The sequence below is a fragment of the Xenopus laevis genome, chromosome 5L, assembly GCF_017654675.1.
Source record: "Xenopus laevis strain J_2021 chromosome 5L, Xenopus_laevis_v10.1, whole genome shotgun sequence".
Lineage (NCBI taxonomy): Eukaryota > Metazoa > Chordata > Amphibia > Anura > Pipidae > Xenopus > Xenopus laevis.
This window is the reverse complement of record NC_054379.1, coordinates 42845090-42917178: the sequence shown is the minus strand read 5'-3', so window position 1 is coordinate 42917178 and position 72089 is coordinate 42845090. Positions and strand designations below refer to the sequence as shown.

At 38.2% G+C, this 72089-nt stretch overlaps 2 protein-coding genes across 2 annotated transcripts; one reads left to right on the top strand and one right to left on the bottom strand.

Annotated features, from left to right (window-relative positions):
• The first annotated feature begins 15812 nt into the window (after positions 1 to 15812).
• On the top strand, positions 15813 to 38780 carry LOC108716659 (neuroblast differentiation-associated protein AHNAK). Its single transcript, XM_018262957.2, has 5 exons — positions 15813 to 15944; positions 28249 to 28303; positions 30576 to 30729; positions 31498 to 31664; positions 31746 to 38780. Exons 2-5 carry the CDS (start codon positions 28301 to 28303, stop codon positions 37305 to 37307), a joined length of 5886 nt encoding a protein of 1961 aa, XP_018118446.1. The 5' UTR covers positions 15813 to 15944; positions 28249 to 28300; the 3' UTR covers positions 37308 to 38780.
• A 1387-nt stretch (positions 38781 to 40167) lies between these two features.
• On the bottom strand, positions 40168 to 68296 carry edaradd.L (EDAR-associated death domain L homeolog). The gene is made up of 6 exons (XM_018262956.2): positions 67884 to 68296; positions 58950 to 59008; positions 55495 to 55534; positions 47900 to 47976; positions 42281 to 42326; positions 40168 to 40830 (listed from the first exon to the last, which is right to left on the bottom strand). Exons 1-6 carry the CDS (start codon positions 67909 to 67911, stop codon positions 40448 to 40450), a joined length of 633 nt encoding a protein of 210 aa, XP_018118445.1. The 5' UTR covers positions 67912 to 68296; the 3' UTR covers positions 40168 to 40447.
• Between the last annotated feature and the right edge of the window lie 3793 nt (positions 68297 to 72089).

Here is a 72089-nt window from a genome sequence, read left to right as displayed (position 1 = left end):
GTCACTGCTCCTATGTCTGATTTCTGTCACTGGCATCAGAAGAGCATGAGTTACTGAAGGTGCAATTATGGGAAACAAATCTGTTTTCTCAGAGCATTATGAATAATTGAGTGAACTATATATCTAGTGTCACTCATGAAATTTCAACCTTGGAGTAAAGAAAGAACTGGGGGCCTCTCAGAGGCTTATGGAGTACGGCCAAATACATTTCAATAATATTTTAATTTAAAGGGCATGTAAAGTCTAAAATAGAATAATGCTAGAAATGCTGTATTTTGTACACTAAATATAAACATGAACTTACTGCACCACAAGCCTAATCAAACAAATAATTTATGCTTTCAAAGTTGGCTACAGGGAGTCACCATCTTGTAACTTTGTTAAACATCTTTGCAAGACTAGGACTGTGCACATGCTCAGTGTGGTCTGGGCTGCTTAGGGATCGTCACAAACAAAGCTGCTTGAGTTCTGCATTGCTGGGAAGTAAGGCGGGGGCTCCCTAAGCTGCTGGGGGCTCCCCTGCTGTTCATAAGTATGATTGTTTCCCTGCTCAGCAGTTAGGGACCATATGACATTTCCTATCCATAGCTGTAAATAAAGGGAGAATTTCACTGCATACAGTCAGGTTTCTTATTAAAACGGTACACATTTTTTAATTAAAGTATATTGGAGATAGGTTTCTTTTTCATTAAAGAAAGTAAAAATGGGATTTTATTTTTTTGCCTTTACATGCCCTTTAATGGGTTGACATTGTGTTTGGCCCTACTGCAAGGCAAAGAGTGGATATGGCATTTAGGCAACTACTCCAACCTTTTGGTTTTTTATTTTAAATGTGACAGGTTGTCAGAATTGACTTGATTGCTACAGGTATGTGCAGTGCAGATTAATTTTTCCTATGGCTGTTAGAGATGATCAGCAGCCTCTGGAATTGATTCTATGACCCACCCTTTACTGTCATTGCTGCTTGTAAAAAAAAAAGAACTTGATCATTTTGTTTAAAAGCTGAAATTGCACATCCTATAGATTTCTATAGCATCTCTGCAGGTTTTAAGTAGGGATGAACCGAATCCACTATTTTGGATTCGGCTGAACCCCTGAATCCTTTGTGAAAGATTTGGCTGAATACCGAATCCGAACCCTAATTTGCATATGCACATTAGGGGTGGGAAGGGGAAAAAATTTACTTCCTTGTTTTGTGACGAAAAGTCACGCACTTTTCCTCCCCAAATTAGGATTCGGTTCAGCTGGGCAGAAGGATTCGGATTCGGTGCATCCCTAGTTTTAAGTGGCAAGATTTTTTTTTTTTTATTCAGCAGCTCTCCGATTTGTATGTTCAGCTATCTGGTTGCTAGGGTCCAAATTACCATAGCAACCATGCATTGATTTGAATAACACAGTGGATTATGAATAGGAGAGACCTGAATAGAAAGATGAGTAATAAAAAGCAATAACAATACATTTGTAGCCTCACAGAGCATTTGTTTTTTAGATGGAGTCATTGACCCCCATTGAAAGCTGGAAAGAATAAGAAGGCAAATAATTCAAAAATGATAAAAAAGAAAAAATGAGGGCCAATTGAAAAGTTGCTTACAATTAGCCAATGTGTAACATACTAAAAATTAACTTAAAGGAATAAATCTGCCCCTTATAGTGCTCACTGCTTCAGATTAATAGGCATTGCCTGCATCTAAGCTTACCCCTATATATATATATATATATATATATATATATAGATAGATAGATAGATAGATAGATATATACTGAGCATTATAAGTGCAAAACAGAGATTCCAATATTTGTATTCCATGTATGAATGAAGTATGATAAAATATAAAGAAGGAGAACAGACAGACTGCCTGAGTTTCCATTGATGAATCAGCGGGCAGGTAAGTTGCCCCTTATTTCAGTCCCTCTCTTCAAGGAATAGCCGTGGGAAAACTTAATTTTGCAGTGTTATAGTGCCCATAAATACTTTCCTGCTTAACCAGCTTATTGTTATGTGTCACAGGTCTCTGCACAATGACAATAAAGCGGTGAGCTCATTCGTGAGGATTGTGGTTCTGCTTCTTCTTAAACAGCAACTCAGTAGAGGTAGGAACTCTTGCTAAGCATAGGACACAGGCACGGAGGGACCGATAAGATGGAAATATTGTTACTCAGCCATACTTTGCCCATATGTTGCCTGATTATAGATGTTTACATATTAAGAGATTGTTATTAAGAAGGGTTCTGCCCAAAAGAGCTTACAATCTTAAAGAAGAAGAAGAAAGAAGAGCATATTGCATGCTTGAAAATACTTCTTCGTTATGGGAAACTAAAGTATCAGTTTCCAGTATTTTATGAGCTGTAGTCCAGCAATCATAGAAACTGATTCTTAAAACAAGCCCAGAGTCCTTCAAGAACTGGAGCCCAGTTGATGCAAGACACTCCTTTATTGAGAATCCTGCCTGTTTGTTTACATTTGACTCTCTTCTTGTTATCATACGATCATTGCTGAAGGCATTTACACTATGTTTGTTCCGGCGTTTTACACCAAGACATTGTATGTATTATATCCGCCTTCTGAAATTTGATTACTTTTTAATATCGGCAAAAGAAAGTTGCAGGGTAATGGCAATATGTTAAATAACAACATGCAATTATTCTCAATTCTTTTGCATCACTTTTAGGTTATCTTTTAGCATATTATAGAATGCGCTATACTTTTTGGCCTTCGTTTTTTTAATCGTTTTTTAAAATTATTTGCTGCCTTCTGACTCTTTCCAGCTTTCAAACGGGGGTCACTGACCCCTACAGTCAATAAATGTATTGTCCGCGACTCTACAATGTTATTGTTTTTACTTTTTATTGATTCAGGCTTCTTCTATTCATCTTCCAGTCTCACAAATTAAAGCATTGCCTGATTGCTAGGGTTAATTAGATCAATGCACAATTTCTTCGGCACACCACTTCCTTTTTCTTTTGGGTGCATTCAACTCCTCAGGCTACTTCCAAGCCAGTCTTCAGACTCAATTTCCCAGTGGGAGGAAGCACACCAGAATCTTCGGCAATGCCTTTAAATCATTTATTTCAGCAGAAAATGGCACAAGCTTTTGGGGTCAACCCCTTCCTCAGCGACAAACAGACAGCTTTAGAACTTCCAAATTGGAGCGCTGCTGAACAAAAATAAGCAAAGTAATTCAAAAGTCACAAAAAATAAAATATATTGACCAATTGCAAATTGTCTGAGAATATCACTGTCTGCACCAGGCGACCTACATTTTTTTTAACAACACTCAAAAGTAAAAAGTGATGGGGAGCACCACAGGCATGAAAAAAGCCCCTGGGTGTAGCCAAATAAGTGGCTGTTTGGTAGCCCCATGTGGACTGGCAACCTGCAGGAGACTCTGTTTTGAGGAAACTAGTGTCTTTATGCTCTCAAACATGAAATGAGCACCTGCTTTGAGGCCATGTGGAGCAACATGTTGGTCACAAGCCACTGGCTGGGGATCACTGGCCTACACTATACTGACAGGGACATCGGCCCCCCCCAAGTTAACTGGAGTGGCAAAATAAAGTTGCTCCTGGTAACTTTAAGAGCTGAATTTCCAATTTCAAACCAAAAGTTCAGCTCTTCTAGTGTAGAGAGTGCCATTAGGCTATCTTTTTTTTTTTTATTATTATTATTTTTTCTTTATTTATAAAAGTTTCAACTATTTAGGACAAAATGTTACAATATTTGACCCCATTCATTTTTTCTTTATTTATAAAAGTTTCAACTATTTAGGACAAAATGTAACAATATTTGACCCCATTCATTTAATGACATAAATAAAGGATTTTTATAAATATACCTTATAAACAATATAAATAGCTTTACAGCTTGACTACATAATTGCATGGTGTGAATGTACAGACAGCTCTGCCAAGTCACACTTACTTTTTAAACACTTTTATTAATTTTCCATAAACGAGCCAAATACAAAGCAAGGCCACTGAAAATAATCCAGCTGAACGAGAAAAACAAAACGTAATATTTATAAGAAATAAGTAGAAAGGATGAAATCAAAATTCGAATTTGTTTTCAAACACTTCAATGTTTGGTTTTTATTAAGCACAAAAAAAGTATCAGTATCTAAAATCTTGCAAGTTCATGTAGAAGTCAATGGGAGTTATGCTAGGCAAAATTCAAGCCAATTTTTTTAATTAGAGATTTTCAAATTCTTCGAGATTTTTTAATAAATAAGCAAACATTCAATATTAAGAATTATTCTATGTATAAAAAAACTCTTAAGGCTGAAACACACGGTGCACCCTCTTCAGATCCGATGCGGTGAGAGGAAGTGGATGCAACAAGACAGATGCACCGAATATGATGTAAATTATAGGAATGTCGGCCCTACAAGATGCGTGCATCCGACACAGGGCCGGAACTAGGGGTAGGCAGAGTAGGCACGTGCCTAGGGCGCAAAGCTGGAGGGGCTCCAGGCACGCACCTTTTTTGCCTCTCCTATCCTCTAGTCCAGTCCCTGCTCTGGCCAACGCGTGCGATCTCTCTAGCACGTATCTTTGTTTTGCGCATGCACACTTTCGTTTTTTCACACATGCGCACTCATGTTTTTTCGCGCATGCACACTCGTATTTTTTCATGCATGCGCACTTGCGTATTGGGTGCTTTGCCCGGCCAGACTGCCTAGGGCACCTGCCCGCGTTGGCCCGGCACTGACCCGACATGACTGTCGGATGTGAATGCCACACCTTGCGTCTTTATACAACATTTGTGTCAGATGCATGCAGCTTGTAGGTCCGACATTCCTATTACTTACATTATATTCGGCGCATCCGTTTCGTCACATCCGCTTCCTCTCATCGCGTCGGATCTGAAAAAGGCGCACCGTGTGTTTTTAGACCGTATAAAATGATTTTTGATAAATACTCCCATAAAATTACATTTTGGCCACCTTGAAGGTCTCCAGTGATGGAACTTATACAAGATAGTCATGTTTCCTCTGTTCTTTATTAAAGCAATTGATACTGGTGGCATCATACAATTCTTTTCTGCACCAAACACATAAGCAGAGTTTTTATTGCAGAGTAATATCGCTAAGCCAACAGTAATCTCCCTGTATTAGATAACAACAAGATGAACACTCTTGGACTGGCAAGCAGGGTTTTCATAGTCTCATAGTTGCTAGGTTTCCATTAAATTCTTTATATAACTGGCGAGGGAAATGGAGGAGTTTTAAGCGGATACATCTGTGACACTGCAATATTTTCCTTTATGAAATATCTCCTTGGGAGTTGTACTGTTTTGCTGTGTGTCCCTGCACAAATATAACCCATATAACAAATATATTGAATAAACATTTGCACATTGCATATTCATGTTCATACTTGATACAAATTTGTGACAAGCAGCAATAAACATGTTACTGGTTTCAAAGGAAGGATTTTATACAATGTTTAAGGCATCAAACCCCATATGTAATAAAAGACACTTTGCTCAGGTGTAATAACCTATAGAGGCAGTGTTGGACTTGGGGGGGCAGGCCCACCGGGGTTTCTGCATTAGGGGCCACACACATCAACCCCTGGCCCCTGTCGCCACCTCCACCAACTCCATGGGCCCAATCTCGCTAGCCGCAACTGTTCACAAGCCCTGATCCACCTGCCTCGAACCCCTTCCCCCAAGCTGTAGCATGTACCTGTGTTTTTCATATTGTTCAGTGCGGACGGAGGTCATGGAGCACAGGTAGTTTCAGGCAGACGGGGTTTACGAGGTCCTGCCGGCCCAGAACATCCCTGTATAAAGGGCAAATCTTGTGCTTTTTACTATATAACTACATATGTATATTTCATTTAGCAACAAACCCCTAAACAGTTCTATACCCAATTTTCTGATTTGGGATAACGATGTCATCTCAGCAAGTCAAACTACGAAAGTAACCTTTCTATATTAAATAACAAAGAGATGATGCACATTGAGTTAGTAGGAATGACTCACCATGGTGAACATTCTTGCATTAGTAGCTACTGATTGAGTAACAATTTCATGAGCAATGAAACCAGGAGCTGGTTATACACTTGTACACAATTACACAATTGGCGGATTCCGTCATAGCAGCAGTGCTCCACCAACATCGTTGCCTATTTTGGAGAGCTATGGAAATAGGGTCAAGCAGTTTTATGTCCCATTTGTACAGTATGTCCCATTTAGCTATGGAATTTTATATACTCACAATAAAAAGCAAATAATATAATGACACCTACTATTTAATGAGGAGAAAACCAGTGCAATAAATGATGGAAGACCAAATGAACAATAAAGTGAAGTGTTCATTTATTCATAGACAGAGAAAACAAAAGGAATGGATCTTCCAATGACTAAAGTTTGTTTTTTTATGAAAAATATGTACACACAGTGTAGTTCAACAATGTAGCAATCAAGTGACTGCTTTCACATCACAGCATTCACATAAGGGCTCCTTTAATAGTGCTGGAGAGCCAAGGAGGGAACCCCTTATTTGCACCATACACTAACATTGTGCCCATAGTGTGGATGAGGGAGTGCAGAACTTAGTGGAACAAGAGAATCATGTACTGCACTTAAAGTCTTACATGCAAATCACCATAGTCAGCCTGCATATATTCCATTAAAAGGCAAGGGAAAGTTGTGTCCAACAGCATGTATATTCTTGTTATCTGTGGACATAAAGAGTTACAACTGACAGTGCTAAGCTGTTTGCTCCATGCTATCCCCTTCAATGAAATGACCCATTAGACTAGAGGTCCCCAATCAGTGGCCCATGAGCAACATGTTGCTCACAACCCCTTGGATGTTGCTCCAAGTGGCCTTAAAGCAGGTGCTCATTTTTTGAATTCCTGGCTTGGAGGCAAGTTTTGGTTGCATAAAAACCAGGTGTGCTGCTGCCAGTCCGCATAGAGCCTATCAATAGTCACAGCCCATAACTGGCATCCCCAGGAACTTTTTGCTTGCTTGTATTGCTCTCCAACTTCTGTTTTTACTCTTGAATGTGTCTCCGAGTTAAAAAGGTTGGGGACCCCTGCTTTAGACACTACAACAAACCCTAAATTACAATATACCCCTTCTAAAGTAGTTCTGCTGTTACACAGCAGAGCATAGACCCATGCCAATAGATCAAAATATTACCCACTCAAGTATATTTGTTGCTATACAAGCACGTTAAGTTCTTTTCAAGCTGCCTCCAACTGCTGGCACCAAGTCTACTTTTATAATGGACAAAGATGGCATTTGCCTAAGGCCCACTTTACAACTAGGGACGAATGAAATTTTTCGCCAAGTTTCGCAGCGGAAATGACACCCATAACTCCAATGGGTGAAAAAAAATGTTGCTGTGCATCAAAAAAAAACTTGTCACCGATAGACTTTATTGTATTTTGTCAAATTTTCACCACTGGAGAATTTATGGCGAAGCAAAACAGGTCAAATTCACCCATCCCTATTTACAACCAGTACAGCATTGGAATTGAGCATCTCCCTGGCTCCTCATTTTACTTAATTCAAACAACTCTACAGCATATTCTTGTTCATCATGAATAGATTATTTCACTCCTTCTAGTACTGCAGTGTGTCCATACCTGCAGGAGCACAGGTACCACCCTCCCTGCAAACCAGAATCTCTGGATGAGCTGGAACCTCCTGCCTTATTTCCTTTAAATTGGCAATCCACCTAAACCAAACATATAATTCCCTTTCCTCAGGGATCCACCAAAGACATCGCCCAGGGCACCCATAAATGACAGCAGCAACAGGAGCAGTGGGGAAGGAGCAAAAGGCCATCTATTTCTGCAAGATCATCAGAGCTGAGTCCTTGTGTACCCACCACATCTTCTAAATCCAAAGTGAAAAAAACAGAAGAGTGCATACATCAATGTACATAATGCTGTGAGATACTGATTCAGCTTTTTGGCTGGGATTTTAAAAATGATATTGGCCCACCAGCACACACTAGCGCATAAAAGAAAATGTGCCATACTACACACTAGTGAGTCCTCCATCTCTACTGTGTTTTTCAGGTACCCCCTGGGTCACCACTCTGGGACACAAGGTACCATGAGCTTTCATGCCACTACACCCTTGGTTCTCTGCACTGGCAGCAACCTTACTGCAACACTTTACAACTCAATTAAAATATATATTCTTTTACTTTTTCATTGCCCAGCAAACTGGATGGAGATTTATGAGCAGCCTATTTATTGTACGGAGAACACAAACTATGACCAGAGTTTCACTCTATTCTTACGCAAAAGAGCATACCTGATAATGACTGCGTTGTTTTTTTTACAATGGTTTCTCTCTGTACTGTAAGTTGTTTTGCCCATAAACCTTTTATCACAGCTTGTACTCCCCATATCTACTGGAATGTGCAGAAATTCCCCCGTCAAGTGGCTCTGCTTAGGTGAGCTATATGTTGTATTAAGGCTTGTTGCATGCAAGAGAGTTTTGTTAATGTACAAAACTACCAGAGGCTTGTTATGTTTTCAAGCAATTCTTGCCTTTGTATGAAGTTTATCTGCTAGTTCAAACAATAGAGATGAACAGTGTAGTTCAAGTCCTTCTGTTGATCAATAAGCTATCTAAACAGAAGTGTTGTATTTTTTTCTGTTGGGTTGTGGTTTCATGTTTTGTTTACACATGTTCTATCCTTCATAGTTGGAGGAACACTGTTGTAAAGTGGGTAATAGTGATGTGTGGGCCGTCACTGCGTGGCGGGCGCACGTATATAAATAGAGGGGGGGATGGTGGGCCAGGCCAGGTCCGGGTTGTGAGGGGGCGGGTTTAGGGTCGTGGGCAGGTTGAGAATTTCTTGATCCGCACACCACTATTGGGTAACTCTGGGCAGATGCAGTGTGGGACTGGGATTCCAGGTGCCAACTACAAGATTTTAGACCATAGGCCCATCCTCCAAACTGTCTTCCTTCTTATTCAACCTCTTTATTCTCCTAGTCAATTGTCTTTGCATACTGTAATCTATTCTATCTCTTTAGCCTCTTTGTTCCCATACAGAAAGTGAGACTGACCATGAAATAAGCCACATTGTTAGAATCAGGAGGACCCACTGACATCTTGGCCAACCAGGAGTTTCCCTGGTATAACATTGGGCCAGTCTGACACTGTGCAGATGGCTATATTACAAATCTAACTGATTCTAACAAGTTCTTTTTAATATTTTTTTAATAATATGAAAAAGTAAAAAATGAAAAATTACATTATACTTAGCCACGTTTTTTTTTCTTGACCATTCCCAATGTCATCCTATTCAACTATTCAACCTTTTGGCTGCAGGCAGAAGATTCTTCTCTACCTGACATTATTATTAACATGTATTTTTTGAGTGCCAACATATTGCGCAGTGCTGGAGGCTGGCCAGGACAATTTTCTAATTCTATACAAGTAGGGATATACCCAAGTGCAGTGTTCCCCAACCAGAGGCTTGTGAGCAACATGTTGATCACCAACCTCTTGGATGTTGCTCCAGTCGTCTCAAAGCAGGTGCTTGCATTTCCAGGCAAGTTTTGGAGGCATAAAAAACAGGAATACTGTCAAATAGAGCCTTCTATAGGCTACCATGCCAAGTAGGGGCTACCAATAACCAATCACATTCCTTACTTGGCATTCACAGAAACTACTGTCATGCTTAGTTTGCTCCCCAACACTTTTTTATATTTGAATGTGGCTTATGGGTAAAAAAAAGGTTGGGGACCCCTGCCCAAGCTTAACTAAACAGGGAGGTAGCCTAAAAGCTGTTAAAAGGATTATTCAAAAACCTAAACATCTGAGACCCATCTGTAAAACATGGTGCCGCATCTGATACATGGTGCTGCTTCTGATACATGAGCAAAGAACTTCAAACAACAATCTGCTCCTCATTCTCATCCAGCTAAGGTAACCATTATCTTAAATATATGCAGGTAGTCTCCTTAGAAACTTCCAACAAGGATACTGCAGAGATAAAAGGAGGTTGGATCCTCCATGAAATCTGTGTAGGAACTTAGCTCATTATAGACCTACACATAAGAGCTCTTACAAATCAAGCAACCATGAGACTCAGTAGACTGGGACACTTACAAGCAGTTCAATGGAAGGAACACAAAATGCAGAAATCCACAGGCACTGGTCCCTACAGAAGATAAAGAAGCAGGGCTGGGTGGATGGAGATGAAGGTATATTTTAAATTTTTCTACCAATAAATTTATCTTTTAACTGAGCATCTTTGGTCTTGTGGATCCGTTTGAGTGCCGGTCAGCCCTGCTTCTTTATTTTCTGCTGTACCGCTCCCCGAAGCTGGGGGTCTGGGGCTGGTGCACCCGGACCACTTTCACTGTTTGGTGAGTAACCTTACAATAAATTCTAGAGCACCTTGTCGTCCTCTAACCATTGAACTGGTCCCTACAGACACAGGTTTCCAAGATCATACTAGAGCAAAACACACAATTTTATTACATAAAAAAGGCCTACGTGAGACATTTATTGTACGACGATCAATGCCACACTCCCAACACTAGTCCATGTAAACATGTTGGGTAGTGCCACTCCCTGCACACCTGGCAACTTCTCAGTAAAAAGTACAGAGAAGAGAGACACACGCACTAAAATTTAATCAATTAACACACGTTTATTCAGTTATTACCATATCAGCATTTCCAGGGGTAGAAAAGCCCAGCTAGAGAATAAGACCATAGATAAACAATCAGCAAAACATATCTCAATCACAAGTCCCAGCATAAATAACTCAGATGGAATTATAATTCACATCTCAAGTAAACAGGCTGCAGCAACCCACTGCAGGAGTAAAGACAGAGGCATGACAGGGAGCGGGGCTTGTCTTGGGCACCCTCCACTGTCAGCCCAGGACTGAGTATTGAAATGTAAACTAGTATGACAAGATGTAACTAGATGATAGTAGTCCCTGATTATGGGATGATGTACTCTAACTATACACATTATAATTATACACTAAATTATATAATGAAATTGCTAAAGCTAGCACTAGTGTAATTAACTGTAGAAACAAAGGCCAATCATAAAATGACGCATTAAACTTCCATTGTATTTTATGTCTCAGCCTTGTCCAAACATGGGCTGGCCTGTATGGTGAATTTTCCAAACCACATTACTATTTTGTCTCAATATATTTGAGTTATTGGGGGTGATTTTTTTGCAAAACATGGCAGAAAATTATCACCCATGAATAGCTTCACACTTTGGTAAATCTATTCATACTGGGCATCAAACTGTCATTCATATTTATGAATGTTTTTATCTTATTTATCAATGAGTATATGGAAGGAAAGATGCTGAGGCAAATTTTAGAAATTGTATTTAAAAAAACACCACTAATTTAGTTTAGAATTGCATTTTGGTAGTTTGGCATAAGCAAAAATATTTACCCATTTTGGATTTGTCAGACTGCGTTCTTTCCAAAAATACTTAGATTTCAGTGCTTTTACCACATACACTGCATGTGCAAATAAGTGTTTTTGACCAAATTCCCCATGTACAGTTATGCAGCGCCGATTCAGGGAAAAATGCAGCCTGAGGCAGCTCCTGCAATGCCGCCCCCCCCCTCCCCGGTTTACCAGTCGGGAGGAGAGGCAGGAACTCTAATGCGGAGAGCGCAATTGCGCTCTCTCGCATTAGTAAAGCCAAATTTCCAGTTTAAAAACCGGAAATTCGGCTCTTAAAGGTACCAGGAGCGGCTTTTTGCCGCCCCATGAAACCTCTCCGGCGTGCCGCCTGAGGCGAGTTTCTCAACTCGCCTCGTTGGCAGCATGCCCCTGCAGTTATGGAATCAATGTTCCCTCTAAGTTGTGCGTTTGTGTGCGCGCACACAAATTTTGAGGCCAGCGCCCACCACCAATTGTGTTGCGCACAAAGAATTTTGTGTGAAAACACTAAAATATGCATTAACTCTGACTTACACACATTTTCTAAAAATGTACATACAAGTTTAGAATTTTTTTGCCCACATAGCTGAGAAGAAATTAGAGGGAACATTGTATGGGATCCATTATCTGGAAACCCATTATGGGCACGGACACGTGCGGTTTTGGCACGGTTTTTAAAAAAAAGCCAACAGGGGTTTCAAGCTTGTTCAATGGCACCTTACACTAGCATATTTATGCAGTGGTCGACTTTTTCAAAACCTCGCCCTGGACCGTAGCGAAAATCAACGCATGTGTCCATAGCCTAAGTGAAAAGGCACAACAGTAAGATTTCTCGAGTCACTTGACTACACTTTCTACCCCTATTGCAATGTTGCTTAAGCCACATTCTTTACAATCCTAGATCATTATCAGATGTACCTTGTTATGTTGAAATGTTGAATAATCTCACAAAAGGCAGTTACTTCAGCTGCTTCATTAATATATACGCTGCTGAAATGTTGCATTTTCTGCAAAACTTGTTTTACCCAATTAGTGCCTTGCCTGCAGTGTTTTTATGGGATTCCTCTTCTATAGACCAAGGACAATTCAAGCCACCAATACAGCTTATTTCATTTGATCCCAAAGTGAAATAAACTTCTTTAGATGTCACTATAGCCATTATTCCATACTCCTTCCACTTTACTGTAAATTTAGAAACAAACTTAAATGCAAGTTGCATTATGCAAACTAAATACTGTATTAACAAGTTGAAAAGGGATGTTTCACCTTTGAGTTAACTTTAAGTATGATGTAGAGAGTGATATCCTGAGATAATTTGCATTTGGTTTTCATTTTTTATTATTTACGGTATTTGAGTTATTTAGCTTTTTATTCAGCAGTTCAATTTGCATCTTAACCAATCTGGTAACTAGGGTCCAAATTACCCTAGCAACCATGCATTACTTTGAATACGAGACTGGAATATGAATAGGAGAGGACCTTTCTAGATGAAAAATAAAAATTAGCAATAACAATACATTTGTAGCCTTACAGAGCAATTGCTTTTTGGATGGGGTCAGAGAAAAAGCTGGAAAGAGTCAGAAGAAAAAGACAAATATAAAACTATAAAAATAAATAATGAAAACCAATTGCTTAGAATTGGCCATTCTATAACATGCTAAAAGATAACTTAAAGGTTGCTTGCCTTTTTTTATTTTCCATTAGTTGCTCTATTTATTCAGCCAAAGTGGCTTAGGTCTGTGCAATTTCCAGTGGCCCTTCTCTGTGCCCTTGACATGAAACAAGACTTGTGCTCCATGGCTAAGGCTGTTTAGGAGCTCACTTGGTGAATTCAACATTAGTGACGGCAAAATGACCACCCATATGAACCTCATGTCACTGAAGCTATATCTGTTTGCTGAAGACAACTAAGATTATGATATTCATAATGATTATGCTGGGATTATGACACTCATCTGAAATTAATTGCATATGATACTTTCATATAGTGATTGTGGTACCCACCAGATTTATTTACTCTATTTTATACCTGGCATTCACATATGGTGTCTGTGTAAACCGTTAATAATTTCTAGGGATGCACCGAATCCACTATTTTGGATTCGGCTGAACCCCAGAATCCTTTGCAAAAGATTCGGCTGAATACCAAACCGTATCCTTATGTTATTTTGCATATGCAAATTAGGAGTGGGAAGGGAAAACGTTTTTTTAACTTCCTTGTTTTATGACAAAAAGTCATGAAATTTCCTTATTTGTATATGCAAATTAGGATTCCGTTCGGCTGTGCAGAAGGATTCAGCCGTATCCGAATCCGGCTGAAAAAGGCCGCCTCCTGTAACTTTAAGAGCCGAATTTCGTTTTTTTCAACCGGAAATTTGGCTTTGCTAGGGCAGAAAGCTCAGATTGTTGCGCTAGCGATGCAGCCCCTTTTGACCCGCTCCGACGCTAAACTTTTAAGCGTGGAGCGGGAGAGGGGGGCAGCATTAGGGTTTGTTGCCTCAGGTGGCAGCAGCCCACGGACCGCCCCTGTGTGCGAGGCCCAATGGGTTGCTACCCCATGTGCCTCCTCTGGGGTCCCCACTATCCTCCTGCTCACCCACCACCAGCCCCTTCCCCCCCCGTATGCACCAGGTCTGGACTGAGAGTCAAAATAGGCCCTGACATTTTAGGTACACAGAGGCCTAATCAGCCCACACAGAGGCCCAAACAGCCCCGACCAGCCCACTAAATACTGACTTTCTATGGGACCTTATAGCAGCCTCTCTAGTATTTGCCAGAACTCACAGATTGCCAGTCCGGGCCTGGCATGCACACTTTATACTTACTTTCAATTAGATTGGGGAGGGGAGGTGGCAGAGGGGGAGGCAGGGGTCAGGTCTGGGTCGGCGGGGCTCAGGTTTTTTTCTGGTGTACTGCTGACCAAGTCCAGCCCTGGCTCAGATGCAAAGAGTGTTATTGTCAGTCTTCCCCAAAGTAATGCCATTAGCACACAAATAAGGTTGCCACCCGGCCGGTATTTTACCGGCCCAGCCGGTAAAACACCTGCCAAGGCGGGGCCGGAATTACAAATTTACCGGCAATGTAGCTGCCGGTAAATTTGTAATACTCCTAACAAAAGCCCTCGGCCGCCCCCAACCTGTTCAAAATTTACCTTTTTTTCTGTCTTCAGGCCAATCGCGCGTTTAGGCCCCGCCCACTTATGGCATGACACGCCCATGTCTACGTCACAGACCGCCCCCTTTTACAACCCGCCCATTTGCTCCCGCCCCCACCACCAGCCGGTAATCATTGTTTTAAAAGGTGGCAACCCTACACACAAATGAATATTAGAAATGTGTACTGTAACTCATGCAGGGTCTGTCAAAATGCTACTTTGTTGATGCATCTCGGTGGGCACTACTTAATGGGTGTCGGAATATGCTCATAAATTCTTGAGCATATGCTTCAATGTAGGTAAAAAACTGATTGCAAAAACTTAAGTTTGTACATTTGCACTGTATTTATAAATGACCTGTGTCCCAGACTTTAGGGTGAAGCCTCTACGTTCCACAAGAATATAACGTTATCTGGGAGTACTGAAGAAGATAAGACTGAATCTCAAATTACCTATGAGGCCGAGCTACTTTATAAATTTAAAGTTAAACAAAGACTGGGTGTACACAGAATGAGTTGGGTGTACATTGAACAACAACCAGAACACCCTCTTACATTTATTAGGTGTCTGGCCTGGGGCATCGTACATAAACTACAAAAAAGTTGGATAAACCCAGCGCAAACTTCAAATTGACTTATACAGGACCTCGTCAGGTCTTTCAGATTAGATCCTTTTGTAGCTTTGCGGTATAATAAAACCTTTTGGCAAAAAAGTTTGATGAAAAAAATTTGAGATTTAGTAAAAGTTAATTTGTTGGTGAACCACCAATTTAGATCTTAAGATCTGACTTCTTGACAATCTGTGTTAAGCTCTGATTGGCTCTGATTGAATGAGTGCACTTGTGAATGATTAGCCAATCAGTGGCTGCTGGTCAGGTGTTCCTAGTTGCTCTTTTGAATGGTTCTACCTCTTTCTTTAAATATTTAATACCATGATAGAACATGGTCTGTATGCCTCTCAATGCAGTATATAAAATATCCTGATTTCATATCCATCTACAGAGCACAGGCTACAACCCTAACACCTGACAGAACTATTATTACAATTTGCTGCCGTCACACTCGTTGTCCATCTGCTTTCTAAAAGCAGCCACAGATGAGGGAGTTGGCCATTTTGTTCAGGAATCCTCCCTTGCTCCTTGTGCTGTTTCAATGTGCACAATTTAATAAATGCTTATCCCAGTGATGTAATTTAATATAGACCTGTAGCAGTGCTTTGCCTCCCTGTCCCTCTGTCACAAAATGTGACCGCCCTGCATATTTTCACCTTGCCATACTCGTTTGTCTTCTTTAAGGGATAGTAACATTTGTTGCAAGAGACTAAAACATCACTTGCCAGTTGTCAGAAGACCTGAATGCAACGCACAGGCCCTCGTCCAAAGGTAAGAAGACTAGCAGCTCTCATAACTAATGCTACACATGTGTCAGCACAAGAGAACTATGTGTCTGTATGTGATATCTATATATAAATATATATATACAGTATTTCATTTCTGCAGAGAGTGAGTGATGCTTGGCTGTTTTACAATTTTGCCACATTTATTGCAGTATTGAATATCTTATTATTTATTGACTGAACAAATCAACTTTATTAATTTTTAATTATGCTCTTAAAACATCTGGGAAAGGTTCCAAAATCTATTCTTTTGAATAGACTGCAACACTGTGCTTCCATGTGTACATCATACAAACTGGTGGTTGTGTCTATGGAAATAAAATAAAATTGCCAAATGATTTTAAAGGGGAAACCTCTAGTAGAAACCATGACCCCCCTCCCGTCGTTGGTGGATTACAATTCCCATGATGAAGCTGGAGGGCCAGCTTGCATAGCTATGGCTTGTTGGAGATACTGGGGTTGCATGTCGAAGCACCCTTATATAAAACATTATACTGGTACAGGTATTGGAATTTGTTTTAATTGATTTCTCCATAATAATAAAACAATAGCTTGTACTTGATCCAAACTAAGATATAATTAATCCTTATTGGAAGCAAAACCAGCCTGTTGGGTTTAATGTTTACATGATTTTCTAGTAGACTTATGGTGTGGAGATCCAAATTAAAGAAAGTTCCCTTAATCAGAAAACCCCTGGTCCCAAGCATTCTGGATAACAGGACCCATACCTATACTTACTATAGGTAGGGTACATTGCGTTTGGGCACTTAAGGGGGAAGGAGCATTTTGTCTTAAATCTAATGGTAGTTGGGTGACTCAGTTGTAGTATTTCTAAATAGTACAGGTTAGAATAACCAATAAAAAGGTCATTCATTAATCAATGCATCTGGTCAAAGTTACTCAAGGTGCAGCAAGATGCAACAAGATATAATAGTCATTTGGGATAACACTTGAGTAGAGTAGAGAGAAAAGCTGCAGACATTCCCATCTGCTGATAGAGCTAAATCTGTGATGTGGTTTAAAAACCAGTCATTATGGGGTGTCCCCTTCTCCCATCCACTTTAGTGGTCTATGTGAATAACAAAAAAAAAAGGTCACGCGTATAGCCCGACCTGTGTCATGTAATTGTATCTAATTCCAATGGAGTGCATTCAATATCACATCTGTTGTCTTAATATAAACAGTATAGTAACAATGACTAATAAAACTACTGTTACTAATTATGGATTTTATTTGAAATATTAATCCAAGAAGTAATTACAAACAACTGGGACAGGGAAGAGGTGTGTATCCAGGTGTTGCAAAACAAGATTTCCCAACATAGTCCTACGTGCTTAGCTAGAAGATCAGATATGTATTCTCATTGGTATACGCATGGTATCCCACCTTGGCAGAGATGTCAACCAGCCCCATGCCATGAGGAAGATAATGATCCAGTCCTGTTTTATTAAGGCCATCATTCCAGAAGACAAATGAGTTTCAGTTGGCAGCTCAGGATATATATTCTGCGGAATTATATGATTAATTAGGAACATAACAGGCTACTTTAGGATTACTTATAATAAAGGCTGCTTTTTGCAGTACAAAATTCTCCGAGATATTGAGTCGGACTGTGTAAATATGGGTGTTGGTCTTAACTCCACCCACATTGCTACTTTCATGGGGACTGCTCTGTATTTGCTAGGCTGGAAGCTGTTATGAGCAATGTGCTATTATATATGATATAATAGGTATTATTATACCTCAGACTGTATTATCCCCAGTTGTATAGTGGTGAGGCGTATGATTGATGCAGAAGAACAAGACAATAAAGGCATCTTGCTTTGCATTTTTAACCCCAGTCTTGATGCATATAGTGTCATAAGTGCATTTTGTTCTATGTAAAGGCATCTGACACGCATGTTTGAATTCATGATGCCATTAGTATATGTCCTATATCCTATCAAATGTGCCGCAGGACTGAAAGACAGAGAAACCCATACCGACCCTTTGTGCTCTCTGTTAAAGGTACATTAGCCCTAAGAAAACCTAAGCAAGTTGCTTCTAGAATAGAATAAAATACATTAATCGTTAAATGATAGGGAAAAGTAGAATCCCATTGGTATAAACAGATAATCTTGTATTCTATCAAAATTTGGGCTGTGATCATTTTAAAGTCACATCAGATAAAAACAAGACAAGAATGCGGTCTATCTCTCCTTGGGTGGGGCAATGTGGAGAATCTGAGTTATTCTCAAAGTGACAAAATCCTGAAATATTGATCTGAGTTGCTGTGTGATCCAGTTAAATATGTGATCAATGCTGAGATAAGGTTGGTGTGGCGCGGAACAGGCTGACAGGAGGGTTAATAGTTAAAAATGGTGAGCCCAAGAATGCAGTCGGGCAGGATGATATTCTTAGAATGGCTTGTACTGTTCAGATCAGCAAAGAAAGCAGTGGATTGTGGATATCATGCTGGCTCCCAAACAACATATGAAACGGCTCAGGGATCGTATCCATGCCTATTCCTAAACTGTGCCATCTGTTTGGTCTCAGCCACATTGTCTGTCCAATCCTATTGATACAACATATTATAATATTTGGATCACAGCATTGTGCATGACTGCCAATGGAAATGATGGATCACTTGGCTGATACAATTAGGTGGAGTGGAATTTAATACTAATGTACCTAAGGCCTTGGGTTCATAGATGCCAAGTTGTAGTGCAGCTAATGCTCTGTAAGCATTTTACTACATGGAACATAATGAGAATAGGGGTCATTTACAAATACAGTTGTGCCAAAACAGACCCAAATGTTGCGCTTATTGACCCATTCTTTACACTCGCTGAATTGTGAACTAGTGCACCTATTGATGCTGGGGAACCCTGGTACCCTGAATGTGGCAGCAAATCCAGGATTTCTACAGCAGGATGCTGTCAATAGATTCAGCATCACATGCAAACATCATTTTAACAACGAGTTCCAGAAGTGATGCTACCTTTGAGTTTTACTTTTAGTATGATGTAGAGAGTGACAATTTGCAATTGGTTTTCATTTTTTATTTGTGGTTTTTGAGTTATTTAGCTTTTTATTACGCAGCTCTTCAATTTGCATTTTAAGCAATCTGGTAACTAGGGTCCAAATTACCCCAGCAACCATGCATTGATTTGAATAAGAGACTGGAAAATGAATAGGAGAGAACCTTATTAGAAAGACGAGAAATAAAAAGTAGCAATAACCATACATTTGTAGCCTTACAGAGCAGCTACTTTTTAGATGGGGCAACGACGCCCATTTGAAAGTTGAAGAGAGACAGAAGAAAAAGGCAAATCATTATAAAATTATAAAAATACATAAATAATGAAAACCAATGGAAAAGTTGCTTAAAATTGGCCGTTCTATAACATACTCAAAGTTAATTCAAGGTGAACTACCCCTTAAATTAAAGGAGCACAGTGGGCATTTTGTTTGGTATCTCTCTTTCAAATAGTAAGCTTCTACTTTACTCTTTATGTCCTGGAAACTTGTATATACATTATCAGTGGGAGCCCGTGGAAGCCCACCCCTCCCTTTGATTTAAGTTCTGCTGTTTGTCACGTGTAATAGCTGTTACAGTGCAAGTAAAACCACACTGACCTAGGTTTACACATAACAATCGCTGTTTAATTAACGTTTGTATATTTATAAAAACCGGTATAACCAGGTTTTTGCCATGAGAGTTTCTAAGTTAGTTTCACCTTAATTAAATGATATAATTCCTCAATTAAAATATCAAGCCTGTTACTCACCGTATCTGAATCATTCGTTTGAACATATTTATAGCAGCACTGCTGCCAACAATAAGTAAGGAAACCCTGTGTGTATTTAGGTTTTTATTAATCGGTTAAAGGGGAAAGGCAGCTTCTATGGCAACGTTGCTCCGCCTGAACATTATTTAGGGCTGATTAATGAAGAAAGCTGCAGTTCGGCAACCAATGAAATTCATTCATGTGAATAAGGCAAAATCTTATAATTCTCTGCTTAAAGAAAATACATGGGAGAGAAACCATAAAGCAAAATAAAAATATATTCTATACCTATAAAAATATCTTTTTCCATTCAGTCTGCACAGTGTTTCTTTTACTGCATCTGAAAGTGATGTGTTGCTCTTCCCATTATACTAGAACAGTGACCCCCAACCAGTAGCTCGTGAGCAATATTTTGCTCCCCAACCCCTTGTACGTTGCTCTCAGTGGCCTCAAAGCAGGTGCCTATTTTTGGATTCCAGGCTTGGAGACAAGTTTTGGTTGTATAAAAACCAGGTGCACTGCTAAACAGAACCTCCTGTAAGTTGCCAGTCCACATAGGGGCTACCAATAGCCAATCACAGTCCTTATTTGGCACCACCCAGAAACATTTTTGCTCCTGAATGTTGCTCACAAGTGGAAAAGGTTGGGGACCCCTGCACTAGAACAACACACTTACATCAATAACTATGAGCCATTGGTCTTACAGTAGACTATGGGTCTCACATCAATATTAAAAAAAAACAAGACCAGAGGCAATGTAATCTCACATTACTTATATCAGACCTTTTAATGTAGCACTACTCATTAACAACCCTGTTACCCCATTAAATACACCTTGGTGATTGATTCTTTCTAATCAAGGTTTCTGTCAGAAATCCTGGGGCCAATACAACGGTCAAGTTCCCCACTAACCAGTGCAACAGGCCCTAAATATTGTACCGCCTTCAGGGACTAAAAGGCTTAAAGTTTCCCTGGGTCTAAAATTCACTGTGCCCTCTACTATTGTCCCTGTTGGTTTCAGTACACTAATTGGAAGTGATATTTATTTTTCCCAATGTATTTTACCCATTTAAAATCAAACTCAATCATCTCTTGGTGTTACTTTTTATTTGCAGAGATGCACTGGAATCCATCCTTTTTGGATTCAGCTAATATCAACTGCATCCCCAAGCAGGCCTGGATTTGTGGAAAGGCCACCTAGGCCTGGGCCTAGGGCGGCAGGATTTTAGGGGGGTGCATGCTTCCCAACCACACCCACATTGGTTCAAAAACACTGGGGATGCGCTGGAGATACAATCATTTTTTAAATTTCCCATGCAATCCCCATAGCTTCTGTCCCCCTGGAGGGGACAGGGGCAACGAACGGCAGTGGGCCTAGGGGCACCCACTATGTAAACTATGTTTGGCTGAATCATGAACTGACCCATGGAACCAGTGCTGCATCCTTGTTTGTTTGTTAGGACTTTTCTATTCAAAAACAATTAAATCTGCTCATTTCCTATTCAAAGAATGGGAGCAGCATGAGGCAAGATTAATTACAGATTAGGATTCTCCAATGAGAATGAGCCCTACCCATGGTACATGATTCATCTTATTGTTATCCAACGTTATAAGGATTACCAGCAGATTTTGTTTGTTAATATTACACAACTCATCAGACTTTAAAAGGACAGGCCTGGGATTAAAAATTTGATGTTAATATCAGATGTGGAATTTGGGAACAATCGATTAAATTAGCCGTTTTACAGCTTAAAGGGGAAGTAAAGTCTAAAATGGAATAAGGCTAGAAATGCTGTATTTTGTATACTAAACATAAACATGAACTTACTGCATCACAAGACTAATCAAACAAATGATTTATGCTTTTTAAAGTTGGCCACAGGGGGGGTCACCATCTTGTAACTTTGTTAAACATCTTTGCAAGACCAAGACTGTGCACATGCTCAGTGTGTTCTGAGCTGCTTAGGGATCGTCATAAATTATCAAAACAGCACAAGTCAAATAATATCTGCCAGAAGCCCATACAGCAAGACTGATTAATAATCAGAATATGCAGACTGCACTGGGTCCTGTGTTGTTGGATTGTATAGTTGTTGTGTTATTTAATCCAAACTTTCTCCAACTCTGCAGGACCAGTGACTGCAGCAAAATATTCCTCCGAATAGAATCCCAGTTTATCTTTTTAAATCTGGCTCCATGATCTTTGTCCCTGCAACTGGAGTTGGAAACAGTAAAGGGGTTCTAAAGGCAAAAATAAAATGCAATACAAATCTCTACATAGTCACCGACTGCTCTACAGGGAAACAAACAAAGCTGCTTTAGTTCTGCACGGCTGGGAAGTAAGGGGGGCTCCCCCTGCTGTTCATAAGTATGATTGTTTCCCTGCAGAGCAGTTAGGGATCGTCTAACAATTCCTATCCACAGAAGTAAATTAACAGAGAATTTCACTGCATACAGTCAGGTTTCTTATGAAAACGATACACATTTATTAATTAAAGTATATTGGAGATAGGGTTCTTTTTCATTAAAGACTGAGCACAAGTGTGGAATATACCTCATGTGTATCATCTGACATACCAATAGGCAGCCTGTTCATCCTATTTGCATCTATCAGATCAGTGACTACAACCTACTTGGGAATAGTGTATAGTAACCTTAAAGAGGTGCTTCACCTTTATGTTAACTTTTAATATGTAATGGGATGTCTAATTATATCCAATTGTCTAATTATGTCAATTGGTCTCCATTATTTATTTTTTATAGTTTTTTTTATTACTTGCCATCTTCTTCCGACTCTTTTCGGCTTTCAATTGGGGTTCACTGACCCCAACTAAAAAACACAACACTCTGTAAGGCTGCAAATTCATTGTTATTGCTACTTATATTTCTCAGCTTTCTATACTGGCCCTATTCATAGCCCAGTCTCTTATTCAAATCAGTACATGGTTGCTAGGGTAATTTGGACCCTAGCAATCATATTGCTTGAATTGCACACTGGAGAGCTGCTGAATAAAAAGCTAAATAATTCAAAAACCACAAATAATAAAAAATGAGAGCCAATTGCAAATTCCCTCAGAATATCACTCTCTACATCATACTAAAATGAATTTAAAGGTGCAAACCCCCTTTAAAACACAATAATTGTTCAGCTACGCAGTGACTTTGTATGCTTAATACGTAAGAACCCTTTTGTAAAAGTGTCCTTGGGGAATTCAGAATATAAGCCTAAGAGAATAAGAAGTGGGAAATAACTGTCATACAATTTATATTTATGCAGCATACTGCTTGGCACCTGTAGCAAAACACGCACACCTGTCTAAGTAACATTCCTGGGGCATGACTACAGGGCGCAGCATGAATACTTACGCCTAGAAAAAGAAAGTCATTTTGTGTTCTCTGGTTCGATTCCCTCTGGCAACTCCTTGTGACCCTGAACAAGTCCCTTATGGGTTTATTTATCTAAGTTTCAGTTTGTGTAATGTTAGAGGTATATTTTCTACTTTGAATAAGCGCTGAATTAAAAAAAAATTAATGCTTGCTTATTTATTAAAAAACCGGAATAGGGAGACTAGCTCGAATTTTTCAATGGGTCGAAAATTAGAAAAACTTGCATTGAAAAAATGCCTTAAGATTGGCATAGATGCCTCCCATTGACTTGAACTAGGCAGCTTTTAGATGACAACGTTTTACATTCGAGCTTTACAATATTTCGATGCTTAATAAATATCGTTCATACCAGTTTTTCAGCGCATAATTCGAAATTCACTTGTTTAACTAAAAAGAAATAGTTTTGCTGAAAATATTCGAATTTCGAACATTGATAAATCACCCCCTTGATCTCCCAGCATACTGAGTGCAGCTATAAAGACAGCCTTGCTTGCTGTGAGTCCCACAAGAGAATATCACTATAGAAATTATTCCCTTTCCTATTTTTTTTTTTTTTTACATACATTGCTATTCAAAGAACCAAGAATATTAGCACAGCACTCAAATTCTTTGTATCTGGATCACAGCACAATAATTGTAACAGGGAACACACCTAAACTACATTTACTTTTTGCTAACGTGTTGCCTCTAATATAAAACGTTGGATTTCTGGGTCACAATAGGAGCAGCCTAGAACAGTGCATTTCCATAGATTTACTTTTATTTATTTATTTATTATTATTATCATAATATTTAAATTGCTTGCTCTATTTCCAAGTTATATTGGCTATTTGCATCAATACCTATGAGTAAAGGTTGTTCACTTGCTTGTTAGACAGTGTTATGTTTATAAAGTGTAATTCACAAGATCGACTATGCTTCTTCCTTCATTTGTTTATTTATATTAATGTTTGGGTAGATTCTTAATTGAAGTACATGTTGTCTGGTTGCACCCAACAAACAAATATACTCTACGGGGGTTATTTACTAAACTCCGAATGCAAAAATACTGAAAAAATGTATGATTTTCTTTTTTTAAAATAGAATTTTTAAAAAATCACGAATTTTATGGAATTTATTAAACCCTGAGGATGGAAAAGTCCGAATTAGAAAATCCGGAATCTCAGACCTGTCCAGGTTGCATATACGTAAGTCAATGGGAGAAGTCCCGATGATTTTTTTGATGTGTGCTGGGCTTTTTGCAATACTTTTTCGGCGTTTTCGGGAGAAAAATCCGAAAAAAACGCGAAAATCTGATTTATTCCTGCAAAGCAAATTTTTGGGAAAATGCAATAATAAATAAGCGTAAAAAACCCAAGGGGATTTGATCAGCGTTTGTAGCAGAAAATTTTGAGATAAAATTGGACTTTGATAAACAACCCCCTACATGTTTGGCTCTAGGAAGCTATTTTGACATTGATGTAGTGTGTAACTGGGCCATCCTCTGACAATATATCATGTTACCTACTTATAAGCTGATATGAAATGTAGCTCTTTATGTGTCTATGGGTAGTTAGCCTCGCCTATACCCAATACACCTAACTACACAGATCTAGATGCTTGGCCAAGTGTGTGGATTTTATCGTTGAGGGCCCCCCGACAGTAACATTAACCCAATAGGCTTGGTGTGCCTTTAATAAGGATAACAGGTTTGTGGCTAACGAATCCCATACCTGTATATATTTAATCAAATTACAGGCTATTGCAGTGCTAAGCACACTACCATTGGGAGGTAGGGTTGTAGCTTAAAGGAGAAAGAAAGGCTAAAACTAAGTAAGGTTTATCAGAAAGGTCTATATAAATACACCAGTAAACTCTCAAAGTAATTCTTCTCTGAGTCCTCTGTCGAAAGAAACACAGCATTTCTATCCTTCTATTGTGTACACATGGGCTTCTGTATCAGACTTCCTGTTTTCAGCATAAACCTCCAGGGCTAGGGCTTGAGCATGCCCAGTTTGCTCCTCTCTCCCTCTCCCCCTCCTTTTCCCCCTCCCTCCTCCCCGCCCTGCTGTAATGTGAGCCCAGAGCTATGAGTGAACAGGGGGAGACTCAGGCAGGAAGTGATGTCACACCAAGCTAATATGGCAGCTGCTTTCCTAAACAAACAGAGAGTTCTACAGCTGTTTACTCAGGTATGGTAAAGCATTCTGCATAATAAATATAGTGTTATAGCTTGCACTATTGTGGCTAATCTATTGACAATAAACAGTTTCAGTAGTTTTCCTTCTCCTTTAATGGTTAACACTGATGCATTGCAGTACAGGGGGGTCCAATTCCAGCCAAGGCACTATTTGACCATAGCGTGTGTGAATGTGATAGGGACCTTAGACTGTAAGCTCCAGTGGGGCAGGGACTGATAAAGTGATGCAGAATATGTCAGTGCTTTAGAAGTGAAGAATTTACCTGTGGCAAGAGGAGTGTGTTGACTACAGCTAAAGCATTTACTTACATTATTTATTAGTTATATTCTAATATTCTAATAACTAATATAGTGGTTTTAAATGCAAATACTGTGCAGAAATGAAAAAGGCTTTCACTTTAAAAAAACAAACGTTAATGCCTAAAATGTAAACGTGGGTCACCAAAGTGTATATTTTTGCAACATTTTCTGATGCAGATCAAAACAATTTTAACTCCCCACCCCCCCTTTCCCTGAGGTGTTGTTGTTTCAGGCTAGACTGGAAGCTGCAGGAATGTAAGACATCCACATTTTTACTTAAACCTTAATACATAAAGGCAGTATTAGAAATGTCCTTAGGCTGAGAAGTACTGTACAGTGTGTTAGGAGTACCGAGCAACACGGTTTACTGGATTGCTGAAATAGAGACCTGAGAAGTATCCGTCAAACCACTCGTGATTGGAATGTCTGATTAAACGCAATATATTATACTTTCCTATATTTGTGAAATAAGACAAGAAAATTCAGGTTATTGTGTGTCATATCAGGAAGATCGCCTTACGATGAAATTTCGGGCGACTTCGGAAAGCCAAAGCGATCCATATGCCATCCCGTCGGCGATTTTGGGGAGATTAGTCACCCGAAGAAGAGCCAATTTGTCGTTGAGTGACTAATCTCCCCAAGTAGCAGTGAGTGCCACCACCCTTAACTGAAGAAGTAGGGTATAAATGCTGCACATTATGTTTTGGGCTGTACCAGCCCAAGGCAACCACAGCCCTTTAGCAGTAAAGATCTGTGTCTCCAAAGATGCCCCAGTAGCTCCCAATCTGATTTTCTGCTGATTCACTGCACATGCTCTCTACTGCTGTCACTTACTGAGCTTAGGGACCGATGCACAAGATACTGAATATATATATAATTTAAATGTCCCAATGTTAAACTGGTTAGTAAATAATTCAAATTATCGGTACATGACAGCTCAGAAACCAGCACAATTGTCATCAGAATTTAATAATCAGTCCTGTAGCATCAGCTTATATGGCAGGCAAACCTCATTTTCTGCTTGATGATTTGTGATGATCCCTAAGCTTAGCTTCTCAACAGCTGCTCAGCGCCCACTGAGCATGTGCATGTTGCAGACACTCCTAACAAAATACAAGATGGGAAACTCCTATGACAATAGCGAAGATCTGGCTTTCTACTATTGTAGAGATGCTGAACCCGTTAGGCTGGTTCAATATGTATTGTATATAAAAGATGGCATTTCTAGCCATATCAATTGTTTTGGTTTAATTCTCCTTTAATTATTATGCACACTAAAAAGATCTGATTTTATGAGACCTGCACTCTAAAGTATATTAGGTAACCCCGCCTTGCACAGGTATACTGGAAATATGTAAACAAAAGTGTCATCTATAGAACGTTGCACTTTATTATACAAATAAGAACAAGTTGCACAATAGCATGTTATCTCGTCTCTCTAAATATGCACATACTCATGCACACACATGCAGCAGAGGTTTAGTATCAGTGTTGGATTTCAGCCAGGGGAAATCTACCACATAATCCACATCCTAAGTAAACCCAGAGGGTTAAATGCCATACACACAGCTGACACCTCCTTCTATGGCCCTTTGTGAATAATATATATATATATATATATATATATATATATATATATATATATATATATATATATATATATATATATATATATATATATATATATATATATATAGGAGAAAGTCAATATGTAATTAAATTAAATAATTGAATTCATATTAAGGAACTACTATATATAGTGAATAAAGTACCCCCTTTTGTAAATTATAAGGATATTATAAATTACCGAGGAGTTTCATGACCATATAAAAATGCAAGGCCTAAGGCCGAGTGTTTTTATACAGGTCATGGAACTTCGAGGTAACTTCTAATATCCTCGTATTTTGCAACTGGGGGTACTTTATTTATTATAATACACACATTTCAGTGAGTCATGTGACAGAAAGACAAATACAAGAGTCCTCTGCACTCAACCCATTATCAATATATTTAAGACAGAGACATTTTGTGCATACTGCTACTAAAAAATGCCTTACCCTTTAAACAAAACAGGGATTGTTTGTCCATATATTGCAATATATTTAAGCTGGCCAACTACGTCAAAGTCATCCCATATCTGGCCAGTCCTACGCTTAATTTTCATCTGATTCATTAAGAATTCTATTGCTTCATTATACATTTTACAAAGGGACTAGGTTTTACCTGCAACTTACTTGCTGCTTTCAAAGTAAAACTCCCAAACTTGGCTGCCCTTTTATTAGACACCAGTGGGATCACCTGACTATAGTTGGGAAGGGTGGGAGCTACAACATGGAGCTGGTCACTGCTCCTGTATAACTATAACAAACAAGTGTCATATGACAGAAAGGACATCAGAACTCACCGTTTATAACTGATGACATCAGAACTCACCGTTTATAAGGATATAATTTACAAGATATTCATGGCTTTTGTGTATTATATATTTATACACCCACACATATACTGCATATATACATATATATATATATATATATATATATATATATATATATATATATATATATATATATATATATATACACATATATATATTTAGGAACTAACCAAGATCTTTGTCATTTACATGTACTTATTTTATTTTGATTTTGCAGGCATGTTAGAAGCTACTCAGGTCTCCTATCATACTCTGGTCGAGTAAGCAAAATGGTGAGTAAATGATTCACTGAAATCTAAGACACAAAGAAACGTAGGATTCCACAGCAAGAGTCATCCATTTTTTTGTTATTTGTGTTTATTGTGTTTTTGCGATTTCTTGTTATATGTTTGAAATTAGCATCATCATTGGCTCATTATATGTTGGATAACAATATGGGTCCTAGTTTACAGTAGGTAACTGTAGCTATGATACACCTGGCTTGCTATTATTTGCCTTCCCGTATACTACTGTATATACACCCTGTCTCTCAAGAGCACAATTTTGAAACAAAATGTGACTTTCCCAAAAAATACTCAAGGAGTTGCCATATGGACAGAACCCACTCCTTCAAGAGAGACCTTGTCCCTTCCTAGTTATATAACCCGGCTCAATGTAATGCTTTTATGTGAATTGTAGGCATACTAACGCCTTTACTGTCCCAATCTTCAGTTATTACTATATTTAGCTTTAATTTTTATAGCTACTAATTACATTCTGTGCTGTACACAGAATTCTTCTGGCACATTGAGTTCCTGCCCAGTATATTTTACACTCTTTGGTGCTGGGAAGACTGAGAGATTAAGCGAATCACCCAGGGGCACAAGAAGCTGTTAGGGAAACCAAACCCAGGCCCTGAGTAATAAGTTAGGAATGAAACTATTTGTTCTGCTTGCCAGCGATACATAGCTGCATAGCCCACCAGCTCGTACCATGAATATCATAGTTTTTAAATGTTCTCTACCCCACATAATGTTATCACATACATTTTATCAGACTGTACAGGTATGGGATCCTTTATCCGGAAACCCGTTATCCAGAAAGCTTTGAATTATCGGAACTCCGTCTCCCATAAACTCCATTATATACAAATAATCAACATTTTTAAAAAAAGATTTCCTTTTTCTCTGTAATAATAAAACAGTACCTTGTACTTGATCCAAACTAAGATATAATTAATCCTTAATGGAAGCAAAACCAGACTATTGGGTTTATTTAATACATACATGATTTTCTAGTAGACTTAAAGGGATACTGTCATGGGAAAAAAATTTTTTTCCAAAATTAATCAGTTAATAGTGCTGCTCCAGCTGAATGCTGCACTGAAATCCATTTCTCAAAAGAGCAAACAGATTTATATAATATTCAATTTTGAAATCTGACATGGGGCTAGACATATTGTCAATTTCCCAGCTGCCCCAAGTCATGTCACTTGTGCTCTGATAAACTTCAATCACTCTTTACTGCTGTACTGCAAGTTGGAGTGATATCACCCCCCTCCCTTTCCCCCCCAGCAGCCAAACAAAAAAACAATGGGAAGGTAACCAGATAGCAGCTCCCTAACACAAGATAACAGCTGCCTGGTAGATCTAAGAACAACACTCAATAGTAAAAACCCATGTCTCACTGAGACACAGTGAGTTACATTGAGAAGGAAAAACAGCAGCCTGCCAGAAAGAATTTTTCTCCTAAAGTGCAGGCACAAGTCACATGACCAGGGGCATCTGGGAAATTGACAAAATGTCAAGCCTCATGTCAGATTTCAAAATTGAACATAAAAAAATCTGTTTGCTCTTTTGAGAAATGGATTTCAATGCAGAATTCTGCTGGAGTAGCACTATTAACTGATTCATTTTGAAAAAAAATGTTTTTTCCCATGACAGTATCCCTTTAAGGTATAGAGATCTGTTATCTGGAAAACCCCAGGTCCCAAGCATTCTGGATAACAGGTTATCAGTTACTAGACCTGGTAGAAATTTGCAAACGTTTGACAACTTTACTCCTTATAGCGCTTAATTACTTAATTAAACAAAAACAAGCTTTACCCAATGAGGCAAATACAGGTATGGGATCCGTTATCCAGAAACCAGTATCCAGAAAGCTTCAAATTCTGGAAAGGCCGTCTCCCATAGATTCCATTTTTTACAAATAATCTACATTTTTTTAAAATTGTTTCTTTTTTCTCTGTAATAATAAAACTGTACCATGTACTTGTTCCAAACTAGGATATAAATAATACTTGCTGGAAGCAAAACCAGCCTATTGGGTTTATTTAATGTTTACATGATTTTCTAGTAGACCTAAGATATGAAGATCCAAATTACAGAAAGATATATAATCTGGAAATCCCCAGGTCTCAAGCATTCTGGATAACAGGTCCCATAACTGTAATACTGTCATATATACAGTAAAAATAGTAAAATAATTTGATTTCCCACAAATGGTTGAAATCCCATGAGCAAATCAGCTGTGACAATGTTTGACTGTTTGATGTGTCTATTCTAGAGTAACCTGCTGGACAGCCCCACGAAAGTGCTCCTCACTGGAAGGCCAGGGAGCATTAGTGATATGGTACAGCTGGACAATAAACATGGAGCTGTTGTTGTTACTGGAATAAAGGAAGATGACCCAGTTGCGTGTAATTTGGGTGTAAAAGAAGGTAATTAGTGATCCCATTTAACTAATGGCAAACGTAGAGTTTTAAAATAACCTTTAGTGGTACATTTTGATTACGGATGCACAAATCCACTTGCCGAATACAGAATCTTCTGCAGACGATTCAGGCAAATATCTCACCGAATCCTAATTTTCCATATGCAAATGAGTGAAATCCTGGAGGGGGAGAAATCAGCAATTTCTGTAGTCACATGTTTTTAAGGTTTCTGATTTGCTTTGACCAGGTACATGCGTTCGCCCAAATCAGAATCCTGCTACGGAATGCCAAGCATCCCTAGTTTCTTTTTATTTATATAAAGTCAAACCACATTTTTACATACCCTGTTTTACGTTTTCCTGGATTTTATTTATTTTTTTCCCCTGTAAGCATGAGTTTTCCTGTATTTAACGTGTTTTTTGTAGTTTACACCATTTTAACAGAAAAACCCTGATTTTTACATACCCCCCGGAAAACATAAAATCGGGTTTTGACTGTAGCACCACCTTGTTATGCAGTACTTTACATTAATACTGTTTATCATTCACATCTGGCATTTATTAGAGAAGGGGCATCTTTCAGTCAAGATTCATATTATTGAGGGTTGTTCTATCACAAATTTCTTGTGACAATGGGGGGCCCAACTATAGAATCTTCGCCTTGGGATTGCTGATATTTTATCTTTGGTATTTGTGTGATTACATTTACAGCAAACATTTAAACAGCAATGTCTGCATAAAAAACTGACAAAAAAACATAATCCATTTTCTGCAGGAGATGAACTCCTTGGGGCCACCATTTACTTTGAGAACTTGCAGAAGGCCGAGGTTCTTAATATTTTAAAAGCAGCAGAACCATACAAAGCAGGTCTACAGCTTCATACTAAAAATGAGCTTCAGCTGCCTCAAGGGAATGATTTTACTTTAACAAAAGGTCATGTGGTAAGTGTATTCATGTTTATTAATTGTATTGGATATTTTATTTCTAGAACATATATTAAAACAATTGTTCTGTATTTATAGGTTGCAAGCTCTTCAACATATGATGAGCTCTTCAGAAACAAGATTCGACCACGCCTTAAGGGGTCTGTCTCCTTGTTTGATGTATCAAAAGAAGGCATAAATAATGGACAGTCAAAGTTTAAACTGCCGCAGGCTCCTAAAATGCACGATTTTGGTCTTGATTTGCCTGGTATTGATGCTAAAATACCCAGTATCAATGATCCCAGACCTCACTTCTCACTACCAAAATTCCAAGGTCCAGATGTTAACGTAAGCCAATCAAAAGATGGCATACAACTACCAAATTGGAGAAGTTCAACATTAAATGTTGACGGTTCCGAACTTAATGGTCTAGATATGAAAACCCATCTTCCTACAGCAGATCTGCAAATTAAAACTCCCAGTTTAAAAGAGCCAGAAGTAAATGTTAACCTTCCTAAAGTAAGCATGAACGGCTCGGAAATCCTTGATTTGGGAAATGTGACCCCAAAAGCAAATCTAAAAACACCAGTGGTAACAAGCTCAGCGTTTAATGTTGATCTACCTAAGGCAGGGTTACACATTCCTGAAGTAAAAGGTCCAGAAGTAAACGTTGAGCTTCCAAAAGCTGATTTACAAATTCCAAAACTCAAAGGTCATAAATTAAATGTTGACCTTCCAAAGGCAGATATAAAAATTCCACATGTAAAAGGTCCTGATATGGAATGTGATCTTCCTGGTGCTAGTTTTCAACCCCTGAAATTGAAAAGTCCTGAATTAAATATCAGTCTACCTAAGACAGACTTACCTACTCCTGAACTAAAAGGTTCAAAATTTAATGTTGACCTTCCAAATGCAGATGTCAATATTTCAAAATTAAGTCCAGAAGGAAGTGTAGACCTTCCAAAAGTAGATTTACAAATTCCAAAACTGAAAGGTCAGGAAGTGAACATAAATGTTCCCAGGGTACCCCAACTAAATGATCCAAAACTAAATGTCAGTCTACCTAAAGCTGATATTCAGACTCCAGATCTAAAAGGTCCAGAAGTGAATGTTGGTCTTCCAAAAGTAGATCTGCAAATGCCAAAAGTAAAATGTTCTGAAATGACTATAGATCTTCCTAAAGATCCAAAACTAGATGTTAATATGCATAATGTAGATATTAAAATGAAAGGTCCAGAAGTAAATGTTGGTCTCCCCAAAGTTGGTGCAGACATTGAAAAACTAAAAGGTCCTGAAGTAAATCTTCCTAAAGCTGATTTACAGTTTCCAAAAATAAAAAGTCCTGAAGTCAACTTTGATGTTCCAAAACCAGAAGCAAAAGGGAAGTTTAAAATGCCTTCATTTAGCTTATTTAATTTAAAGAAAGACATCCCTAACACAGAAATAAATGTAAAATCTGAAAAACTGACAGGGCCAGAAATTAATGCTAATCTACCCAAAGCAGATATGCAGATTCCAAAACTTAAAGGCCTAGAAGTAAACAGTGATGTCCCTAAAGCAGATATACAGATTCCAAAACTGAATGGTCCAGAAGTAAATGGCAACTTTCAAGCCATTAATCTAAAAACTCCAGAATTTAATGTTAATCTACCAAAAGCAGATCTTCACATGCCAGAAATAAAGGGTAAAGGATACGGCATTGACCTTCCAAACCCGGATTTACAGATTCCAAAATGTCCAAAAGTGGATGTTGATTTACCCAATGTAAATATGCAGGTTCCAAAACTAAAAGGACAAGAAATTAATATAGACCTTCCAAAAGTCAATTCACAAGCACCGAAACTAAAAGAGCGAGAAATGAATCTTGATCTCCCTAACATAGATATTGATATGCCAAAACTGAAAGGCGCAGACATAAACATTGGTGTTCCTAAAGTCAGTGTAGACATGCCAAATTTAAAAGGCAAAGAAGTTAATGCAAACCTTCCTAAAGCTGATTTACATCTTCCAAATCTGAATTGTCCAGAGGTAAACCTTGATGTCCCAAAACCAGAAGTAAAAGGCAAGTTTAAAAAACCCTCATTTAACTTCTTTAGCTTTAAAAAAGATGCACCCAATGCAGAAATAAATGTGAAATCCCCCCAAATTGAAGCTGCTAGTGACATGCCCAAAGTAGATTTGAAAGGAAAAGCAGAGCTAGATGTTAATGCCCCCAATATTAATATATCAGCCCCTGGAATAAAAGGAGACATCAGTGGCCCAGGAGCAAGTATAGATATACCAGACGTTAAAAGTTCAAAACTAAAAAAGCCACTTTTTGATTTTCCCATACCAGATTTAAAATTCCCCAAACTGAAAGGTCAAGAAGTGAAAGTAGATCTTCCCAAAGCAGATATACATGCTCCACAACTTAAAGGGACAGACATAAATGTTGGCCTACCAAAAACAGATATAGAGATCCCCAAAGTGAGTGGACTTCCTAAAGCAGATATAGATGTTCCAGAATTGAAAGGGCCAAATATAGCTTTAGACCTTCCCAAAGTAGATTCACAAATTCCAAAATTTAAAGTTTCTGATGTAAATATAGCTCTTCCCAAAGCAGATATGCATGCTCCAGAACTGAATGGTCTAGAAGCAAATGTAGACCTCCCCAAAGCCAATTTCCAAGACATCAAATGGAAAGGTCCAGACATAAATGTTAATCTGCCTAAAGGAGATCTCCACATTCCAGAAATGAAAGGAAAAGACATAAAACTACCAAAAGCAGATCTACAAATGCCAAAAGTTGATGTCAATCTACCCAAAACAAATATACAAGTTCCAGATGTGAACTTTGGTATTCCTAAAGTAGATGTAGACATGCCAAATGTAAAAGGTCCACAAATAAATATTCCTAAAGTAGACATTAATATGCCAAAACTTAAAGGTCCAGATGTGAATTTTGGTATTCCTAAAGTAGACATAGACATGCCAAATGTAAAAGGTGCAGAAGTAAATCTTCCTAAGGTAGACATTAATATTCCAAAACTTAAAGGACCAGATGTGAACTTTGGTAATCCTAAAGTGGATGTTGACATGCCAAATGTAAAAGGTCCACAAATAAATATTCCTAAGGTAGACATTAATATGCCAAAACTTAAAGGTCCAGATGTGAACTTTGGTATTCCTAAAGTAGACATAGACATGCCAAATGTTAAAGGTCCAGAAGTAAATCTTCCTAAGGTAGACATAAATATGCCAAAACTTAAAGGTCCAGATGTGAACTTTGGTATTCCTAAAGTAGATGTAGACATGCCAAATGTAAAAGGTCCAGAAGTAAATCTTCCTAAAGGTGATTTACACATTCCAACACTTAAAACTCCTGACGTGACTCTTGATGTTCCAAAACCTGAAATTAAAGGTAAATTGAAAAAACCCTCATTTAACTTCTTTAATTTTAAAAAAGATACACCTAATGCAGAAATAAACCTAAAAACCCCAAAGGTTGAAGCAACTGGTAACATACCCCATGTAGACTTAAAAGGTGGCAAAGGTCTAGAAACAAATATAAATGTGCCAAATGTTGATATAAATGCCCCACAAATAAACCTTAAAAGCCCTGACATGAAATTAGAAGCTCCAAATGTGAAAAACACAGGATTTAAATTTCCATCCTTTCAAATGTCTGGCCCAAAAGTCCAAACACCTGATTTAGAATTGGGTGGTTCTTTAAATGCCCCTTCAATGGATATTAATGCACCACAAATTGATGTCAAAGGTCCAAATGTAAGGACAAATGCTCCTAAATTTAAAATGCCTTCATTTCCACTCTCATCTTCTCAGAAGGCAAGTCTTGACATAGACACACCTAAAGCAGAGTTGGACATTGATGTGAAAGCTCCAGATACAAATACACCAAAATTTAAGATGCCTTCTTTACCTTTCTCTTCGTTCCAATTGTCAGGTCCTAAAGTTGAAACACCTGATTTAGAATTGGGTGGTTCTTTAAAGGCTCCTTCAATGGATATTAATGCACCACAAATTGATGTCAAAGGTCCAAATGTAAGGACAGATGCTCCTAAATTTAAAATGCCTTCATTTCCACTCTCATCTTCTCAGAAGGCAAGTCTTGACATAGACACACCTAAAGCAGAGGTGGACATTGATATGAAAGGTCCAGATACAAATACACCAAAATTTAAGATGCCTTCTTTACCTTTCTCTTCATTCCAATTGTCAGGTCCTAAAGTTGAAACACCCGATTTAGAATTGGGTGGTTCTGTAAAGGCCCCTTCAATGGATATTAATGCACCACAAATTGATGTCAAAGGTCCAAATGTAAGGACAAATGCTCCTAAATTTAAAATTCCTTCATTTCGGCTCCCATCTTCTCAGAAGGCAAGTCTTGACATAGACACACCTAAAGTAGATGTGGATGGGTCCTTCACAACTCCACAAGTGGAGTTAAATGCACCACAAATAAATTTTAAAGGTCCTGATAAGCCAAATGTAAATGCATCCATTTCTCAAGGAACCTTTAAAAGTCCGCAAGCCTCAACTGATGTGAAAGGTTCAAAATTCAAATTCCCAACTTTGCGTATTTTCCAAACTAAACTTGGTCTACCAGATGCTGACCTAGGCTTGGAATCTACAAAATCTGAAAATGCTTCTCCACCAAATATATCAGGGAACCTTACAATGCCAAATCTAAAGGGTAGTGCTCCAGATGTTGGTTTTGAAGAATCAGATAAAAAGAGCTTTCCAAGGTTCAAGATGCCAACTCTTGGAAAACCAGATGCTAAAATAAAAATGCCAGATGTTCAATTGCCAAAAGATAATGTCCAATTGAGGGGCCCAGAGCTGAGTGCAGATTTACCAAGTGTTAGTGGCAAAGGAATTAAATATAAAATCCCAGATGCTAATTTGAAAGCAGGGGTTCCAGAATTAGAAGGGAATATACAAGGACTGGGTACTGAAATCATAGCACCAAAATTGAATATGGAAAGTGTAGAAGGGAGTATGCATTTGCCTAAGTCTACATCTCTATCAGGTCCCAGTATTGACCTACCTGACAATAAAATACAAATAAGTGGTACAGAGAAATCCCCATCTCAAAGAAGAAGCCCTGGCTTTGGTCTTGATCTACCATCTGCCAATTTCAGTGCTCCTAAAATAAAAGTTAAAGTACTGCCAGATGATGGTATTCATTTAAAAGGTCAAAAACTAAAAAATGATGTTAGACTGTCTGCTCCAAAGCTTGAGGGTGATGAATTAGATGATATTGACATAGATTTGCCATCTGCAAAAGTTAATGCACCAGTGTGGAAAGAGCCATTCTCTGGTAAAACAGAGGTGCCGCCTACTGATATCAACTCCCCCCAAGTAAAAGGTGGAGTTAAAATCTCCCCAATGAAGTTGGAAAATGATGACCTTACTGTGGGAGTCAATATTCAACCTGGTGAGGTGAATGCCCCAACTTGGAAAAGGCCATTCTCTGGTCAAACAGAAGCTCTTGGGGATGATGTAAATGCCCAGTTTAAGGTTCCCAGCAAAACAAATTCACCTAACATAGAACGTGATGTCAGTCCACGTTCTAAATTCAAATATTTATTTTCTGAATCTAACTTTTCCTTCCCAGAGATTGGCTTTGACATCTCCCCACCTCGTAAAAACACTTCATAGGCTTTGGCCTAAATCTCGTAATCGGCAACACACAAAATTACTTGTAAACATGTTTGTTTGAATATATGTAAATGAAACAAGTGATGTCTGAGTCACATATTTGTTTGAAATGCTTTTTGTTGAAGTGTCAAAAACTGTATTATCTGCTGGTTAAGTAATGAATTATCATTTTGTTTTTGTTGTTTTACTTAAAAATAGCATTCTAAAAGATAGCATTTTATTTGGTCCATTTTAACAGGATGAAAGCATGTCCAATTTAGTAGGATCTTCTTTTTGTCCAGATTTCATTTGATTCTGGCCTCTTTTACGCAACAAAAGTTGATATGACCAAAACTTTTTGCTCTCTTTTCTCACTGGTCAATCCATGTACCACTATCCATTGAGAGTTTTGGAAGGGGATGCATCATAGTTATCAAATCTTATAAAATCTTATGTAGTTGAAACAAGTGATAGCCTCAATGATCTCTCTGGAGCTGCATTGATATTTGCAGGATCAGGCTTTTGCTACCAAATAAAAACTCCCCAAAGACACAAGAATTTAAGGCTTTTTCAAAGCCTTATGAAGCCCTGCCCTTGAACCTCTTCATTTGCCATATATTTTTTTTAACAGGGTAAATGTACTTTTTTTTTTTACTCTTCTAAAACCAGTTTTGATCTATTGGAAGAAGGATTTTATCTTTCAATCCTGAAGCCTTTGATTTGAGGCACAACATGAAGGAATTGCTCATTATTGGGTATATCTAGCCCGTAGCCTGACACTCATTTTTGTACTACGGTTTCATCTGGGAATCGTATTTCATCAACAGCTATAGGTTGGCTTTCTTATAGTATTTTTCTCCATGGCTTTCTTTGTCTACCTATTTATTTATTATGTTTGAGTTCTCAGGTCTTATTTAATAATTAAATAACAATTAATGGTAATTTTCAGAAGATTATTAGCCCTTCCATGTGCATACATATAGGTGAAAAAGAAATATCATGTAAACAAAGAAACCAGTTAATTACATTCTTACTTTGTATGTAAAAAAAAAAGCAGGAAATAAAGCCTAATTATAAATGGCATATGTGTAGTTCTGTTTTAATGCATACCATTTTTATTTTTTAGTTAATACTCCAGAATTTAGGACTAAATGCAGGCCATTAATATAAATGCCTGTGTTTGTCACAAAACCTCATATCAGCAGGTGTATTACACACATATAACCTAAACTGAAGTGTGGAAGTAATGAATGGTACCATATATATTTTGTACATATACGTATTATACTCAGGCAGGTCTGCTCCCACCTTTTCTTTGGCCTACTCTCCTGATAACCTAATGAAGTCTTTGAGCAATGATATTACGTTAAGATATATGATCAGCGTTTATTGTAAAAGCATTAATATGTATTATAGATGTATTTTTGTATTTCCTTCTGATGCTACAGATATTGAAAAATCTTTCTTTATTATTAAATAAAATTCGTGAAAATATGACTTGTTAATGGGAAAAATATGTTCAAAAAGGTGTACTACCCTTATTTCATTAAACTGACCAACTCACACCAAGCATGAATGGATCCATAAATTGGACACTGTGCAAAATGTAAATAAATTGAGAAAGGGATAATTTGCAAATCATTTAAACCTTATATTTAATTGCAAATACAGTAGAACCCCCATTTTACATTTTTAAGGGAACCAGGAAAAATGTGTGTAAATTTCTGGAAAATGTAAAATTCGGAAAATGTGTTAAAACAACTTATTGTTCAAGTACTCAAAAGATATAAGAATAGGAGTCAGTTTTACTTTGAAATACAATATTTAGGGGGTTATTTATCAAAGATCGAGTTTGTGAGGCTATGGATAACTGGTACCCCTGCCTAATATCACTTAGGGGCTGAATGATTCAATTTAAAATGATCTCTCAAATTTATATTACCCCTCTAAGGCTTGAAGCTATGGGTAGATCAGAGGGAGCCAAATGCGTGAAATGTGGCAGGGGAGAAGCTGGATTCTTCCACTTCATATGGAATTGCCCTAGTGGCAGCATACTGGTCAGAAGTAATTCGATTAAGTCCCTTGAGGCTTGTTTATTGGGTATTATAGATAAAGCAGTGCCCCTACAAAAATCCAGAACACTATTACGATCTATTTTGTTCTAGGCAAAAAAGCTGGTAATAATGAAATGGACTAACCCCAAACCCCCTACACTTCAGCAATAGATTGACCTAATAAATGGTACACTGCCTCTAATGAAATTAACATACAATGCTAGGGGAACACCCCAGAAATTTGAGAAAATTTGGGAACCTTGGTTAGATGTCAACCCTCATGCATCCCTACCTGACGACTGAGCTCTAGATTGGCCCAAAGTATATGCTGATAACTGGTGAATATGTTACATGCTCCTTTACGTATTGAAACTGTCACCAAAACACCAAATAATTGAAAACAGTAGTCATGTAAGTGTCAAGACTGCTTTATTTGTGTATTTGTTGTTTGTTTTGAAAATGCAAAATAAAAACCTTTAAAAAAAGAAAAGAAAAAAAAAGAACAAATTTTGAAGATCGGGCTGCCCCATTGTAATAATTAGAAAATAAATTGAAAAAAGACATTCAGTCAGACTTCAGTTATCTGCTTCTGTGTACTTACGCTTGATCCCAAAACTGCTTTAGCTGAACCACATACAAGTTATACTGATGCAAGATTCTATACTTACTGTGAGCAACGCAAATGCTTTATACTAGATCAGAGCTATGAAAAAGTATGAAGTCTGTTATGTTTTGATAGCCGAGGATGAGTAGAGTATAACAGTGCTTTATTAGCAGGTTCATGCAGCCATTACACTTCAACATTAACCTCAACTGGTTTTTAGCAGTATAGAAAGTACTATGTAGACAGTATAACTCTTGTGCACAGTGACACCTGCAGGCCATTTGTATAAACACCACAAAGTCCATGTCTGTTCTTTCTTATAAAAAATACAATGTGATTTATGCTTAATGTTCTAGCAAATACTGAAGATCACAGTATGGTGCTAGTGAGAATCATCCTGGTGGAGAGATGGTACAAGTACAGTGAGAGTAGCCCAACACCCTGTCAGTGGAAAGGAGCATTCTTCTAATTTACACTGCTGTGTGTCAGTAGTCCAAATGATTTCATGATATACACTGCTCTTGTGGTTTTTTATATACTCTCATTGGCCAATCCACATTTACCCATTTTGATAACACCTTCTGGACATCAGCCCTTTGATAAAGCTTGCACAGGTCAATCAGTTGCTCCACTGTCCTTTCACTGTTCCGTAATAAAAATCCAATTGTGGGACTTTGTTGCTTCTGCTCCAGGAAACACAATTCATCGTAACTCATTCCCCACTTGCTGGCAAAGTTTCTCCAGTTCTTTACGGTTGGGTGGCAAGGATCAAGCTTCAGCTTCAGAATGTACAGCAGATCCTCATCATTCAGAATATCGCTTATAGTTGGGGCTAAGTTGCAATTCTCGCTGCTTTCTTGGCACACGTTATTGATCCTGGATAAACCTGTAAGTAAAACTATTTCAATGAAATATGGAAGAAAACACTGAGCAATGTTGAATTTAACTTAATGTGAATCTTTAAAGGAGAACTAAAGCTTAACTAAAGAAGTAGGCTAGAAATGTTTTACATTATGTTTTGTGCTTCTGTACAGGGTTGGACTGGAGGGCTTGGGGCCCACCGTAGCTACTGACCCAGGGCCCTGCTCCGGCGTGGCCGCATGCTGCATCGCGTATGCGTGGTGCCGGGTACCGCAACCCCAACAAAGTGAGGTTGCGGCGCTCCACTAAGAAGCGGATCTGGGCCAGCATTGCACACAAGAGCCCGGGGCCAACCGGGTTTTTTACCGGTGTCCCGCCGGCCCAGTCCGACACTGCTTCTGTACCAGCCCAAGGCAACCACAGCCCTTTAGCAGTAAAGATCTGTGTCTCCAAAGATGCCCCAGTAGCTCCCCATCTTCTTTCCTGCTGATTCACTGCACATGCTCTGTGCTGCTGTCACTTACTGAGCTTAGGGACCCACTCACAATATACAGTACACATAGAATATAAATGTCACAATAAAGGCTGATTAGTAATAAATACAGATAATGACTACATGGCAACACATAACTAGTGCAACTAGCATCAGAATTTAATAATTAGCCCTATAGCATCAGCTTATATATATATATATATATATATATATATATATATATATATATATATATATATATATATATATATATATATATATATATATATATATATATATATATATTACAGACAAACCTCATTTTCTGTTTGATAATTTGTGACGACCCCTAAGCTTAGCTTCTCAACAGTCGCTCAGAGCCCACTGAGCTTGTGAGTGTCACAGACATTTTCGAAGATGGGGACTCCTTGTGACAAGTTTGACGTCCTGGATCATTGCTGCTATTGAGAAGCTGGTGCAATACATTCAGTATATAAAATATGGCATTTTTAGCTATATTAATGTTTAGGGTTTAATTCTCCCTTAAAAGGGAAGAGCATAGATGCATGCTGTTCAGTAATAAGACTACCAGAAAAATCAGTTTACACCAGTTAAAACACTATAGGGCTCATTTAGGAGTGCAGAGGTTTCCCCACAATGCCAGCATAATTGCACCATGGGGCGCTCCGCCAATGAGGCGAGTTGAGGCACAAAATGACGGCAAAAATGACGCTCCTGGTAACTAAGAGCCAAATTTCCGTTTTTCAACCCGGAAATTCGGCTCTTCTAGTGCAGAGAGCGCAATTGCACTAGCGACGTGGACCTGTCCGGCGCTGAAGGTAAGAGGCGGGGGGCGGCAAAAATGAAGGCCACCTCGGGCGGCAAATTGGGCAGGATCGCCCCTAATTGCGCCTGTATAATGACTGTGTAAAATAATTTACCAAAACATGCAATTGCTCTGCAGAATCAAGGTGTCGGGATTTCGTCATTATATTATACCTACCTGTTAGCGCACTTATGGTCATTAAGGGACAGTCATTTTCTTCTGGCTAGATAATAAACACATGAAAAAATATTGTTAACATTGGCCGTGTTTGACTACAAAACAAGCTGCTGATCTGCCATCTTTCCAAAACTACAGCTCTAAATGCAGAATGGAGCATTACGAGGAAATAACGCTCAGCCCACATGTTGGAAATAAATGTTCTACCTCCTGACTTTATTTCATTACAAAAACAAAATGAAAAAAGCATGCCTATATTGTTTTTCTACTAGGGGTAGAAAAACAACACTCCAGCCAGCAGTACTAAGTACTGATAAATAAATAAACACAGGGCACATTTGCACCTAGGCCGTAACCCTTAGCAACCAAGGTTTACTTCCAGCTGTCTGAAAAACTATTTCTTGATTGGTTGCTATGGGTTACTGCCTAGCTGCCAATTTGCCCAGTGTTTATTCATCACCCCCAGTACTTAGTACTGCTGGCAGGAGTGTTGCTTATCTACCCCTAATACATCTATTGAATGTTAGGGGGTTATTTACTAAGCTCCGAATACCGAAAATTCCCCGAAATCCGAATAATTCGTGATTTTTTTGTGTTATAATAGGCTTTTAAAAAAATCACAAATTTTTCAGAATTTATTAAACCCCGAGGGCTAAAAAGCCCAAATATAAAAACACGGCATCTCAAACCAGTCGAGGTTGCATAGAAGTCGATGGGAACAGTCCCATTGATTTTTGGGGCAATTTCACAATTTTTTCTGAGCTTTCAGGGAGAAAACTTCGAAAAATTCAGAGTTTTCAGGGAAAATTCACGAAAAAATCTTGAAAATCGGAGCTTTTCCCGCAAAGGTGATTTTCGGAAAATGTAATAATAAATAAACGTTAAAAACCCGAGCGGCTTAGATCTGAGTTTGTAGCAGCCGATATTGAGATAAATAACCCCTCTAGTGTAGATATACTGCAATAGTAAATCTCATTTATAAACACAGGGCACATTTGCACCTAGGCAGTAACCCATAGCAACCAAGTTCTACTTCCAGCTGGCTAAAAAAAAAGCTATTTCTTGATTGGTTGCTATGGGTTACTGCCTTTCGGTGCAAATGTGCCCTGTGTTTATAAATGAGATTTACTATAGCAGTATATCTACACGAACATCAACATAAAGAACAACATATTCAAAGAAAAACAAAGACAGCAACATTTTTGTTTCCAAATCCAATCATGTGTCTAGGCTTGTTTTTGTTACTGTACGTCCGAAGTTTCAGAGTCTAACGGTAACACACAAGCTCAATAAAAATGATGCAGTGTGTCAGAATACCTAATAAACAAACTTGCCCTTTCTGTTCAATGTTCATTGTACCTGCTTCAAATGTGAATAAAACAGAAGAAAGAAGAACAAAGCCTAAACAGTGTTAGGTAACCTCTCCCATCTTTATTCTGGTGTACCACATGACTTTATTCTGGTGTACCACATGACTTTATTCTGGTGTACCACATGACTTTATTCTGGTGTACCACATGACATGTTTAGCAAGTGTGAATCAAGTTTGTACACAATGAAATACCTTCATCAAAGGATATGACATAATAACATAATAAACTATTGGGCCCATTGAAAAGACAACATTACACAGCCACTTTATTTTTAACCAACTCAAAATAAGCACGTAATAATTTTTTCAACAATCAGGAAACTGCTAAAAGCAGCCAGTCAAGTATGGGATCAGGTATCCGGAGACCCGTTATCCAGAAAGCTCAGAATTATAGAAAGGCCATCTCCCATAATAATAATAATTAAACTTTTTAAAATTGATTTCCTTTTTCTCTGTATTAATAAAACACTACCTTGTACTTGATCCCAACTAAGGGGCAGATTTACTAAAGGGCGAATTGTCGCCTGCTACCGCTTCGCGCCCATCGCTACACTTCGGCAGGCGCAAATGTGCTCAGACTACCCTAATTCACTAAAATCCAGAGTTTCGCCATGGGCGCCAAACTCTGGCGACTTTTCGCTAATGTTACTTCGAGCATTTGATAGTGAAGATGTGCTGGCGTTCATTTCTGCCTAGCGAAACTTTGCAAGGGATCTAACGCTCAGGTCAATTTGCATGGGGCAGGAAATTTAAAGTTGTATGGACGTCTTTATGTACTTACAAATTATACTTTTAAAAACACATGTCCAGGGAACCTTAATAAAGACAATAGAGTTCTAATGCCCTACACATGTGGTCACTGTAAAATTAATGTTCCATATGTTTGCAAATGTATGGAGAAAACCGGTTACCCAAGTTAGGTATTTTGCAGGCAATCAGGCTGAAAAAAGGAAAAGACAGTAGCGTTTTTTGGACTTTGATGCATTTTCGGCTCACAGAATATAATGTAAGTAACAGAAGATGAGGAAGATCTATGCATTCCAGTGCACTTCGCCTGGCCTGAGGTGGTGAAGGCAACTCTGGCGAAAGAGGTAACGTTCAGTAAAATCTGCACTTTAGTGAATTTGGGGAGTAACGACTTTTCATCAAAGCGAACAGTCGCCTGGTTATAGAGTAAGAATGACCGCTAGTGCCAGTCTCTTTTGCTAGCGAATTTGCGAATCAGTGAATCTGCGATGTCCCTGCGGGAGGTAACGCTAGCGAATTGTTATTAGCATTAGCCACTTTGCCCTTTATTAAATCTTCCCCCACATGATATAATTTATCCTTATTGGAAGCAAAATCAGGCGATTAGGTATAATGGTTACATGATTTTCTAGTAGACTTAAGGTATGAAGATCCAAACTACAGAAATATCCGTTATCCGGGAAAACCCCAGGTCCCGAGCATCCTGGAAAACAGGTTCCATACCTGTATATTCCAAGATTGCATAGATACACGTTAATTACATCTAGACAAACCTATATACATTTGCAAGAGTATCCACATTTATCTCCTATACATATTTCTATATTTATTACAGTGTATATGTAGGAGCAAAGAGAATGATGATAGGACATGCTGAGGATACCCAAAACCTTGGAATTTACTGAATTGAAGAGACCCACTGATGCAGTTATCTTAAAGAGTATTATTGAGGCAAGTCCACCCCAAAAAAAAATTTGCCTTTAAAATAAAATATATAAAAGAAATTCTAAGCAACTTTCCAATACACATTTATTAAACACGTTCAGTGCTTTTAAAGATATTTGTAAAAACAATTCCTATTGAAAGCAGCATTTGCTTAAAGGGGTGGTTGCCACATTTCAACTGGCCTTCATTTTTTCTTTTTTTATAATTTCTGAATTATTAGCCTACTTCTTCTGACTCTTTCCAGCTTTCAAATGGGGGGTCACTGACCCCTTCTTAAAAATGAGGCTACAAATGTATTATTATTGTTACTTTTTATTTCTATTCAGGCCTCTCCTATTTATATTGCAGTCTTTTATTCAAATCAATGTGTGGTTGCTAGGGTAATTTTGAAAAGGCAGCTGAGTAGTGCCTTCATCTTTTTAAAACAATAGTCTTTTAGCAAGTTTCTGGATATACATAATCAATATGTTGTTTTACATATTGTTTCAGAACAAATAATCATAAACGTGTAATGAACTTTGTCCTTGTAACAAATGAAAACACTAGGGGGGGTTATCTACTAAACTCCGAATGCAAAAATCACGAAAAATTTGTTATTAAATTTTTATAAAATCAGACTTTTAAAAAAATGATGATTCCTTTGGAATTTATTAAACCCCGAGGATGGAAAAGTTCAAATCTGAAAATCCGGCATCTCAGACCTGTCGAGTAGTGATGGGCGAATTTGCGCCATTTGCGTCGAAAAATTCACGAAACGGTGCCGGCGTCTCGTTTTTGATGCCAGTGTCTCATTTTTGATGCCAGCGCCCGTTTTTGACGCCGTCGCCCGTTTTTTTTGAGACTGGTGGCCGTTTTTGATGCCGGCGTCCGTTTTTTTAAACGCCCATCACAACTGTCGAGGTTGCATATAAGCCAATGGGAGAAGTTCCAATGATTTTTTGAGGTGTGCTGGGTTTTTTGCAATACCCAGAAGTTTTCGGGTGGAAATTCAGGAAAAACGTGAAAATCTGATGAAAAATCCCGAAAAAAAACCAGTGAGAAATTGGATTTTTTTCCCGCAAAGCAAATTTTCAGGAAAATTTAATAATAAATAATCGTAAAAAACCCAAGCAGATTTGATCAAAGTTTGTAGCAGAAAATATTGAGATAAATTCAGACTTTGATAAATAACCCCCTACGTAACGCTGTCCCTTTAATGGGTGATTCTTGCAGGTATTTTTCCAGTGGAAATATTCGACTTGATTCAACTTTGATAAAGAACTGTTGGTGCAAACCATTATGTGTGTTATAGTAGAATAATAATGGTTGCAGTTATCTAATGCTGATGTTCACTCCCTTCTTCCTACTTCTATTTTCTTCATAATGTCACTAAAGGTTTGCCCCTGGCTTCCCATAATAATCAATGGGGGACTCCTGTGCGCAGAATATGTGTGCGACCATCACAGAATGCAGGTAGTTGTATCAAAGATATTACAGGGGTGGTTCATCTTTAAGTTAACTTTTATTCTGCTAATTCTAAGCAATCAATTGGTCTTCATTTTCTTTCTTTATAGTTTTCAAATTATTTGCCTTCTTTTCCTGACTCTTCCCAGCTTTCAAATGGGGGTCATGGCCCTATTTAAAAATAATTTACAAAATATTGTCATTGCTACTTTTAATTTCTCATCTTTCTATTCAGGCCCTCTCCTATTCATACTTCATTCTCTTATTCAGATCAGTGCATTATTGCTAGGGCAATTTAGCTGATATTTAAAACTGGAGAGCTGCTAAATAAAAAGCTAAATAACTCAAGAAGCACAAATATTAAAAAAATGAAAACCAATTGAAAATGTAACTTATTTTATTTCCTTAATTATAGTGGGATAGGGGTCCACATAGGGGTAAAATATATAATTGTAGCTCAAGTCCATAAAGTGGGTAAGAGTCCTATATTATGGGGCAGATTTATCAAAGGTTGAGGTGAATTTTCGAATGAAAAAAAAAAAATCGAATTTCAAGACATTTTTTTTGGGTACTTCGACTATTGAATGGTCCAAATTCAGTTCGAATTTGAAAAAAATTCTAAAATTCGAATATCGAAATTCATCATGTACTGTCACTTTAAAAATTCGACTTTGATCATTCACCATCTAAAACCTGCCGTATTGCTGTTTTAGCCTATGGGGGACCTCCTAGAACCTATTTGAAGTCAATTGGTGGACTTTGAAAAATCTACGTTTTTTTGCGGGAAATCAAATTCGATCTAATGCTATTCCATCGATTAGTACAATTCGAATTCGGCAGAATACAGACCTATTTGACCAAAAAAAACTTTGACTTAATTTTGGCTGGTCTTTTTGAATTCGAATTTCGAAGTTTTTTCAATTCGAAATTCTACCCTTGATAAATATGCCCCTTTACGTATGAGCAAAACACATTTTATCCAGAGAAAATTGTTGGGCTTTTAGGAGTGGTCAGTGGCATGATGTCTAACCCAAGTTTTTTTTAGTTCTCCGTTAATCAATTAATTATATATAAATAGCAGGGATTCATATTTCAGGTTATGTATCACTTACCTGCTTGATTCTGTCTGAGTCTGACGTGGAGGTTTCATCGAAATCATCTATATTTTCCGTTGGAATAAGGCATTCATCTAATGAAGGAAAAAGTTGAACCTTTAGCAAAACTAAAACCTATATAAGCCATACCTTTGTATGCCCTCTTCCATGAATATTACTTGCTTCCCTTTATTTATAAATGACACTGGTACACACACTGATGATGATCATATAATCACCTCTATCACCAAATTACTAAAAATTACAGTGGGGCTCATATCTCAACACTGGGTACCTGGGCAGTAACCCATAGCAGCCAATCCATGATTAGCTTTCTTTCAGCCATCTGAAGGTAACATTTGATTGGAAACATTTGATTGGTTGCCATAGCTTACTGACTAGTTACAAATTTGGAAGGTGAATGCTACATTCAAAAATATATAAAACAGAAGGGGGAATGTATGATGATAGGGTTTGAGTGCTGAATGTATAAGAAGGTGGAGTATAGCATAAAAACATGAGGAATTATTTAAAGGCTAATGTTAATATTAGGTAGGGAAGGGAATATTTATAGCTCATGATAAAAGGGGAAATTAAGCAGAGTATGAAACATAGGAAAAGGGGAGTGGGATCTGGGTGAGTAGGAAACAGGCAGGAATTTGACACAAGGGGTAAAAGGAAAGGAGTAGAAGTGACATATGGAGGAAGGGAGCTGCATAAAAAGCAGGGGCAAGTACAATATATCACATGTGACCCCTGGAATTCTAGGTAAATACCCCTGCTTACTGCATCCATGTAATTACATATTAAGGGCATATTTATGAAAATGTGAGATTAGAGCTCATCAGTTCATTCCTATGGGTTTTGTAGAAGTGTATTTAACTCTAACTTTCACCCATTGATAAAAATGCCTGAATAAAAAGCCTGTGAATTTTGATAAATCTGCCTCTAAGTGTAATATTGCAATGGACATCTTCACTGCACTTGTTACTATTTTGTAAAGGCTTGTGTGTTATATGTTACCAGGTGGGATTTTATGGATCCCTGCACCTAAAATGGAGACAACAATCCACAAGGTCAGATTCAAACCCTCTCCATGAAACACCAGTGGACATGCTGGAATTGAGACACCAGTAATGTGTAAGTTGTTATATTGTAAGCATGCAAGACCTGCGTAGGTGCTTGTACAATACCAATGTAGAATAACAAGGTTGGTTGACCCCACCTGATGGGTTGGTGTAATTTTACGTGTACAAGTATGGGACAGTTATCCAGAAAACTTGAGACCTGGGGTTTTCTAGATAAGGGATCTTTCTGTATTTTGGATCCTGTAAAGGTTAATAAGAAGTTGGAAGAAAGCTAGGAGAAACACTCCATGTCCTTAAAAGGGAATATGTGCAGGCGTTCACATAAGTTTATATTTAATCTCTGATCTAGACACATTTCTAAGGTATACATATTCAGTAATTTAAAGGGCATGTGAAGTCTAAAATAGAATAAGGCTGGAAATTCTGTATTTTGTACACTAAATATAAACATGAACTTACTGCACCACAAGCCTAATCAAACAAATCATTTATGCTTTCAAAGTTGGCTACAGGGGATCACCATCTTGTAACTTTATTAAACATCTTTGCAAGACTAAGACTGTGCACATGCTCAGTGTGGTCTGGGCTGCTTAGGGATCATCATAAACAAAGCTGCTTGAATTCTGCATTGCTGGGAAGTAGGCGGGGGCTCCCCCTGCTGTTCACAAGTATGATTGTTTCCCTGCTCAGCAGTTAGGGACTGTCTGACAATTCTTATCCACAGCAGTAAATGAAGGGAGAATTTCACTGCATACAGTCAGGTTTCTTATAAAAACAGTACACATTTTTTAATTAAAGTATATTGGAGATAGGTTTCTTTTTCATTAAAGAAAGTAAAAATGGGATTTTATTTTTTTGCCTTTACATGCCCTTTAAGCTATACTGTATACAAATGTACCAATCAGAATATACCACGTTACCTTCGATCCAATGATTTAAAAATATGTTCATTTGGAACTGTGTTAAAATGGTATAAATATATGTCCTCAAATTGTATTCAGGATCAGCAATTTTTTTTTGTTGTTGCTGGTCTACGCACATATGTAATAAATCTTCTCTAAAGGAATTTTCTTTGTTTAAAAGAGTGGTGGAGAATCATTTTTATAATCCCTATACCTAAGTCTACTAAAAAATTATTAAAATATTCATCAAATTCAATAGAATTCTTCTGCCTCCTATAAGGATTAATTATATCTTAGTTGGGATCAAGTACAAGCTACTGTTTTATTATTACAGAGAAGAAGGAAATCATTTTTTCAAATGTGATTGTCACGGTGTCTATGGGAGAAGGCCTTCCCGTAATTCGTTACTTTCTGGATAATGGGTTTCCGGATAACTGATTCCATACCTGTACAGTACAAAGACAGAATATTGCTCTATTGAACTTGGAGAAACTCCGTTGAGTAGAAGTGATCTGCTACAACTCATCTACCCAAGTTTGCTATGATACTCTCACACAACAGTCCCTGCCCCTGGGGCAATTTATTCAACTAAAATTGGACCTTTTGCCTTATGCTTTGGAGACATGAAGACCAAGATATGAGAGTTTAATAGAGCATTACACAACTTCTAAAAGTCCATATTTTCCTGCAGTTCATACCGGTCTAACGTTGCACTAAAGAGCTTTGAAATACCGCAGTGCAAGATTAGCCACCTCCAGGCTCAGAGCACATCAAACGGCTCTTCTGGACAATATCCAGAAGATGCTGGCTACAGGTAATTCTAATTCACCGTAATTACTTAGACAATAATTTCATTTAAAAATGTCAACGCAAAAGTTTCACCTATAATATTTACCCTGCATAATGTGGAAATCCTTTCATCTCATGATATATTGAAGATGAACATTACAAAATAGGTGTGCTGCATACGAGCAACTGACATTTGAAGGTAGGACAACTCCTTTTGTCTACTTACTGCTGGAGGCAATGATTATAGGCCTCGTATTCATTTCACAATTATTTAGAAACAAAAGCCTTCAGTCGCAGTGCCGTACATAGCGATTGATTGAATATCTTTTTTATATAAACCATTGTGCAGTTATAGGACCTGTTATCCAGAATGATCAGGACCTGGAGTTTTCTGGATAAGGGATATTTCCATAATTTGGATCTCCATACCTTAAATAATGCCTTTAAACATTAAATAAACCCAAGAGGATTGTTTTGCCTTCAATAAGGATTAATTATATCTTAGTTGGGATCAAGTACAAGGTACTGTTTTATTATTACAGAGGAAAGGGAAATCTTTTTTAAAAATTTGGATTATTTGGTTAAGGAGTCTATGGGAGATGGCCTTCCCATAATTCTGAGTTTTCTGGATAGCGCCTTTCCGGATAACAGATCCCATACCTGTATAGTTAATGCGAAAAAATAAAGGTTTTAATGAAAAGTTGAATCTTACTATATAAATAACAGTTGTACAGGTATAGGATCCCTTATCCGGAAACTCATCTCCCATAGACTCCATTTTATCCAAATTTTTTTTAAATGATTTCCTTTTTCTCTATAATAATAAAACATTACCGGGTACTTGATCCAAACTAAGATATAATTAATCCTTATTGGAAGCAAAACCAGCCTATTGGGTTTATTTGATGTGTAAATGATTTTCTAGTAGACTTAAGGCATGTAGACCCAAATTAAGGAAAGATACGTTATCCCGAAAAACCCCAGGTCCGGAGCATTCTGTATAACAGGTCCCATACCTGCAGTACACAGGGCTAAATAAGACAAGTGGGAAAAATAGTTCCTGATGTTAGATAAACACTGCACAAAAATGTCAACCAACCTCATGTTGTTGGGTGATAATGATCAGTTTTTTACCATTTAGTGTGAAAAAATCCAAGACTGTGACATTATCTCCCTAATGACATGGAGTTACTTGATGTCTTTGACTGTGGGTCATGATACCTTTTGTTGTCCTGCCAGAGGACACATAAGTAAACTAATTGTCTTTGATAAATCTGCATTTGAGTTCTAAATTTCAACCAAACTCTACACATGGGGGGGTTATTTACTAAACCTCGGTTTTTTCTTGTCAAAGGTTTTTGGTGGAAAAATCGAATATTTCGAGATTTTTTTATACCTTGAACCTTCTAAAAGTCTGAATCCGAAAATCCTCCATCTCAAACCTGCTGAGGTCATGTAGAAGTCAATGGCAGATGTCCCTTTTATAATTTAAAGATATCGTGATCTGTGCTGGGTTTTGTCAGATATTCCGAAAAATTCAGGATTTTCGGATGATAACCATAATCAGGCATCAAATCCAAAAAGTTTGTACGATTCAAGTTTTTTCTCGTTTTCAATCAAGTCTTTTCCCGCACCAATTTTTTCACATTATTTTATTGATAAATAAGTTAAAATCATGAAGTTTGGTCAAGCTTGAAATAAAAAAAAAAGATGCAATAAATTCGAGTTTTAGTAAATAACCCCCATAATGTATAAATAGTTTTCTCATACATCCAACTATTACTAGAATTCTAAAAGAAGCAATATTCTGTGGTTTCAAGGGGAAATCAGTAGTGTCATGATAAATAGGAAGCTTTGAGGATTTTTAGCACATAGTAGTCAATCACTGCATGGGGCAGATTTACTAAAGGGCGAAGTGACTAACGTTAGCGAAAATTCGCCAGCGCAACATCATTTCGTTACTTCGCTGATTTACTAATGGGCGCAGGCGTAACTTCGCTAGTGAGGGACATAGACGCTAGCGGTAATTCACTCCCTTATGCCTGGCGAAGTTGCGCTCTGGCGAATGGACGTAACTACGCAAATTCACTAAGATGCAGATTTAACTGAACGTTACCTCTTGCGCCAGACTTGCTTTCGCCACCTCAGACAAGGCGAAGTGCAATAGAGTAGATAGGACTTCCTCAAAAAATAGTTTTCTAAGTCACAATAAACGCTGGAGACTTTACATTTTCAGGGTGATAGGCTGCAAAAGATCGTAAATTTTTTCTGGGGTACCCGGATTCCCCCCTACATTTCCTAACATATGGCACATAAACTATACACTGGGCTCATGTGTAGGGCATTATAACAACTTTATTTTATTAAGGTTCCCTGGGCTTGTGTAGTGTAATGTATTTGCTGCAACATATACGTTCCATTCAACATTAACTTCCCGCCGTATGCAAATAAGGCAACGCTAGCGCAACTTCGCTTCTCTTGCCGCAGTAACACTAGCGCTACCTTGCCAGCGTTCAGCGTCCTGGACGCAACTTCAGATTTTAGTGAATTAGCATTGTCCTGGTGAATCTACACCTGGCGAAGTGTTGCGATGTGAGAGAAGCGGATGCTAGCGCAAATTCTGCACTTAGTGAATCTGCCCCATGGTTTCTAGGGTAATTTGGACCCTAGCAATTAGATTGCTTAAATTGCAAACTGGAGAGCTGCTAAATAACTAAAAAAACAAAACAAAATGAAAACCAATTCCAAATCATCTCAGAATATCACTTTCTACATCATAGGTTATTTACTAAACTCTGAATGCAAAAGTTATGAATTTAAAACAAACTTAAAAATCACGAATTTTTCAGAATTGATTAAACCCCGAGGATGGAAAGTTCTGAATCTGAAAATCCAGCATCTCAGACCTGTCAAGGTTGCATATAAGTCAATCAGAGAAGTCCCAATGATTTTTTGATGTGCGCTGGGTTTCGTGCAATACCCCAAAGTTTTCAGAGTTTTCGGGCAAAAAGCATAAAAAATCGAAGTTTTCGGGTGAATAATCAGAAAAAATCTGAGTTTTTGGGTGAAAAATCGGAGAGTTTTTCCCGCAAAGCGAATTTTAGGGAAAATGTAATAATAAATAAGCGTAAAAAACCCAAGCAAATTTGATCGGAGTTTGAAGCAGACAATGTTGAGATAAAATCGGGTTAGTCCACACAGGGAGATTAGGGGAGATTTAGTCACCTGGCGACAAATCGCCTCTTCTGGGCGACAATCTTCCTGAACTGCCTCTGCGTGTCTTCCCATCCGCTATAATGAAAAGTCGCCTGCGCCAAAGCACACGCGGCGTTTTCAGAAGTCGCCCAAAGTTTCCTCATGAGGCAACTTCGGGCAGCTTCAGAAAACGCAGTGACGCATGTGCTTTAGTACAGGCAATTATTATTATAGCGGATGGAAAGACAATAAGAGGCAGTTTGGGGCAATTGTCGCTCAGAAGAAAAGTCAATTAGTCGCCAGGTGACTAAATCTTCCCGAATCTCCTCATGTGGACTAACCCTAAAAGTTAATTTCCAGGTGAACAACCTCTTTAAGTAGTTATAGGAGTTGTAGTTCAGCAAGATATGGGACATGCTAGATACAAATATTTGGCACTACCTATTTACAGTTTCCTATGACTGTGTGACTCTAAGCTCCAGCCCATCTCGTGATTTTTTTAATGAAAAAAAAATGTAATATCCTTATTGTTAGTGGATGATAATCAGTTGGATTGATTTAAAGTTGCAGACCATGTTCTATTAGATACACTTTCATGTGCTAGACATACTGTAACTATGCTTTGCTGCAGGCTTGTGGAAGAGAACTGGTTAAACACGTGTCACTGTTTATTCTCCTTCTTCAGAAAATCAGCCCCTACCACAGGCTGTACCAGCGAGTTCTTGCACCCGTGTTTTCTTTGGAACAAAGAGGGGACTTTCCCTGAGCCCTTGAGCTAGAAGGAGGAACATTATACCAGTACTGGAAATACCAGCTGAGACACTGAAAAATGTGTTTACACTTTTCACAAAAGTGAAGCTGCAGTGACATTTGCTTACAAAAATATCACATTTGTACTTTATACTCCACATAAATACACATATACACACGTGAATAACCAATCATAGCTTCCCACTAAGGAATACATTTAGCAACATTCCAACTCAGCTTTTTACTGCTGTTTGAGGTTTTTGCTGCAAAAATCTTGAATTTTAGAGATTTATTAAGCACGAAAAACATTTTGAAAAATCACATTTTAACATTTGTGTTTTCAGGTTTAATTCCTGGCTGCAAGCGGCCAGATCATGGATGAATTAGAACACAGACAGATGTGCAATAGTACTAAAGGTGGTCATAGACATGCTGATAATATCATTCGAAGCACATTTTCATATGATATTCGGTGCGTGTATGGTGGGAGACGAGCCGGCTGATATGAGCAGAAGACTTGGATATCAGTTGGCTCGTCGATTATTGTTCGGGCGCCCTTGAAGGCATCCGAACATCGGCCATTGTTAGTGCTGAATTCTATTGTTTCTACCTGTATATCTGACGATTCAGCTCTACATGTGTGTATTGAAATGAACAATCTTTCCTGGAAAGATTTTTTCCAGGAAAGATTGTAATTGTAACGTCTATGGCCAACTTCAGGGGTGCAAAAGTGCTCATTCCAAAAGTTATTTATGTTTAGGATCTGCTCTGCACCTCAGATCATGAGAGTACAGTGTCTTTGGGTTCAAGGCAACTCTGTCCTTACCTGCCATATGAGATTCATGATAATAACCGGAAAAAATATAGGAATAGAAACAAAGTACTTTACCTTTAGGAAGTCCTGTATCTTGCAGAGGATACGTCTCTGTCTGTTGAAAAAATGTCATTGGTGTTACACTATGTAATGCATGGGAGATAAAATCTTTATTCATGTATATATAATGTACATTATTTAGGTGATTACCAGGCAGGTTCTATCAGGCTTCTCTGACTATCATTGATTTCATATTTACTATGGTACAATTTTTATAATGCTTGGGTATATAGTTGGAACAAAGTGCATCTGTGTTTACTCTCTCCCACATCCTCACTTCTCATATGTATCCCAACGTGCTAGCCATACAGTGGCCTAGCTCAGCAGCCATGTCTTTCTTATCTGCATTATATTATAGACTTAATATACTCCATAATATACTACCAGTTATTGTAGTCCATCTATAGGGGTGTGATAAGAATAAGAGGACTGGGTGCTGTGTGTCATGTGTCGGGATCCCTTGCAGCTGCCCTGGGCTGTGCGCATGTGCCATAGAGTGAAATCGGAACTTAGACACCGATGGGGAAATGTAATAAAAGTCGGTAACGGAAAAAATATTCACAATTAGTGATGGGCGAATTTATTCGGCAGGCGCAAATTTGCAGTGAATTTGCGCGATTCGCTGCCAGCGAATAAATTCGCGAATCGCCCGAAAAAGTTTTCGTCAAACTCTGTGCGAACCAATTTGCCTTTGTGCGAATTTAATATAGCTTTTGCAAACCCGGAAACTGTTTAGCGACCACTTCTGACAGTGGAAAAAAGGTTTTGCGAATTTTATAGTTTGCATCATTGTGCAGTGAATGTAATAAAACTTCTTACTAAAAAAGTTGACATGTTTGCTCCAAAAGATTAGGACATCTTCAAGCACTTCTTAAAAGTGGGCAATGCGCAATTAAAATTCGCAATTTAATAACAGTTTAAGGAAGAGTATTACATTGTGAAATGAGAATTTTTATTCTTATTTGTGCTAATTGTTTTGCTCTTTGCGACTTTTATTACATTCCCCAATTAAAGTTTTGTCCTGCTGTCAACATGTTTGTTTAGGTGAACATGTTGTAGTTAGGTTGTAACCCCTGAATGGTGCCTAAAAAATTGGTATCCCCCAGTGATTAGGACTTTCCTTGTTCTTTAAGGGCAGAGACAGACGAGAAGATTCTGGAAGATTTAGTCGCCCGAAGTTTCGTGAGGCAACTTCGGAAAACGAATTGCTCCAAGTGCCATCCCACCAGCGATTTAGATTCTAGCCAGTGTGGAGGCAGTTCGGGGAGATTGGTCGCCCGAAGAAGAGGCGATTTGTCGCCAGGCAACTAAATCTCCCTGAATCTTCTCGTCTGTCTCAGCCCTTAAGGAGAAGGAAAGGTATAATCGATGGGGGAGGGTGGGGTGGTAAAATTTGTTTACTCTACAAGCTTATGGTAGCCATCTTCTTCAGCTTCTTTGTCTTTTCTTTCCAGGCTCTGTTCCAGGCAGTATAGTGAAAGCTGAACTTTGATGCAAAAAGCTAACATTTTTACTCTACTGAGAAATATTCCTAGCTAGTGCTTTTTTTTTTATTATAGGGAACTGGACTACCAGCCTGGGAAATAAGGTATTAAGGTATTAGTGAAGTGGGAAGTGCCTAACATTTGGACACAACCCAGTTATAATACCTTTAGCTCGCCTTTAAGCTATTATTTACTTTTTTTAACTAGTGGTATAGCAGTATAAAGTTAACTTTAGTATATTTTTACTCTACTGAGAAATATTCCTAGCTAGTGCTTTTTTTTTATTATAGGGAACTGGACTACCAGCCTGGGAAATAAGGTATTAAGGTATTAGTGAAGTGGGAAGTGCCTAACATTTGGACACAACCCAGTTATAATACCTTTAGCTCGCCTTTAAGCTATTATTTACTTTTTTTAACTAGTGGTATAGCAGTATAAAGTTAACTTTAGTTTATGTCTCTTAAAGGGGTGGTTCACCTTTAATTTTACTTTAATATGTCAAAGAATGGCTAATTCTAAGAAACTTTTCAATTGTTTATTTATTTTTTTTATAGTTCCAGCTTTTAAATGGGGGTCACTGACCCCATCTAAGAACAAATGCTCTGGAAGGCACAGGGGCGAACCGCGGGCTGCTGGACCCCCCTCTCCCGCTCCGCACTTAAAAGTTTAGCGTCAGAGCGGGTCAAAAGGGGCAGATCGGAAATTCAGGTTTAAAAAACGCAAATTCGGCTCTGAGGGGCAGATTCACTAAGGGTCGCATTTTGAAGTTAAAAAAAACATTGAAATTCGACCCTCGAATTGAAATCCTTCGACTTTGATTATCGAAGTCGAAGGATTTTTAGCGTATTCGAATGATCGAAAAGAAATCGTACGATCGAACGATTAAATTGTTCAAGCGAACGATTCAAAGTATTTTTAGCGATTGATCAAAGGATTTCTATTCGATCAAAAAAAACTTAGAAAAGTGCTGTGGAAGGTCCCCATAGGCTAACATTGCACTTCGGTAGCTTTAATTTCTTGAAGTATGAAGTCGAAGTTTTTTTTAAGGAGACAATACATTGATTATCGAATGGTCGAATATTCAAACGATTTATACTTCGAATCGAAGTCAAAGTAAATTCGAAGTCGTATTCTCCTATTCAATGGTTGAAGTATTCAAAAAATTATTTCGAAATTCGAACTTTTTTAACTTCGAAAATTCCCTCGAGCTTAGTAAATCTGCCCCTTAAAGTTACAGGAGGCGGCTTTTTGCCGCCCCTTGTAACCGGCCGTTCACTGCCGCCTGAGGCAAGGTGCTCACCTGGTAAGGCATCACATTTATTGTTATAGCTACTTTATATTACTTATCTTTCTATTTGGGATCTCTCCTATTCATATTCCAGTCTCTTGTTCATATCGATGCAGGGTTGCTAGGGTAATTTGGACCCTAGAAACCGGATTGCTGAAACTGCAAACTGGAGAGGTGCTGAATAAAATGCTAAATAACTCTAAAACCACAAATAATAAAAACCAATTGCAAATTGTCTCAGAATATCACTCTCTACATCATATTAAAAGTTAATTTATAGATGAACAACCCCTTTAACCTGAAAAGAGGGATGTAAGTACTCGATTTCCTACTGTACTGAGGCTGTAGCGCCCATGCACCCTTGTGCCTGTATCACATGCACATACAAACTGTGTGCAAAACAAAGCTCACAAGGGCAGTGCTAGGCAATAAGTAAAGGGACCCCAGTTGGCTGCTCATGGAACTCCAAAGCTCGTTTATTTGCAATGACACACATCCTAGTGGTGTTCCTGAGCATGCTGCTTCATCATGTGTGGCACTGGATTTTCCTCTTTACAGTTCAGCAAGTAGAAATGATTAAAACAACTGTACAGGTGTATAATTAAATATTACTATTTCATAGATGCAATCAGTAACTTTGATTTTTTTCTCCACATTATTCACCTGCCTATAATGTAGTGGTTCTAAACATTACTCACAGTTTCATATGGTAAAGTGCTGGGTTCGGTATCTTCAACTGGTTCTTTGGGCTCATGATCTGATAAGAGATATTTTTTAAAAAAGAGTGAGATTCAGGCCTATAGCTTGGAAAAACAGAAGAGCAAAATGCTTTGTGACTGGTTCATGTCAGTATCTGTTGTCATATGACTGTTATACCCTATCTGTATCTTGTAGTTGTTTTACTATTAGCAGATTCTGAAATTTGTACATAAAGAATGCAAACTTTCAATCAACACTAGGGGGTTGTTTACTAAACGCCGAATGCAAAAATAAAAAAAAAATGTGTGATTTTTTTTTATATAAAATTGGACTTTTAAAAAAAATCGAAAAAGTCAAAATCAGAAAATCCGGCATCTCAGACCTGTCGAGGTCAAGTCAATGGGAGAAGTCCCAATGATTTTTGATGTGCGCTGGGTTTCGTGCAATACCCCAAAGTTTTTGGAGTTTTTGGGTTGAAAAATCCCAAAAATCTTGAAAATCTGATGAAAAGTCCAAAAGAAATTGTGAAAAGCAAATTTTTCGGGAAAATGTAATAATAAATAAGCGTAAAAAACCCGTGCGGATTTGATCTGAGTTTGTAGCAGAAAATATTGAGATGAATTCAGACTTTGATAAATAACCCCCTAAGTGCTTATGTGTATTGTCTATAGCTCTATCAAGGAATAGCATCTTTAGGTACAATTGAACCTTACACTTGCCATTGGCCAGGCATTAAGTGCAAGGTTCCCATTGTGTATTTCGCTCAAGCACTCTTTATTTTTTATTTATGCCTGTGATCATGCTCAACGTAAGGGTGTGTAGGAGAATTCCCATTCCCCACCCTGTTTCACCCATAATGATGTGATTGCAACTTTACAAGTAGGTGCATGCTATGTGCCTCTATTCCAGCATTGTTTGCACCTAGGGGTGGGTGCACAACTATGTAGACGCTTGCAGTGGTTGCAAAGGAGCTAGTACTGTGGGTGAAAAAATAACATGTTGTGGGCAAATTGCAAGGTTTTATTTTGCATTTTGCACTTAGCCTCCTGAGTAAAGGAATCCTTCTTAGCAGTATTACAAAACTGTTAAAAAAATAAATTTTATGTTATTGGAAAAAAAATAGGGGGTTTTCATTTTTATTTTGCTTTTTTTGGGGGAGAAGTATCAATATCTCATTAACTGCAAATAAACAGACTGTATTATGGAAGCTCACTACACCAACAGATAAGTTAAGTCTAAGGGAATTTTTCAGTTATCTTTTGCTGACAGATGTCAGGTTTCCTCCACCCACTTTGGAAGCTCAGAAATACTGATATTTCTAAACTTTCAAAATGCTTGATGGGTTTCCCTACGAAGTTTGTCTTGCAAACCAATACAGGAAAATATTCCTTGCTTATACAGAACATTTATCCTGTATTTATTTACCCTTCAATTGATGGTTTAAAATTAGGTAATAGAAGTATTCATTTTCTGCAAATCTGCATAATCTGTAGTTATGCATCAGAAACAGCACCCATATAAAGGTTAATTGTATGAACGCAGTATGTTGTGCTAAGTGCAATTTTCAGACACATATCACCATGCTATTACCCACAATGCAGCGTTTCCCCTCAATCCATCATCATTGTGTTGTGCGGCATTAAAACTACACATGCACTATTTTTGGATTCAGCCAAATCCTGAATCTTTCATGACGGATTCGGCTGAAGTTAAAAAGAAAACAACGTAAAAAATAACACTTTCCTGTGTCACATTTAGGGGGTTATTTATTAAAGTCCAAATGCAAATAAATTTTGTTTTTTTTTTACTATAAAGTCCAAGTCTTTAGTGGAAAAAAAACTTCAATTTTTTGTTATATATTATACCCTGAGGCTGCAAAAAGTCTGAATCCAAAAAGTGTATATTGTTGTATATAAGTCAATGGGAAAGGTCCATCTCCTATTTGGTGGTTTCTGTGGTCCGTGCTGAAATTAGCCTGAAAATCCGACTATTTTGGATTTTTAGGCAAAATCTGAAAAATACGGCTTTCAGGAAAACTCCTGAAATAATAGAACAATTTAGGAAAAAAATCATACAATTCAGGGGTTTTGCTTGATTTTATTAAGTTTTTCACAATCCGATGAAATCGAGCTTTTTTAAGAATAAAGAAGGTCAAATTCCGGATTCTAGTTTGGTCGGACTTTTTTAAATTAAATAATCAGAAATCATGTGATTTTAAGGATTCAGATTCGGTTCAGCCAGGCATTTGGATTCTGCCAAATCTGAATTCTGCTTTGAAACACTTGAATCCTGGCCCTAATTAAAAAATCATTTTTGTGAAAAATGCTGCAAGTTTGGTTACCTATTAATGCAGTGTACTACAGAGGTCATCACAATGGTGCTTGATGCAACTATACAGAAGTACAAAGAATGTGTGTGGTCACAAATGAACGAATAGCAACATTTCTGTCCATTATAGAGAAACCATTGTAGGTTACCAGGGGTCGACAAAAAGCCAGATTTTCAGTTAATTTCACATTTCACCGTATACATAGATAATTTGAATTGTGATAATCATGAATAAACATGATTTGTGTGGATTTGAGACTGCAGGCAATAACGGGTTAACAGCCATTCGTAAGAGACTGATTGAGCAGAGTGCAGATAAAGTTACAAATGCTGCATTCTAATGCACCAATGGAAGTGTCGCCTGAACTGAGAATTCCACATCAAATAAATATTGCATGCAGTGACGTGCACAAATGGAAGACATGTATGATGCGTCTGCATCTGTCCAAACATGAACAGAATCATGGTTTGTACATGCTATTATTAACATTTGGCTGAATGCACACTGAATAGTTTGCTGGAATTGTCAAAACTGCTTCTGGAAAACAAAGGAACTGTGAAGTTTATTTATATAACCAGTACCTCCCATTTAACATCAGCATTTCTCTGTCTGCTCTTATCACAATCGACCTGCCTAATAAAGGCATTTGAGTAAATATACTAGCTGTATGCGCAAACCTCTAGCACTGTTATATAGAACACACTAGTGGAAAATAGGTACAGGTATGGCATTCTTTATCCAGAAACCCCTTATCCAGAAAGCTTCAAATTGCGGAAAGGCTGTCTCCCATAGACTCCATTTTATTCAAATAATCAAAAATAATAATAATAATATATTCAGTATTCAAAAAAACCTATTTCCTTGTTCTCTGAAATAATAAAACAAAACCTTGAACTTGATCTAAACTAAGATATAATTAATGCTTATTGGAAGCAAAATCAGCCTACTGGGTTTATTTAGGGGGTTCTTTATTATTTAGGTCCAATTGTAGAGCTTTGTGAGGTTTTTTATACCTTTAAATGAATTCACAACTCGAATGGTTTCCAATTTAAGAAAAAACTTGAATGTAAAAAACTGAAATCAGTGAATTCGGGGTAACAACCCAAAAACTCGAATTACATGAGTTTCAAATTGCTCAAATTATTATTATTATATTTCCGGATTCAAGCTATTTCCAGCTTCGGGGTATAATAAATTTCCAAAAATTCGAGGCTTTTTAAAAAAAACTAAAAATGTTTAGTTTTTTTTTTAAAATCCAAGTTTTGACTGAAAACTTGAATTTTTCGGGTAAAAAACAACTTCCTGAAATGTTTATATGATTTCCTAGTAGACTTTTTGTAATAAAATACACTAAGTTTGCCCAGGAGCAGTAACCCATAGCAACCAATGAGAAGGTAGAATTTACCGGTCACCTGTTTAAAAGCAAAGATCCTATTGGTTGCTATGAGTTACTGTTCCTGGGAAAACTTAGTGCATTTTATTGCATATGGGGGTAAAGGTATAAAGATCCAAATTAAGGAAAGATCTATTATACGGAAAACCCCAGGTATTCTGGATAGCAGGTCCCATACCTGTATGAAGTTCCTCTGTTTCAGTCACTTAGGGGGTTATTTATCAAAGTCCGAATTTATCTCAATATTTTCTGCTACAAACTCAGATCAAATCTGCTCGGGTTTTTAACGCTTATTTATTATTAGATTTTCCCGAAAATTTGCTTTGCGGGAAAAAATCTGATTTTCGATTTTTTTTCATCCGATTTTCACGAATTTCACGATTCTTTCAGAATTTTCACCCGAAATTTTTTTTTTAAAAGTCAGATTTTATAAAAAAAATTTTTTGCATTCAGAGTTTAGTAACTAACCCCCGTATTGTGGCCTTCCTTTGAGACTAGGGGATTAGTTCTGTTTGCTCTAATCATGAGAAGGTGAAGAATGAAACTTGAACCTTTAATATTATGAAAACTGGTTAAAATAAATAATAGAAAGCTACTGGTGTACTATTTGAAACACCTGGACAGAAAAAAGTGCTTGGAATACAAACATGCCCTTTAAAAGGGGACTGTCATTTTGCTTGTTATAGAATTGCCTTTTCTCAACAATTTTTTGTCATTATTATGATTTACAGTTTTTAGATTTTAAATTGTTGTCTACATCATATTATAAGTCAATTTAGGGGTTAAATCACCTCTACCTTATATTACAGTAGCAGTCAGGGCTTTTTCTGGTTCTGCCTCTGCTTAAGCAACTCTGATTGCCCATTTCCCTCACCAACCCACTCTTACCTAACTTGTGCATCCAAAAAAGTTGAGAAGAGCTATATGGTTTGGAGAGCTACACCCTCTAAACCAGTGATCCCCAACTGGTTGCTCATCAGCAACATGTTTATCACCAACCCCTTAGATGTTGCTCACAGTGTGACCTCAAAGCAGGTACTTATATTTGAAACCCCCGGATGAAGGCAAGTTTTTGTTGTATAAAAACCATGTGTCCTGCCAAACAGAGCCTCCTGTAGGCTGCAAGTCCACATGGGGCTACCAATAGCCAATCACAGCCCTTATTTGGCATCCCCCAGGAACTTTTTGCATGCTTATGTTGCTCTCCAATTTTTTTTACATTTCAATGTGGCTCAGGGGTAAAAAGAGGTTGGGGACCCCTGCTCTAAACTAAACTAACTAACACTGGTATCAGCATCTTGCTGTATACATGCTGTAATACCTGACCTTGGCCTGTAATTCTGACTTCCCTTACACTGCATGCCCTGACTTACTCCTGACTTTGACCCTTTGTACCTTGCTATTGGTTGCTATCTGAACTAGTGAGCAGCAAAGTGGGAAGTTCCCCTTAAAAAAACTACCAGTTTCTTATCTTGCATGGCAAATCTACGCACTGGCTAGCAAGGGCCAAGGAAATATCATCTAGAAACTGCCTGCATGATGAGTATCTTGGACAATACAGAAAGAAATATGCCTTAAAACCGCACTGCTTTAAAATGTACTGTCTATAAAGCCTCTATAACACAGTACTGAATTATTAGTGTAACATTTAACGCATTCACTGCTCTGTTGTAATCAAATTCTACAATCAACACAATTTATAGTAATTGTTGTATATTTACGGTTATCATGAAAAATACTATGTTCCTGCTATTGCTATGTCTGGAGCATTCCATAATTAGATATCTTCTACTGACCAATGTCCTAACTCAACATGCCTTTTTTTTTGCCCGGCGTCCCACTGGCCGACCCTGAGGACATATGTTCCTAGTACTACCCCACCATTACGCCATAGGCATGTTCCTCTTCTGTCCACCCCTAGTTCTGGCCCTGCCATCTTTCTATTGTTCAGGCCCCAATCAACTAAATTAGGGCTCAGGAAACAATGAAAAAGAAACTGAAAGCTTAGAGTTGCTGAGAATCTAACTATGAAACAGAATAATTTTAAATTTCAGAATTAATGGGCAGTTGTGCTGCACTGCACCAATGACATCAGTAAAATTAAGCAATAACTGGATTAACTATAGAGGAAGCATAATACGTATTCGCAGAGAGAGGCACAGAGGAACAAAGCCGTTTTCTCAGGCAAATTCACTTTCCTGCATCCTTTTTCTACTAAACAAGAAGTAGACATTATGGACCCCTAAGAATACTGCTTCCACATTTACTGAAAATAATCTGTGCTACATCACATAAGTTTTAACTTCAACTCGTTTTGAGACGGAACTGCAGGGCAGTGTCTGAAATGCCATGGGAAGTGGAATTGGGTTGGCGGGTCCCATGAAGGCCGGGGGTCACTAGGGTTTTCCCAGTGTCCCGTCGGCCCATTCTGACCCTTTGCCACAGGGAAATGTGTTTCTATGATAAGGGCACGGTGGCATCATGTCTGCCATATCCAGAGGCATGCCATAGAGGAGTATAAATGTGCAATCCTTTTGTCTGGGGTATTGCTGCACTCTGCACCTAGTACACCAGTACAAGGTAACTACAAGGCACCCACTGATGCTACCTAACCTGTGAATTTGTATAATGTGAATTGGGGGAGGCAAGGGGTACACCTACATACCTCTGCCCCACCTGCTGATCATAAACACAGCACTGCTGAATGCTTTTATCAAAAACTATAAACACTTTATTCATCATCTTTAAAAAATTCAACATAGCAAAATTATAAAAGGCACAGCCATGTGGAAGCCCTTGGGGCTCTAAGGTTAATTTAGGTGACAATGTGCTGACCCTTATAGCACATATATACAGTATAATAATATCATTTATATCAGAATATACCAATAGCCATAGTCATAACTGGAAACCTAAACTATTCCATAAGAACTAAAGTTCCTTGAGCTGTAGAACCAAACACATGCACTGTGTGAGTATAATAGAAAATGTCCTTAAAGGGGCTGCTCACCTTTGAGTTAACTTTTAGTATGATGTAGAGATAGAGAGTGATTTTCATTTTTCATTATTTGTGGTTTTTGAGTTATTTAGCTTTTTATTCAGCAGTTTGCAATTTCAGCAATGTGGTTGCTAGGGTCCAAATGACCCTAGCAACCATGCATTCATTTGAATAAGAGACTGGAATATGAATAGGAGAGGGCCTGAATAGAAAGATGAGTAATAAAAAGTAGCAATAACAATACATCAATACATGTAGCCTTGCAGAACATTTGTTTTTTGATGGGGTCAGTGACCCCCATTTGAAAGCTGGAAAGAGTCAGAAGAAGCAAACAATTCAAAAACTATATAAAATAAATAATGAAGGCAAATTAATTGGCCATTCTATAACATACTAAAAGTTAACTTAAATGTGAATCTCCCTTTCAAAAACTATGCTGGGGATCTTGAGAAAAAGACAAGAGGAAACACTACTAATTAGTGATGTGGAGGTTGACAAATTGTTGACCCGCACCCTGACCCTAACCATCCCCTCTGCACCCGACCCTAACCCGCTGCTCCACTTCCCCTTATATACCTGCTCCCGACCCGCCCCCCATCTCTGACATCACGGAGGGGGTGAGGCGCATACTTAGGTCATGGCCTGACTCACTATGCGTGTGCCGGCTCGAACCTGACCAACCTGCCGGTATCAGGCCGGCCCACACATTACTACTACAAATGACACGTGTATCAAGATGAAAGGAAGATACAATATGCCAGATTTTCTTCATCAGTGACATATACATGCTAGCCAGAGTACACAAAGGAATGTTGATTATACTTAGGTGTTTGGAGAAGGAATGTGGAACAGAGAGAAGAACTGGATCCTTGCTCTGTGTTGATCCAGAAGTCACAATGTCATGTCCCTAAAACCTGGGAATTAATCAGTAAGTCAGTTCACTGCATCCAAATACTTTCACAGAAACCCATGTATTGTAATTATGTGTACTAAGGAAGGAATTTGCACTGACCTAGGATGCCACCTCATTTCAGGGTCAGGTCTCATCCATTTATCACAGACACACACAGGCAGTAATAAGAGTGTGAGATGATCGCTCAAGCTGCTCACATAAAGGTGAGGACCCATATTTATGCAGCCCACCAGTGCATGGGAGCAAAAGGACTGCAAGGGAAATGTCAATTTTATGTCAGCTGGCAACTTCACTCAAGCTCTGATGAGAGCAATTCAACATGTCTGAATTACATCATCATCATCTTCATCATTTATTTATATACCACCAGCAAGTTAAGCAGCGCTGGCACAATAATTTAACACACAAGGGATACCAGGGGCAATCCTGGCTTCTGTGCCCACTGCGGAAGCTTTCCCGAAGTAACTTGGAGTAGATTTATTTTTTTGTTTTTGAACATTTTAGTGTTTGTAGGAGACATGCTAACTGCAACATGTGACCTCCTCGGTTGATCTAGCACTATGTATTCTGGTTTGCTGAAAGCTGAATGCCACATAATTCTGTTCTGCCAGATGTATTAAAGAATGTGGTAAGACGAGGGTATTATTTAGATTGAGGCTTAATCCTAGTGTAATCAGCTACAAGCTCTGACAAGAACAAGTGCTCTTCCTGGGTAGATATTACATTATCTCTGTACATAGTCTGTTGGAAAAAAAATGCACAAAGGAAATATCTACACTTTAAATTCACAAATTATGGTTTAATTTCTGTGCAATTACCCTTAAACCTCCCAGTCAAATGACATGCTTATAAATCTGTTTTATTAGGAGCAGAAGTTTTTTTTTTGTTTTTTTTTAAAAATAAATAAAAAGTAGTGCAATTATGATCAACAAAACATTTAAAGGGATATATACAAAAGCTGTCATTTAGGGTTAGGTTTAGGTTCCCAAACAGATCATTACTGAGATATTGAGAGCAATAATGCAAACTTCTGGTGAGGTGTCATGCTGACTTACAAATGGCCTCAAAGCTGACAGTTGCAGACGAGTGAAACTGCTGTGGCTTTACATTCAGAGGCTTTGGCTATATACTGTAATTATTATACATTTCCCACACTTTGCATGCATTTCCTCACAGCACCTCTCCCACATGCATTTAGGATATTTCCCATTGTGTTTTCTAAGCAAAGAAACTAGAACTTTTCCAACCCTCCCGCACTCTGAAAGAAATAAAGGAAGGAACACAAGTGAAGAAGCCTTACTGTCAGAGGGAGGCTCCTCAGAAGCCATGTGCCTTTAAGTCTCAGGGCTCTTGTCTGTGACACAACAAGAGTTATGTACTCATCTACGATCCTCACTTCCTGCTTCTACAATAAACATCTCATACAGTTTTTTTTCTGGAAAAATGACGTTTTTATAGGTTTTCAAAAGTATATTTACACCACCTACTGGAGTTGCTGATTTTCTTAATATAACACCTTCCCCCACACACACCTCCTCCCTGTGTTTTTTCATACAGAGAGCCATTCAGCTGGCAGCCTTTACTGACTGGCTGAGGCAGATTCCATCCTGACCCAGAGATGCCGCAGGCATTATCTCCACAAGCCACACTGTCGACATCATTGTTTCTTTTCTGTACATACATTTTCACATTCTCCTCAGGTTTTCTCCCATGTCTTGCAAAGAACCAATGCACTGCTTATAATCGCACCTGGAAAACAAATAAAATAATACACGTGTGATAATTATAACTCCTGGGCCTCATGTTTGCTATGTTACAGCACAATATGGAGCCAGGCAAATATTTACCTTCTAACCCCCCTCCCCCATTTCATTGTGACTAAAATGCAGAAGGTTTGTTTTGTTATAGTACAGGTATAGGATCTATTATCTGGAATGCTCGGGAACCTAGCGTTTCTGCATATAGCATCTGTAATTTGGATCTGCTAAAAGTCAATTAAAGGATAAGTTAACCTTAAAAATAAGTGAATGTAAAATTGATGAGGGTGCTATTCTAAGCACTTTTACAATGTACATTCATTATTTATTTATTTTTAATTCTAAGATATTAAAGGATACATACAGTTAACATGAATTATTTTTTTTTACAATAGCGCCACCTGCTGGACATTTTCCAACCAATCTGACCACTAGTAGTCAAGGAAGTTGTCAGGAGAAAGAAAGAAGGCTGCTCCTTTCTCAAATCTTTCCTAACCAGAAGAACATCAGACATCTCCTAACAACTTCTTTGAATCACTTAACCTGGCCATAGACGCAAAGTCGGACCGCGTGTGGAGAGTCCCGATATTTTTCGGGTCGTTTGGTCGATCGGACAGGCTAAAAGATTTCTGTTGGCTGCTGATAACATCTCCGCGTGTATTGCCGATCATACGATTTTCAGAGGGAGACTGTCACCAGCTTTGGTCAGACATAACTTTCGTACGATTGCTGACAGGGGCAGAACATCGACTGATCTGTTCTTTTGTACTTTTTTTGATCGGAATGGTTAGTGGCAGGTCGGGAGATGGGAAAGTCCGATCACACGATGATTTGTACGATCGGATCTTTGCGTTTATGGCCAGCTTTAGGTATGATTTAGGCCAAGCCCCAGATTCAACTAAGGAACTTGGGGTTTTCTAAGAGGACCAGAGATTTTTCAGGCTGAGAGTTGGTAAAATGGAACTGAAAAGCAGTAGCAGTGCAGAGCCTTTGCTACTGACACAACCTGCAAAAGGGAACTAGTGCCTGCCTTATACATATTAATGTTGTTAATTAACTAATTATCAAAAGGAGTTGTAGTGCTTGTATAACTGACAACAGACAACACTGAGTGAGATCCACAAGATCTGGCCAGAGTAACAAGCATAACTGGTAAACATACGTTTTTTTAAATTATTTTTTGGTCCTCAGACTAGGGCAATTTCTAACCTTTATACATCTATGATGGTGAATACATGACACTTACTGGAACACCATGCATGGGTGTCTGGGTGTTAAAGTCTTTGGCCAGAACTGTGCTACAGGTATACTCCACAGAAACAACTGAGAGTGTTCTGGAGTGGAGCAGGGGAGAGTGATTTAATGATAAAAGAACTCTTGTCACATTTGGGATGTAAAAGTTGGTCAGTCTGGAGATTCTGAGTACTGCTGGATAGGTGTGAGTGGTTAGGCCAGGGTTCCCCAACCGTGAGCCACATTCACGAATCAAAAGAGTTGGGGAGCAACACAGGCATGCAAAAACGTCCTGGGAGAGCCAAATAGGTGCTGTGATTGTCTATTTGGTAGCCCCTATGCAGACTGTTAGCCTACAGGAGGCTCTGTTTGGCAGTACACATGATTTTTATACAACGAAAACTTGTCTCCAAGCCTGGAATTAAAAAATAAGCACCTGCTTTGAGGCTACTGGTAGCAACATCCAAGGGGTTGGTGAGCAATGTGTTGCTCACGAGCTACTGGTTGGGGATCACTGGGTTAGGCACTCCTAACTTCTTGTTCGTATAATAATCAGCTGAAGATATTGGCACCAGTGTACAGTAATTTAACTTTCCATCTGGCTTTCATTTTTTAATATTTAAAAAATATGTATTGGTAATTATTTCTCCTCTCATTCTGCCTCTCTGCAACCTGAAATGTAAAAAGCTTTACTGCTTGTTGAACACATTGACCCTAGTCAACTTGGAATATGCAATTTAGGGTTTGGATTCAGTTTGGTGACTGTAGTTATTACAACTGAAATCAGTGTCTGTCAGTCCCTTTCTGTTCTTTGGTTGTGGCACTTAAAACACCAGATATCGGTTCTCTTTCAGGTCTGCTGCTTCACACTGTTTCGGAGTCACATGCAGAGACTGGAAACAGACTGATGCTGCTTTAAAGGAGGCATATTGTGTAAAAAATAAGAATGTACCAATGCATTATACTCATTTAGATGTAGAAGAATTCAGTAACGTAACTAGAGGGGGGCGGGCCCTGGTGCAGGAAGTGCAGCCGGCAGGGACCGTTAGGACACGCCCACCTCTCATTTGAAACATGAACAGGGACCTGTGAACATCTATATAGAGCTCTAATAAAGGGGCTATTTTTAAAGGGGACCCGTCACCCGAATCCTATTTTATCATTATAGTCAAGCAAAATTAACTACACTGTATAAATTATTTAAATCTTGTTTCCATCAGTCTGGGAATTCATAATTACAGCAAGCAGGCAGGAGCCATTTTGTGCACACTGTTATTAAGGCAAGTCTTGCATCATCTCAGAATCTTGTTTGTGCACCAGAATGGGAGACCTGATGTCCATCCCCAAGCACTGGCTACACAATTAAATGGTAAAGAGAACAGGGGGAATGTGGAGCAGTGACATCTAGGACGTGCCTAAGGCATACATACCTCCCAACTGTCCTGTTTTCAGAGGAACAGTCCCTCTTTTGACAGCTCAACCCGCAGTCCCTCGTTTGTACTGGAATGTCCTGATTTTCTCTGCACTGAACAGGTAGAAAAAGAATGTCCCAAAAAAAGAAAAAAATATATATTCCAAAAAAAATATATATATATATATGTTTTCTTGTAGAACAGCGCCTAAAGCAAAGGTAGAAAAAGAAACAATGTTTCTAATTTACTTGGCTTTTGGTAGAGAGCCCAGAACAGATAAGATAAGATATTTTTGTAACAATTTTGATAACAGGTCTCTTGGGAGAAGTTAGACAATTCACCTTCATTAGCAAAACTGTAATAACTGGAAAAAACACAGAAATATGTTCAAACTTTCATAACCTGCCAAATTTTGTAAAACGAACATGGTAATTAGGGGGTGTGGTCACAAAAAACAGGCGTGGTCAAAAAGAATTTGCCGCACTGCGCACAGCAACTTTTTTGTCCCTCTTTTTATTTCCAAAAAGTTGGGAGGTATGGGCATAGAGGAGGGGCAGCCAATATTTGATTGACAGCTGATATTTTTAAATGAGTTTACAACACCTATGGATGCTTTAGTAAAAAAAAAAATGTATATTTCATGTTTAATTTGAAAAGGACTTTTATTATACAGATTTCTATGTCTGGGTGATGGGTCCACTTTAAAATAATATTAATTTTTAGCACCATGTAAAAGCAACACCATATGGTACTTATAATTGCCTACAAAATTTTTTTTTTTTTTCCATTTATCCTATATGTCTCCTTTAAGTAGATATTATATTGAAAAATAACCTATAATAAAACCATTGAACAATATTGCAGTTTGACAAGTGTGCAGGCCTGTAGGATTGACAACTTTCCAGTTTTGAAGTGGCTTATTACTACATTTACTTTCATTATGCAAAAAAAAAAAAAAAGTATTATTGGGGTGGAATTCCAAAAAGATGACCATGCACTGAATGAGCTTTACTGGGGAAAAAAAAAGAAAACACCTCTATGTACTAGCATTCCCACAACTCACAGCTAGCCACTAGAGTGCGGCAAATCGTTAAGACTTTGAAA

Coding starts and splice junctions, on each gene's coding strand:
- LOC108716659 (XM_018262957.2), top strand. Junction 30,730..31,497: donor TAATTTGGGTGTAAAAGAAG/GTAATTAGTGAT, acceptor CATTTTCTGCAG/GAGATGAACTCCTTGGGGCC. Junction 31,665..31,745: donor CTTTAACAAAAGGTCATGTG/GTAAGTGTATTC, acceptor CTGTATTTATAG/GTTGCAAGCTCTTCAACATA.
- edaradd.L (XM_018262956.2), bottom strand. CDS start 67,911: ATGGCTTCTGAGGAGCCTCCCTCTGACA. Junction 47,977..55,494: donor AGATACAGGACTTCCTAAAG/GTAAAGTACTTT, acceptor TTCCTTCATTAG/ATGAATGCCTTATTCCAACG. Junction 40,831..42,280: donor GACCATAAGTGCGCTAACAG/GTAGGTATAATA, acceptor TTTTACTTACAG/GTTTATCCAGGATCAATAAC.